At 30.1% G+C, this 72,089-nt stretch overlaps 6 protein-coding genes and 1 pseudogene across 6 annotated transcripts; 4 read left to right on the plus strand and 3 right to left on the minus strand.

Annotated features, from left to right (window-relative positions):
• Positions 1-2,779: 2,779 nt before the first annotated feature.
• On the minus strand, positions 2,780-8,022 carry LOC114185328 (probable serine/threonine-protein kinase PBL1). Its single transcript, XM_028072993.1, has 5 exons — positions 7,774-8,022; positions 5,285-5,952; positions 4,488-4,745; positions 3,774-3,893; positions 2,780-3,623 (listed from the first exon to the last, which is right to left on the minus strand). Exons 2-5 carry the CDS (start codon positions 5,909-5,911, stop codon positions 2,985-2,987), a joined length of 1,644 nt encoding a protein of 547 aa, XP_027928794.1. The 5' UTR covers positions 5,912-5,952; positions 7,774-8,022; the 3' UTR covers positions 2,780-2,984.
• Positions 8,023-12,351: 4,329 nt separating this feature from the next.
• Positions 12,352-13,329, minus strand: LOC114186116. The gene is made up of 2 exons (XM_028074142.1): positions 12,919-13,329; positions 12,352-12,760 (listed from the first exon to the last, which is right to left on the minus strand). The coding sequence occupies exons 1-2, from the start codon at positions 13,237-13,239 to the stop codon at positions 12,494-12,496; spliced, it is 588 nt and encodes a 195-aa protein (XP_027929943.1). The 5' UTR covers positions 13,240-13,329; the 3' UTR covers positions 12,352-12,493.
• Positions 13,330-18,934: 5,605 nt separating this feature from the next.
• On the minus strand, positions 18,935-20,331 carry LOC114183766 (RING-H2 finger protein ATL74). The gene has a single exon (XM_028070894.1). It carries the CDS (start codon positions 19,633-19,635, stop codon positions 19,099-19,101), a length of 537 nt encoding a protein of 178 aa, XP_027926695.1. The 5' UTR covers positions 19,636-20,331; the 3' UTR covers positions 18,935-19,098.
• Positions 20,332-26,847: 6,516 nt separating this feature from the next.
• Positions 26,848-27,622, plus strand: LOC114185968 (dirigent protein 25-like). Its single transcript, XM_028073958.1, has one exon. It carries the CDS (start codon positions 26,911-26,913, stop codon positions 27,568-27,570), a length of 660 nt encoding a protein of 219 aa, XP_027929759.1. The 5' UTR covers positions 26,848-26,910; the 3' UTR covers positions 27,571-27,622.
• An 11,112-nt stretch (positions 27,623-38,734) lies between these two features.
• Positions 38,735-39,539, plus strand: LOC114186364 (annotated as a pseudogene).
• A 14,913-nt stretch (positions 39,540-54,452) lies between these two features.
• On the plus strand, positions 54,453-55,292 carry LOC114184258 (non-specific lipid-transfer protein 1-like). The gene is made up of 2 exons (XM_028071546.1): positions 54,453-54,879; positions 55,013-55,292. The coding sequence occupies exons 1-2, from the start codon at positions 54,518-54,520 to the stop codon at positions 55,020-55,022; spliced, it is 372 nt and encodes a 123-aa protein (XP_027927347.1). The 5' UTR covers positions 54,453-54,517; the 3' UTR covers positions 55,023-55,292.
• Positions 55,293-71,021: 15,729 nt separating this feature from the next.
• Positions 71,022-71,804, plus strand: LOC114184269 (non-specific lipid-transfer protein 1-like). Its single transcript, XM_028071560.1, has 2 exons — positions 71,022-71,421; positions 71,566-71,804. The coding sequence occupies exons 1-2, from the start codon at positions 71,060-71,062 to the stop codon at positions 71,573-71,575; spliced, it is 372 nt and encodes a 123-aa protein (XP_027927361.1). The 5' UTR covers positions 71,022-71,059; the 3' UTR covers positions 71,576-71,804.
• Positions 71,805-72,089: the final 285 nt, after the last annotated feature.

Raw genomic sequence — 72,089 nt, forward strand, 5'->3', positions numbered from 1 at the left:
GGTTAGCCCTTAGTGAGTTTCAGGCCTCCTGCTACTCTCATCACAAGAGTCGGTCCGCTCTAAGTGAGACTAACTGACTCCTTAGAGTATCAGGATGCAACCTTACCTTGAATCCTTACCAAATTATATAGATGGGGCACCACCATGGACTCCCACTAACAAGGGCCATGGAATTACGTCCCGACCACTAAAGCACCACCAGGAAGTCTCACCTAAAGACTCATGGATTTAGGTACTGTACTAACAACATACCAATCACATTCCAAACAAACAAATAATATTGATCATGCATTTAACACCTCACGCCATCCTTATTCATATTCCATGTTATTTCATACCATCCCATTCTTCCCAATTCGGGGATATAGAACTTCACCTCATACCAATACCATGTCATCAATGTAACATTATTTTTCATACCAATTTCATGACCACATATATAACCAACCATTTCATTGAAATCGCATGCCAAGATTTATCCAAGTTCATCATTCACAATCCATGAATCACATCACTCATGCAAATTCATTCATCTCATACTTTATAAATGCATACCAAGACATACATATATCACAAAATAGTATTCATCCCAAATAAATGAGTGTCAACATTTAAGTACATGCAATTCCATACAATCAAGCACAACCCACAGCCATAATTCTTACACCAAAATTCCTAAGAAAATTTATTATCACAAAACCAAAATCATTGCACTAATGCGTGACACATTTCTCAAGCTACAGACATCTAATCGACGATCCAATCGGTCAAAATATAAAATAGCATGTTATGAACCAAATGTCAAAATTTGAGCTCAATCCAACTGTTAATGAGTCGGGAAAGTCAATTTTACTAAAACTACGCATATCAGAAAAATACACACTCGCCCAGTAACCAAGGAACTCGCCCAGCGACTGTGCGACGCATCCAGAATACGAGAAATAACGTCAAATATCACAGTTTCATGAATATTTGAACCCCTAACTCATAAATATACCAAAAACTAATGTTTTCCCCAATCTTTTATCATATTAGCATTAATCGCATAAAATAAAAATAACGTGAAACACTAGCTTCCCTTACCTGGAAGGGGTTAGCATAGGACTTCGACACCTGAACCGTGACGAACAGTAGCTCAAGCAATAGTTTCAAGGGAAAAGGTAGAAAACTGGTATGGACTCACTTGATGAGAAACAGTGGCTGAACCCTAGCATGGGCATCTCTCAGCCGAGTGGAGTAAGTTATTTTAAGTGAACTAGGCTTTCCGCACGACGATCGGAAAACACTATCACACCTGGCTTGCTATTCCGAGGAGCCACTTTTTTGTCTCGCAGCGGCAGCATCTGTTGTCTTTAAAACGAAGTGCCTTGGTTGGTCGTATCCATCTCTAGAAGTGGGGGATTTTTCACTTTCTATCTAGACCAGTTTTTGCAACTAATTGAATGGATCACCCAGGGGAACCTCCCAACAACTCACTATCCCTCGGTTTCTACCTCTTCCTTTTTTACATCCTTTCTAACAGTCTTGGCGAAAGGAAACGTTAGGGCAGTTTAGGGTTCTTGATCCCCTTTGGGCCAACCCTAGGTCCAACTGATTTGGGGCAGACCTTTTAATTAAAGGCAGAAAATAAACCTATTATCTTAAGATTTTAGGTTATAAATGGTGTCATTCTTTTATGTGAATTTAATTTGACTCATGTTAAATCATTCAAGTGTAAATCATTCAAGTGAATTATCTTGAAAGATTCATTAATGTGTATAAGAGTCAATGGTTTGTCTTCTCGGCACAATCTTTTCCTAAAAGAAGGATTGAGCCGAATACAAAGATACTTAATTATTAAACAGATTTCTATCTTTCGTATTGGAATAGAAGCATAGTAAGTAGACGATATTTTACGAAAAAAGTGATTACAATTTATAAGGGAAACTGGCTATTGCCTTTTTCGATGTGAATTTCACATAATAGGGAAGTTGTTCCATTTCTATATGAAATTTGTATTTTCCTATTGATTTCTATATTTCTATAATTTTATACGTTTTTTTAGTTTAGAATATCATTTTAGAATAAAAAAAGATATATATATATATATTTAAATAATTTTTCTTATAAGTAATTCTAACATAATACTAATAATCGAATTAATAAGATTGAAAATCTTATTAATTCGATTGTATTTATTCGATTGATGATCAATTCATAACACCCATCAAAATTTTATTTTATTTTTAGTGACTAAAGCTTAGATTCATACTAACATTAACATTGGTTCCCAAAATTTAAGAAAAACATTTTTTATTCTCTTAAACTGATGTGAAAAAAATTAATTTTATTTTTAGTAACTAAAGCTTAGATTCATACTACCTTTGGTTCCAAAAATTTAAGAAAAACATTTTTTATTCTTTTAAAAAGATATGAACTTAGTTCTTGAACACTATATTTGAATGTCAGAAAAAAGTCTAATTCAGTTAGTTGACATGACTTGAAAATTCCTAACATAAACTATCTGAGGAAATTATTCATTACACTGCAACAATAACATGGAGTCAAATTTGTATCTGATAATTAACATGGTTTGGATCGCATGAGTAGTTGAAAATTTGATAGTTTTAAACCTTCAAGGCATCATGCTTCTTGTTTTTCTGCATGACCAAATAAATATGATTGTATGTTCTTGTATCACAGAACAGATTAAGCATATTGGCAAAGATAGTTTCTCCGATGCCATTGCCATAGATTTTGTTTTATTTTGGGGTTGCAGTTGCAGAGAGAGGAGGAAAAATGGTAAAAGAGCATATAATTTTTCATATAAATGGGGGTAACTAATTGAACCCACTCAACCAACCTTTGCACTATCTACAAAAGAACATCCTCTCGGCATCACACTGAGGGATTAAAAGGTGGAGGAACCACATCTTTATCTCCTATAAATTTGTGTTGAATCACACGAAAAAAAATAATAAATAAAAAATGAACATTATACACAATCAAAATCCTTCAACACTAGCCCTTCTAGAGGCTGAGGATGATGACTTGCGGCTTTCCTGCCTATCAAGCTCCTCCAGAGAGAGACTGGAAGAACATGCACGAGGTGGAAGAAGAGGCACTCCACCAGACCATCTTGGAGGTGAAACAGCTACTGCTGGAACTCCAGATGGTGGTGATGGTGAGAAATTCAACCTTGGTACTGGGCAGATCATGCCATTCAGACTTGGTGATCTTGACATATGTTTTCCAGAGTTTGATGCTGCTGGCTCTTGCAGAGGGAACCTGCATGAGTATTTCAAATCCTGTATCATCTTCAGATGCTCAACAACAGTTCTCATGGTAGGTCTCTCTGATGGCTCCTTTTGGAGGCATCTTTGTGCAATGTCAGCTATTGTTCTTGCTGCTTTAGAAGGGAACCGACCCTTCAGTTGAGGATCCATGATCAACGACAGACGGTAGTTGTCGGCCAGGAACGGCCGGCTCCACTTCACTAGATTCCTCTCTTCCTTCGGGTGACGGCTGTCAAGATTCTTTCTTCCTGTAAGTAGCTCCAGAAGGAATATTCCAAAGCTCCATACGTTGCTCTTTGGGGTGAGCATTCCTTTCTCCAGTGTTTCCATTGAGAGGTTTCCAACAGCCTGGTCAATAACAAATAAATTCATGAATATCATGAATGGCAACAGATATTCACAAAACAAATGAGTAGAGAATGATGGAAAAATATAATCACCACTGATGGTTAGAACTTAGTACAACAACAGAAAACACTTGTGACTTGAAGAACTTACAGATGAACTGCTTGAAATCTCTTCCTCGGGAATATGTCCAACACAACCGTATCCTGAAAGCTTTGCACTGAAATCTTTGTCAATCTGTATGTTGGCTGTTGAGAATTCATTATACATTGCCTGCAGACAGAAAGAAGTGTGTCAGCGAAGATTAAAAACTGGTGTATACTTAACTTTAATAATAATAATAATAGCATCCTTGAAATCATTTACTCCAAATTATGAAAAACAAAAGCATGATGAAATCTAAACTCCACACGCAAATGGGAAAGACATACATATGATCCAAAGTGAAGTTTTTTTCTAATGTCATATAACCAACTTTAGCCTATGATGTTGATAATGCTACACTTTTAACGAAGAAAAAAGAGTTGTGGTAGTAGTATGCCAGGATGGATGTATATAATAAGAACATAGATGTGGAATTATCATATACAAGAAAATAGTGGTCTAGCACATATTGACAAAAAGAAAACTAAAATTCAGTTAAGATTGTTTAGAGACACAAAAAAAGACAGTCCACTAGAGGCACTCGTGTTTGCATTTGTGAAAAGGGGTAAAGGAGACCAAGCATATTGTAAGAAATTATTAAAAGAAACCTGAATGAATAATATTCCTAAGAATTTGGTGTGGTTGAATCCAATGACAATGTATATAATACACACATATTCAACCTTGCCTAGTAGGATAAGACTATTATTATTGTTTTTGTACCTGAAATGGCCCTTCTTCATGCAAGAAAGTTAAACCTTGTGCAGCACATATAGCAATTTTCATTCTTGTATTCCAATCTATTGATGGCCCATCAGATCTCCCATACAATAGGCGATCCAAGCTTCCATGGTATAGTCTCTCATAAACCAACATTCTATGTTCTGAAGCCTCTCGAGCATGAAATCCTAGCAATTTGCAGAGGTTTGGATGTTGCAGGGATGCAAGAGTATTAACTTCATTTATGAATTCCTTCAAGCCCTGAAAGAAGACAGATACTTTTAGACCACTTTAGAAAGTTCAGGTTCCTAAAATTCTTTTAATGTCCAAAAAAGAGAGACAAAAAAATAACACAATGCTACCATAAGCGATAATTAAGTTTCAATCAGCAGATATTCAATGCGTAATTCATAACAATTTCAAGCTTTGATTTGTTATGGTTAAGCACTCTCTTATGTATGGAGACATAAGAGGAGGATAACAAGATGAACCATGATGAGACCCTGTTTAATAATAAGTTAAATGGAAAAATGTTGAAAAGGTTATTGTAATTAATTACTCTTATGTCCATACTAATTCTCCTGATGTGTGTATGGGTTAAATTCAACTGAACACAATACAAGGCTTACAGCATATCTCAAAGACATAAGGCATTAGATTTTGTCCATTCTAAAGATAACAAGGCATTATTTCTATATATTTGGTGATAGAAGTGTCCGATATTAATATGACCCAATCAGCAATTACCACACATAATATCAATAAATGAAACTTAAGTACCGTAGTGTGGAGAAAAGTACCTGAGATGATGGGTGAAGTCGTGTGACAGTGGCTTCAAACTTCTTCGAACTTGAAACATCATCACCAAAGGAAGCCTTATATATGGTGGATGAAAGACATTCTGACATGCATCTATCAGAAGAGAAATTGTGGCAAGCAGCGGCAATTTCATCATACAGAAAATTCCGAAGTGACCCGGTAGGTGGAAGTGGCAAAGGTCCAGAAGCAGATAGAGGACCACTAGCTGTAACTGACTTAAAGCTTCCAATAGCCTTCAATACAGCACCACCCTGTGGGGATGGGAGTGGTAAGGGTTGTGGACTAGATGAACGCTCCTTCATTGATCCAGTTCGGTGTTTAGACTCTTCTTGTTCCTCATACTCAATTGAGGACAACGCATCTTGTTCTGCGGCATCAAGAGTTGATGGAGCAGATAATGTTCTTGTTCTGTTGTTATTGACTTTACTAATGGGTTGAATGGGTTTCACTCGGGTCTTAAAACTAGGAGGAGCAGACTGGAGTGAGCGAGTACGAGTTTGAGGTTCAGGCAGCACTGCAGGCAGATGCTCATTATGGCTTACACGTTTAACATATGTAATCGGATCAGACTTTTTCTTCTTGCTCTTCAATACAGTGAAACACCCCATTCTTTTTACAGAACTTGGTTGTTGCAGAGAACTCTTTATGCCTGCAAAAACAGAATAAAAGCTGCATAAATAAAAAAATAATATCTAAAACAAATTTGTGCAGTTCCGTAAACCACAAATTGACAATCCACAAGTAATGCAACGGCGTGATTTCAAAACATAGTATGAGTTTGAATTCTCATTGATATAGATCCCTTGGTACAGTTATGTTTGGAAGGAAACAAGAAAGGGAAACTGATTGTCATAACTTTTCTCCTAATTTGTGCCTAACCATGCCTATCAAATCATGAATCAGAACCTGTCACGGTCGTAAGGTTCATGAATAATCATATTCTAATAATTAAAAATAACAAAAAACATTAGCACATAATAATTATCAAACTTTGTTTTCATTTTCTATGTACATTAATTATAGGATTCTTTTCATGATTCTATCTCCATCAACATTAATTGCTAGAAACTGGCTAACTGCATTACAAACAATAATTTATTTTCAGAAAGTACTCTGACTCTCTGTCCTCAGATACTTTGTTTTATTCATATCTAATCCACTCCCCCACCCAAATTGTCAATGTGAAAGCATTCTCCCATCAGAGATTTGTCATCAATGGATCATCCACAGGGCCCATACCCTCTGATCATTGGTCCACCGCACCTTTGCATCTGAGCATGACTGAGAACTACTTTGGAAGACACTGCACCGACGAGAATCTGGTCCCACCCACACACCATACCTTCTTCATCCAGTAACATAAGGAAAGTCATGGCTCCATGTCCCTTAGAGATTCATAACATTGAGAACACAGAAAAATTGATAGTCCTATCATTCCAGCAATTGGTAGGAAATTCCAGTAACATAAGGAAAGTCCATGTGATCTGTATCAATGAAGTGAGGACTCGGATTGAAACACAACTCACGTGATTCCAATTACCATGATCGAATCACAACTCAAGCGATTCCAACTACCATTACTACTAATATCTGTGTATCAACGTTTCACATCAAATTTGATCCTCAAAAAAATTCGGAAACATCAATTTGGTCCTAGAATGGCGATCTCTGGTCAGGGGACCGGATCAGATACTTCAGAGCTACATACACATTGAGAATCTTTAATGAACCAAAATAGCTATTCACTATTTAAATTTTCTGAATTATATTTCTCCAGTGACAAAACATCTTAATACAATAAAACATGCTTTAACTTCACTCCTGAATTTCAGTTTCATTTCTCTTTCCATTCCCTACTCCTAAGAGTCACCTATTCTTAAGACTTGCACAATCACATACGCACCAACCACCATAAATTGAAAGCGAAACACTACAATTAATCACCAATCTGTCAACCGGCCACCCTATAACCTTTACAGCTAACTTGTGTCCACTACATTTCCATAAAATAGTATGGTAAAATTAATTCAATTTCCCCCATCTCACTTCCCAATTTTCTGAAGTGCTGAAGAAACAAAAATGTAAACAGACCAAATGCCCCATTAAATAACCAGAACTACCCAATTGCAAAATACTAACAAGCTCCATCTATTCAACTAAGTGAAAAGCAATTCAGATCCATAACGTAAAAAAAAATTAGAATCAGACAAACCCATTTATCCCATTTCTTCCCACAATATCAAGATAAAAAAAATCCAAGCCGCCAAGTTTGATCTCCTCCAACAAATTTTCCAAATAAAACAAAAATAGAAAAATCAAGAAGAAAATGAACAACAAACTAACGTATAAATCAAAGTACAGAAAAACGTAGATAAAAAAAAACAGCAAAAAATGAAACTCCGAAACAAAGTTTCAACGGAAAACGGCGAAATTACTCGAATCGAAAGCAAATAATGAAAATTTAAAGAACCTTTGAGAGAAATGGCAGCTCATGCAACTCAGAGTGAAGCGATCCAGGGGCAGCGAAATGGGTAAAAATCGGAACTTTTTGTGGTTTTGATTCGTCGACGAAAACCCCCTTGTCCAGTCAAAGAAAGCAGATTGGAAAAGCTGAGAAGTGAAGATTTTAGAGAGAGAGGGAAAAGTAGAGGAGAGAGAAAGAGATTAGAGGAATATTTAGAATTGTAGAGAGAGAAAAAGATAGAAAAATTGGAACCCAATGAGCAGTGGTCAAACCTAACCAAAACCCAGATTTAATTAACTCATTAAAATAATATTTTCATTAAACACAAACAAAAGATGTGTTTTTCCTTTTCCCCTTTTTTCCCAATTTTGCCCTCACTTTTTTTTCCTTTCATTTTCAATTCCTTCTATTTTTTTTCCCTCAGAAATTACCTTTTATGTCCCTTGCTAGCAAACTACCATGCTTTTGAATTTTTGTTTGAACTTTGATTAATTCGACTTTTTTAACAATTCTTGCTTTGACCACCCATGTTTTTATAGGTTTTAATGAATGCATTTATAGGCATATTAAAAAATATGTTTCCATAACTTCTTGGTTTCAATGTAGGGACTTTAAAGGGAAGTTTCCTTTTCGTATAAAATATTAATTGTACCAAACAAGGAAGTTTCACCTTTGATTTTCAGTATACAACTTTAATTTCATCACTAATATATTCACAAAAATAATTATATAAAATCTCCATTTATTGAAGTTTTGACTGAACCATCTCTATTTCAGTTTAAGAGTACTAAACTTCAACCTTAAAAGAAGTATAACTTAACGACTATGAAATGAAAGGGAAAAAATATTAATTGTTTATACGAATAAGGTATATAAATAATTTAAATGCTTTGTTTCGTCTCATTTGACTTGGATAATTTACGAAATATGTAACGGATAATTAAGAAAGTAATTGTCATAAATAATTTAATTTATACACAAAACTCTGGTATAAAATTTATAAAGTTACATATAAGTCACTCTATATTTTTTTTTTCTACATTTTCTTTTTTATATCATCTATAACCAATAAATAACACCTCTTTTTTTTTCAAATCATAACTGAAACTTTTTTTTTTCACACTTTCAGACCTTTTACAATCTATTTTTATTCAATTATAAATGTGTGAAATTGAAGTGATAAATACTAAATGAAAGTTTCTTCTATTAAAAATGCTAAACATGTATTTTCCTTTTCTAAAGGTGCTGATTTCAACTAAAACATCTAACTATTTTTTGTCTTTAACAAACATTTTAAAGTTTTAGTTCCAGTTATTTAGTTTTAACTGAACCATGACTTAAATTTTTGGTATCTCCATTTATTTAAGTTTTCACTCAACCATTTATTTGAGTTTAAGAGCATTAAAGTTCAACTCAGAAAAAATTAATAATTAAATTTCATTATGTAATGCTTGACCATATTTCAAACACACTCGTTTATAAATAAAACATATTTATGAAAAAACTATATATATAGCAATATAATTAATTCAAATATTTTTCCTCTCATATTACATTTGTATGCTGACTTTGATGACTTACGAAGATATTAGTATATATAAATTAGGAAACGAATTAGCATAAATAATTCAATTCAAATATTATACTGACACATGTCTTAAATATGTATGAAATTAAAAAAAAAATCATAATATTATAAATAAGTTCATTCAAAAAGATTTTATTTAATTACAAATTCGTTGCTTGTGAAATACAATCATGAAAATTACTTTTGTTGGTAAATATTCATGTTTAAATTCAAACTTTCTCTTTTTTCGAAGTAATTCAAGTTCTGTGGTCAAATTTTATCACGGTAAAGAACAAAAGTTTCACATATTCTTTGTGGTGGACCAAGGATCTGTTGGGTTTTTCCAATTTGAAACCCCAACAAAAAAATTGAAACAAAAAAAAATAATGAGGTGGGCCCATGGGCAATTTCGTACTTTCACGGTGCTCCACGACTTTCAACGAAGTTCATCTTGATTGAGGGTGACAGCCCGGTCAAAGTAGCGAAATTTTTATATTTCATTTTCTAACAATAATTTAAAAAGGGCATGTGTTGGTCAAAGAGAGCCATCATGATAGGTCTTTGACTCCGTATTTGGGCCGTCCGATTCGAACGCAGCACTCAGAGCAACGGTAGAGAAGGTCCCGTGGGTCCCACCTGACATCAACATGTTTGTCTTTCCACGCGCCATGTACGCGTGGCATGGATTTTCTGATTCATTTCAATTATCAAATAGAGATGTGGGTCCCACTCGAAACGCTCAAGTGCTCAACTCAACAACTAGCCTTTTGTTGTTTCGTGTTATCGGGAAAATGGACCAACGTTTGACCACCTTAAATGGAAAATAATAATAAATAAAACAGATTAATGAGTTCCCATGAAAATATTTAACTCTTCTAAAGTTAAATATAATTTAATTTAATTTAAAATAATAGAAAATAAAAATAAATACTCAATTAATATCCTTTAAATATAACTTTTAATATCTTACACTCTAACTCAGTTTTTTTAAGACTTCTTCTTGTTAGAAACCAATACTTGGGGGTCGTTATGCATAAAAACTAAGAAATTGTGAGAATAATAAAAAGAGAATGTTATGCAAAGAAAAATATAGAGGCCTATGTGTGGTATTTATATTGTAATAGTGATAGGGAAATTAATAAAACCAAATACGTCTTTTTGACAAGGCTAATTCTTGTTTTGGATTAAAATAAAAAATTAGTCTAATCTGCTTAAAAGTCCTACTTAGGAACCTGTTTGAAAATCTATCTAGAATGTAAAAACAAAAACTTTATGTATAACTTTTCTAATCTGCTTAAAAGTCCTACTTAGTCTAACAAAGCCTTTTTCTTCCTGCACCCAAATTATTTCTACTTACAGTCCATATTTTTTAAAATGACCATTTTATCTTTTATGAAGGTCACTTCCGGTTTATTTGTTTCATAAATCTTCTAAAACAAAATTTCTACAATTTCTAGAGCATGATTTTTGATATAGGATTTTCATAGTAGAAGTTTTTGGGAATAAATTTTTTCAACACACATTTTTCAAAACTTATATAATACCTCATTAAACGACTTTTTTAAAATAAGTTTTCGAAAAAATATTTCTAGAACATATGAAATATATTTCATAACAAAATTTTCGAAATAAAATTTTCAGAACATATGAAATGTATTTTAAGATTAGTTTTTTATAACAAATTTCTCTTTTTCCTCCTCTCAAATAGCTATGGAAGATGAATGGGTAGTTGGTGATCGCAGCAACTGTAGAGGAAGTGTGATGCAGAGGTATTTTATAATCCCTTGGATGTTATGGTGGTGCAGTTAGTAGTTATGGAATTTTTAGAAGAAAAAATTGCATTAATGGCCGTTTCTATTTTTGTTTTCAACTAAATGAGGGAAAGTGAAAGAAAAAAAATATCAACATGTCGGGCTTCCAAAAGAAAACTATGTTGAGCTACAAAGAAATACCCATATCATGCCCATTTTATACTTTGCTTTTGCCACCTCCCTTATTGCTATGTAAACCTTCTAGGATTAATATTATTTATATTAACAAAAATGTCTCTCACTACATAGCATGGTATGTCCACCATATACATATTATCAACATTTTTTCGATGTGTTGCTGGGATTGTAAAAAAGTAGACAACACAAATTTTATTTTGACATTTTTTTTTATAGGAGTTGAAGTAAAATAATTCGATAAAGAAAATCTTCCTAAAAGAATCACACACACATAAGGTGACATGCAAAAACAAAATATATCAATATTTTAAATACATATAATGCAGATCTTGAAATGTCTACATGTTTGAAGATCTTAACCACACATAGACATTATCTTAAAAATATCTGTAATAATAATAATAATAATAATAATAATAATAATAATGAAGTTATACTATAAAAAAAAAAAAAACTAAAGATACTCATAACTTTAATTCGTTAAAGAGTAAACAGAATATTTTATATTAAAAATATTATCAATATACTTTTGTATCGTAATGTCTGATACACATTTGAGTTTTCAAGAGTTTTATTTTTATAAAAATGTTTAACTGATATATTAAGATATTAGTAAACAAAACTCAATAACATAATATTAACAATCTTGCTTAGCATATTTGGATAAATATATTAATAACTAAAAAAAAGAGAATACTTTTATAATGAAACAAGGAATTACTTGACTTGTTCATTTTATTTTATTTTTTATACAAATGACTTTTACCCTGAAAATTCAGTCAAATCAATAAAAAAACACAGAAACTAGGATGTGATTTACCACGTCAAACGTCCTTTCTAAAAGAGATTCCAAATCAATATAATTACATGGAATTTGGATCCTCTGCAGCTGAAATTCTCTGCTCTGCAAAATCATTGCATTCATCCAAAAATTTCATCTTTCACTGACATATAACAACTCTGTTTCGTCATTTTCAATAATCTAGATTAGGTTAGTTAGTCCAAGCACTTAATCTACTAAATTTACTTCTCTTACTATGAAACAAAATTTTCATAAACTAACAACAATTATAACCCACAAACAATTATAGAAAGATGCAGATTCACACAGTAAAAACAATCTGCGGGAAAAGAAAAGAAAAGTGACTTAACCTTGAAAACAGCAATGTGAAGACAACCTTAAAAGCTTCCTCATGAACACGAAACATATCTACCAGAGATTAACCGTTTTATTCCATGACCTTCCCATGTACTCCCAATAACAATAATTACAATCAAAATTAATAAACAAGTGATAAAATATCGTTCCCACCACCACTAAGAATGCTACTAAATTCACTGTCTTCATTCTCCAGAAAAGAAGCAACAAATACCCCACAGAACCAAGCATCACGATTCCCCTCTGACCATTGTTGCTGATAGATCGAGCCACGCGTGCTAGAATCCCCATAACCCAAAAGCCAACACGAAGTGGGTCCTGTAACCACAGCGAACTCAACAGAATTAGTCCTGTTCATTATCACGAGGTAGTGAAATTGAAAAGAAAAATTCAACCTTGATAAGTTTAGGCATGTACTAACTCAACCATAAAACTACTTTATCAGATAAAGATTGTGTTTTACAAGGGATCTGTACCTGATAAGTAAGATTATTAACCTTTGGATATGAAACATTTGATTCCTTCTTTCGGGGAAATCTAGGTCGAAGTTTGTGGACAATTTTCATGAATTTGGTTGCGAAGAATCCTGGTCGGTGTTGTGTGGGGTGTGAAGCGAATCTTAAGGCGAATTTAGGAAGCTTGAGGAGAATGGAGAGGCGGAAGAAGGAGAAATTCCAAGTGGGTTTGTAAGTTGCGGCGGCGAATCTGAGTCGGAAGTTGAAGTTGTTGGCTTTGGCAGTGACTTGGAGTTTCCATGATTGTTGCTGTTGTTGTTGTCGTCGTCTCTCTGATAGCATTCCCAACGACAGTGGAAAGAAAGTACTGTAACAGAGAAACAGTACCCTATGTTTGGTTTCTAAGGAGCCGTTGGTGGCTTTCAGTTTTGAATTGAGTGAGGAACTGGGAATAAAGGGATTTTTTTTTTTTTTTGTGTCTTATTACGATTGATCTTTATTCATTAATAAACTTTTTTAATTCACATTTTCACCTATTCCTACAATTACAGATTTTTTTTTTCTTTCTTTTTGTTGAATAGACAATTTGATCTTCATAAAGTATACTTCTTACGTGATTATGAAAACAAATAAATAATTGTAGTGTGATGAGCTAAGTATCACTTACGTTTGCTGAACACATTCTCAATTATTTTTTCATTGAAAAAAATTGTTTTTTTAGGTTATTTTTCCCAAAATTATAATATTCTAATTTAAGATTTTTATTTTGTTATCTCATTAAGTTATTGAGTATCTTCTACTTACTTCGGAATCGAATTTTTAAAATATAAAATTTAATTTTAAAATGAACAAAAGATGACGAAGAAATGACATTTTTTTGGCACTCCTGTAATTTTTAGTTACATTCCATCATTTTTTACATGACTATTTTGTTTTTTTAAAAGTGATTTTTAAATTATTTCTTTTGAAAATATTTTAAAACAGGGTTTTTGAAATTCTTGGAATAAATTTTCAGAACAGAATTTTTAGAATAGAATTTCTGAAATAATTTTTTTTAAAGTAGTTTTATAGAACTTATAAAATACATTTTAGAATAAGCTTTCCAAAATAAAATTTTCAAAAAAACACTTTTCAGAATATAATTTATACATTTTAGAACGAGTTTCTCAAAACAAAATTTTCGAAATAACTTTTTCAAAACATTTGAAATGCATCATATAAAAAATGAGATTTTTCTGCAATGACAGTGAAAAAGTATTCTAATTTTTTTTGTTAACAAAGGGGTGCAGTTAATAATGATATGGGTGGTGGAAGAAAAAACTTGAATGAAAAAGGTTCAAATATTCTATGCGGCTTATTTTTTCTCAACATCTTTTTACTCTTTGAAAATATAATCTTATGTTTGACCAAAAACCATAATTTTTTCGAATGCTACCTTAAAGAGAAACAACATAGAAATTAAAACACATGGCTTTATAGAATAATTTTGATGACATGATTGGGAGACATGAATAATGAATTAGTGGCCTTGAGAGGGCTGCTATGTGTAAGCTAGAAAAGGTGAAGTAGGGAATGGTTTACAAATTTTGGATTTACACACCTTTACTTTATATTTCTTTCTATTTTTATAACACGTCAACTATTCTAATGAATACAATATTCTCTCTGCATTTTGCATTTCTAAGTGTTCAAACTAAAAAAAAAAGTTAAAAGTAATTCATTTTCTTAAAACAAGATTTAATAACTCATCTTCACGGTATCTTCATGAATACAAATAATATCTTTCTAATTTGCAATGACTTCACCGGAATGCAAAATAAAAAAATAAATTAAAATATTACTTTAAAATATTAATTTTTAAATTAATTTTATCTATTTCAATGTTATAATAACATTTAATTAATTAATTGATATTATTTTAAAATACTTTATAAATTTACAATTGAGAAAAAAAGTGAGAACTTAATTATCTACATTTATATTTATTTGAAAAATGTTACAATATTAGAGTTGATATAGGGTACACAAGAGGTGTGCACCTGTGAGGGTTGCTAAACTTTGCAGAGTCTAGCCACTAGGGGTCATCACCCAACCACACACACAAGGTTAGTCCCATTCAAGCCTATAACCAAAGAACAAGTCTAAAGACTATGACCTCCTACCACTCTCACCACATAACTCATTTTACTCTATATGAGTGTGAATGGTTATTAGAGTTTAGGATACCTCCCACCAATCATTCTCCCATATTAAGGCATACACTAACAATACTACCACAACCATCACCATTAGGAACTTCTCCTTGAAATTCCTTAAACATCATAACTTCACATGCTCACACAACATTTCATACCAATTATATCTTATATAACACAATAACAATTTTATCTCAATTTATAGCAATAAGGACTATAAAATCCAATTCAAGTATACATAGAACATCCACAGTGACCAAAACAACAAAAATAGGAAAACAGAGCAATTAGCGCTATACATGAAATACACCCAAACGGTGAAAACCATTTCTCTAACCACAGAGTTCAAAACAAAGACCCCCCATGTCAAAATGAAGATTAACGTGTCTAGGATCAGCTGTCAAAATTTCAGCTTAATCTGACGACTAACGAAGTAGGAATCTTCATTTTACCAATGTTGAAAATTAGATAGCGCTCAGCGCTGCCACATGAGGCTTAGCCTTGTATCAGATATCAGCAATCTCAAATTAAGGATTTTGGGAAATCAAGACCTGTTTCATAGCTCAAATTGGTACTCCTCCTTTATGTATTGATCTAAAATAGTCTTTAAATCATAAGAGTTGGTACCAATTTGATCAATGACTCAAATCCTACTTTTTACCAAATTCTTTCACAATCAATCAACCAATCATACAGGATTCATTAAGCAATTAACATACCAAAATCACTCATACAATTCATGATAATTACCAAACTTAATCAATCACACAACCATGTCAATATCAATCATACTAGATAACAACCATCATACATGCTATATCATAATTCCTCAATCACAGCCAATCTCATTTCTTAACTTAAAAGCAACAACATGCAACCATTAATTTTCGTCAGACTCACGCACACAAATAAAAACTAGCTTCCCTTACCTGTTATCCTACTTAGGCCGTTTTATAAACGTCAAAACACCTCTAACTTCACAGGATGTTCTATCTACACAAAGAAACATTACAAGAACGATCAGGATATGCGATAGAAAACAAAAGTAGACTAAAAAGAGGACGAAAACTCAACTTACGCGAATGGAAAAACTGACCGATCAAACTTGAAGAGCTCGTTGAGATGATCAATCCTACGGTCTCGGTTCTGCAATCAGATAACCAGAGAGACAAAACTCTTAGAGAAGTCAGATAATTCTAAAAAAGTGATACCTAAAGAGATAGTGTGTTTTAAAATAATGAAACTCTTTTAGAATAATTCTATTTATATTAAAATATTTTAACATTAAAATAATCGAGTCTCACTATTTTTAAATCTTTTTCACTTCTAAAATGCTATTTTCTAGGGTTTAACATTAATCTTTGAGAAATATTTAATGAATAATATATGTGATTTGTGATAAACAATTAAACTCCTTTTTAACTCTATTGTATTTGTACTTGTGTTATAATACTCCTTTGACATGACACATAAAAGTAGATATATTTAACTAGAGTTGAAGGAGAAAAACAGAAGACTTCGAAAAAAAAAATTGCAATAGTTTTAAGTATTATAAATGATTTATATTTACAGTGGTTAAATTTATTTTGAGGTTGTTAAATGAAGGAAATCAGTTTCTATTTCTAGATTAAGAATATCTGCTAAGAAAAAAAAATCAAATTATTATTTTAATTTTGGCAAGATTTTTGGTGACCTAAAAACATATTTATAAGTTTTGTTTGTTCTCTTTAAATTATTAGTATAATATGTTTAGATATAGCTAGGGAACTTATAATATTTGATTGAATAGGTTTAAAGTATTAGGTTGATGCAAGCTTGGTAAGAGAGTTGGGTAAGTTAAAATGACAGATAGTAGCAAATAATTGCAAGGTGGCAGTGTTGATATGATACCTAATATGTCTAGTTTATGGGTAAATCTATAACACTTCCATGTGCATTCCACAATCCAAAATCATATTTCATAACATCCAAGCTTTTCTTTATTCACCAATTCAAGTTTTTATATGCATCCTTTTCAATCTCATCCAAATATTTCAATTAAGATTATCCATTTTCACACTACACTCTTTTCATGCAAATATCATTTTTTTTTTCACTCCAAGCACCAATTAAATACTATTTTATTCATCATTTTTCTCCAATTTATGATTGCAACATTCTAGAGACACATTTATCTACGGCACTTAGACTATATTAGTATTAATTTAAGAAATAACTTGTCCAAAAACTATAAGAGAAAAACCATACTGAGATATCATGAAGTTGGTCCCAGCAAAGATAACATGTAGCAACATCATTTTGGTTCACGTGATAGCTATGTGTAGCTAAACTCAAAATTGGTACTTCAATTCATTTTCAATGCATCTCTCTATATATACACCAACCAATCTTCTAGCTACTAGTATTTTATAATTGTTATATAAATGCTGGAATTCTTAGTAAATTATTTGAAATAAATTTATCAAATGTTTGATATAAGAGATATTTAGTTTATGTAAATAAATAATTTTAAATATGAAATTTAAATGGTTAAATATATGGGTCCAATTGAGTTTTATATACTTAACTATTAGAAGGTAGATATTAATTGATTTGATGCCTGTTATAGTAAAAAATGTTAATTTTAGATAAGGAAAAGGAGTAGCACTAAGTAAATGTTGTTTTATCTTAATGTTTTTTTTTTTGTTTGAATTAAACTAATACATTTAAACATAATTCAAGACATTATTGGTTATATGAGTAATCAAGTTATGGATAAGATTTAAGAAAAAAAATTTTATTTAGATAAGTTAAACTTAAATCATAAGTTTTTGTTTTCCAAACAAATTAATTAAACTTAAAGGTTGTTTATGTCATTTTGTCTAATCAAACTTAAATAATACTCAATCTTTATTCATTAATTTACACTCCTTTACGACAACCATTTTGTATTGTCTTACCTTAAATAAAGTCAAACACAATTCTCCTGAAGGTAGTACCCTCAAACCAACTATTAATCTTAAACACAAATTTTAATTGAATTTTTAGATTGATCTATGTACAAAATGCTAAAGAGTTGATAATTTTATTAGTTTTCTTCTGTCTAAAATGCTAAAGTTCTCTTTTGTTATTGAAATGTTTGTTGAGCTTGTGATGATTTTAGAATATAAAATAGTTTTAAGAGTTCAGAAATAAAATATTTAGAAAATTTTGAAAAAAATGAAGAATTTTATAGGGTGTACGATTTAGACAGGGTAAATTAGTTTTTTAATTTAATTTTGCATAAAAGTTGATTTTTGATTGAAATAGTTCAATCCACTCAGAAAATTTTGAGGAAAGGAAATGAGAATTTGAAGACTTTATAAGAAAATTGAACTTTTTTTTTTTGCATTGTTTTTTAAAATACACAAGCTTAATGAGTAAAAACAATTTATAGATCAAAATCATTCCTAAACCAAAAGAAAATAAGTAATAACTAAGACCAAAAACTATCTACAAGTAACCCTAAAAAGAAGAAAAAGAACATTGATATGAAGTCTAGTAGTCTTACTCTTGCTTCTATCTTCTTCCATTTCAATTTTGGAACACCTTCCAAAGCCCTTAATAAAGAATCTTTATTGAACTCCTTTCTATTGATCCACACAACTAATGCACTCTAAATAGCTTTAATTTATAAAATTTAGTGTATAAAATCTTCAAATCCCACACTGATCAACCCTAATAATTACTCAAATGACTTTAGCATATCATCTATCAATGGCATGGTAGTGCTCACGAATAAAATAAAAAACCACTAAGATTATGCACATTTTCAAGATTTTTTTTTTTTGTATCCAATCCAACATACTAATATACACAGCACAAACATTAACATATGTTTTAATTTAAAAAAAAATAATAAAAATAAACGTGTGTAAAAGGATGGTCACTTCAAATTTATTAATAACCAACTAATAACTACTCTAACAACTAACATTAAATTTCTCAACCTCCATTCACCAAAACTTTTTCACGATATTATTGTCTTTCAACTCGGCGGCTCCACCACTACCACGACGTCGCTCCTACGGCGGGACCCACTCTCCGGCGCGGCGGGTTTCTCGAGGAGGGAGTGGCGGCAGTTGGGGCAGGAGGAGTGGGAGAGGAGCCACGTGTCAATGCAGTGCACGTGGAATCCGTGGTTGCACTTGGGAAGCATTCGGACCCTGTCCCCTTTCTCGAACTCCCCGAGGCATATGGGGCACTCTGTGGCCGGGATGGTCTCGCCGGAGGCACCATACACCGCCACCGGGATGCGGCTGAGCTCACGCCGCTTCAGTCCCGTCCCGGCAAGGCGCGCCGCCGCCTGCTCCTCCGTCTCGTCGCCGAAGCGCCGCCCGCACCGCAGAGCACACCGCGCGATGGAGTTCAGCCCGAGCGCGCATATCAGCGCGCACAGCAGAGCCGCCAGGATGATGACCATGTTGGTGTCGAAGTTGGCGTCGCTGATGAACGTGTCGCGCGTGTTGTTGCCGTACGACGGCGGCATGCTCAGCTCCGTCTCCAGAAACCGCCGCTGCGTCATGGTTGATCGATGGCTCACTCCGAACAGAAAAAAAAAATATCAACTGGGTCTCTTCAATTTTGTGAAAAGGTTTAGACTTTGTGCTGAAATCTTGATGGGGTTGTGTTGGGGTGGGTGATTTTTGGGTTATGTGAGTGTTCTTGTGAGGATTGGGAATAGTGAAGGACACGGAAGAAGGGGGCTGAATTGGAGAATCCCTAGCTTTTTCTTTTGGGGTGATGAGATGAGGAAAATGAAAGGGTGAAATTTTGTTTTGGAGGGTGGTTGTTATCTGAACTGGGGACCGTTTTGCTGCTTGATTCCCAGCTTAACTCTTTCCACAGAGATGCATGGTCCTTATGAAACACAACAAAAGCAAAGTGCAAAATAGGTTCCAGATTGCAGAGAACATTGGACTCTACACTTTTTTTTACCTATAATTTCATTTCACTATATATAACATATATATAGTTCCTATTCTACCCATATACTTTTGGTATTGTCTTTCACAAAAAACACTCTTACATGAATCCGACACAATACTACATGTACTAGCAACAATTTTTGTCTGACTAATTAACACAACCACATACTCAAACTAAGACTAATGGTTAAATTAGTACAACTTTTTACATTTATAACATACATAATGAATAGGTAGGAGTGGCCCTGAGGGAATATATGATGCAAGTTTTTATCTTTTGAACTGGGAAGAATTTGTGGTGCATGAAGGGCAATTTATAGGAAGTGGGGCATGGTGAGTTGTTGGACTTAAAAGGAATCAAAAGCTGAAGCCTGGGGTGTCAGAGATACAGAGCAATTAACTTACACATGGAAATGAGAATCTGCGAGTAATTTAAGGATACAGTGGGGTCTGGTTGTCACAGGTGGTTAATTTACATACCTAATTACGATTAAAGCTTTGTAGAATAATACTAAGAAGTTTGGTAGCGAATCCAAAGCAATCCCTTTAATTTTACGGTTAAACTTGGGTGAATCTGTAGGGTTGGGTATGGACCAATGCAAAATAAGGTAGTCCCAAAATTTGAGTGTGACTTTCATTTCTTATAGTAGTGGAAAATTTCGTTGCCAATGTTTGATTTGGCTGTGGTTTGCTTTTGACATCAGACATAGCAGATGAGAATCAAAATAGAGAAAAAGATATACAAAAAGGAAAGGCAGAAAAAAAAAAAGACACAACGTTCAAAATATCTTTCTGTCTACCTTCAATTACCCTCTTCGCAGTTTGCAGTAGCTACCTTACCATGGCCTGCACCAAACTGTAGTATTTTGTTGCACCTTTTGACGTCGATTTCTGATGGGACACCACATAGTAAAATGTATTTTCTATCCTTAAAAAACAACACTAAAATCTCCACGTATCACTCCCTATAAAAAAACTAATTACATCCTCGTGTTAGGGAAAAATATTAACATGTTGGTAAATTTTTATAAAAAAAGGGTTAAACCTTGAGGGAGACCTGCGGAATAATTGGTATTAGTGAAATACAGAAAAATATCGTTCAACTTGTTGGATGGATCCAAGTTTTATAATTATATACATCAAATTCTTTTTGTCTATTTGCATAAATTATTTAAATTCTTTTGTTGTCAGAGGAACCAAATTTCAGTTGAATTTTTTTTTAGCGAGGCAAAAGGAAATGGGGTTGGTCACGGAATAACAGGTGATAAATAATAAAACGTAGCATACATTGAATTGAATTATGCACATCGATTTTTATGCCACAAAAGACCTAATGCGTGGCATGTCGGATCAGGCTTGCACTGCAGCAGGTGGACCCTAAAAAAATGAAACTATCAAATTTATGGCACCATTTACGATGGAATTTTCGTGGCAACATTACTGTCACAAGTGAAAACTTAGATTAATAATTGGGGGAGTTTAATTAATTGGTTCATTTATTCAGTACCTAATCTTATTTGTTCCAAGTCAATCAGTGTAATTAATATGGGTACTTATTTAGCATTCCACGAGTTTATATAACCACCACAATTGGCCATGGTTGTGTTCAGAGGATGGAATATTGGCGAGAGTTGTAGCTCAAGAAAACATAGCCACAAACAAAACCAACATTAATATCACCATAAGAGAAGGAATTAGTCTGGTCATTGTTATTGTTGTATATCATTCACCATAAATTACAAAATTGTAATACAATATACTAGGGATGGCAACGGGGCGAGGCGGGGACGGGTTTCACTATCCCATACCCATCCCCGCATAAAAAATTCATCCCCATCCCCATACCCAAACCCAACGGGTATCAAACTTTTTTCCCATCCCCATCCCCACCGGGTAATGGGTATAATCTCGTACCCATACCCGTACTCATGTTCTAACTACTTCAATATTAATTTTTTTATAAAAGAAAAAAAATTACGGTAAAGAAAACATAATATTATGAAATATTCAATATTAGGAGGATTTTCTTCGATGCCAAATACATTAAAATAAATTATAATTATTTATATTTTATATTAGAATACCAAATAAAATTTCATGTGAACCAAAACATTTATTAAATTTGCAAACTACAACATTAATGAACTTAGTTGATAAAATTAAAAAATATTTCAAAAAAGTATAAAAGGAAAACAAATATTCAAATTAAAATATATTTTAAATGTTTGTTTACTTCAATTTTTTAAATTCTAATGAATCTCTTTTTTATACACTAATAAAAGTTATAATATATCACTTGATCAAAATGACACAAAGAACAAATATTCAAATTAAAATATATTTTAAATATTTGTTTACTTCAATTTTTTAAATTATAATGAATCTCTTTTTTATACACTAATAAAAAGTTATAATACATCACTTGATCAAAATAACACAAAAAACAAATAATAAACATAATAATAAAATTTTGACATAGATTTTGTATCTTTTGAACTTCAATATATGTTGTATAGTGACAAAAAAATATTCATAGAAATTACATTAAATTTTTATATTGTAGTAAATAAAAGTTATTTATACAATTAAAGTAAAAAAAAATTACAGTATGATTAATAGTGAGTTATAAAATAACAAATAATTAGATAGAATATATCGAAATATTTTATTCTACATGATGAAAATAAACAATAAATAAAAATATTAAAAAACTAACAAATGTGTGTTTTAGAAATAATTTGAGAGACTATCGAAAGAAATCGCACAAAGGAAATCAAATGTATAATTAAGGTATGATAAAATGAAAAAAACCTTAGAGAACTAATTATTAAATTATGTTTGAAGTGGTTAAAAATAAATAGAAATATCATTAGTGACCAAAAAATTTATCATTAAATTACAAATAAATTAGTAATTAAATTGGTCACTAAATCAAGTACCGATTCGATCATTTAATCAGTCACTAATTTAGACAATAAATCAACTACTACCACCAATGACGAAAAATAGTGACTGATATGGGTTACTGACTAAATCAGTCACCATTTCATTTTTTCTTGTAGTGAATTATCATATACTATTCCTAAATATCATTATATATATATATATATATATATATATATATATATATATATATATATAATTTTAACCACTTCAAACAGAATTTAAAGTGAAACAATTACATTATGATATATTATTCTACATGATGAAAATAAAAACAATAAATAAAAATATTAAAAAACTAACAAATGTGTGTTTTAGAAATAATTTGAGAGACTATCGAAAAAAATCACACAAAGGAAATCAAATGTATAACTAAGGTATGATAAGACGAAAAATATCTCAGAGAACTAAGAAAACTTTTCAAATATCAACATATATACTTAATGGTTGAAAAATAACGAAAATTACTTTAATGAAACAAAAGAGTTCTTCAAATTAAACAAAAATTAATAATAATAATAATAATAATAATAATAATAATAAGTAAAGAATTTTTTTAATATTACCTTAAATTGAGAGTATAAACATTCTCATGTGAAAGGAAAATTTATAATAAATAAAAATATTAAAAAATAATATAAATATTCAAATGTAAGGCATAATTTTTTTTATTAACATACATTATTTTAACATAATTACATAAAGGTTATGATAAGATAAAAAATATATTGGAGATGAGAATGAGTTTAATGACAAATGAAATAATTAAAAGAAATAAAAAATAGAATATATATATATATATATATATATATATATATATATATATATATATATATATATATGGGTTACTTGATTAATTGTGAATATTTTAATAATTTAAACGAGAATGAAGATATGGCGGGGACGGGTATTATGGCGGGTATATGTACATCCCCATGCCCATCCCCATACCCAACTGAAAAAGTCGGGGATTCCCCATACCCATACCCATACCCAGTCAATGCGGGGATTCCCCGTCAAAACGGGGACGGATTCGGGTAATACCCACGGGACGAGTTTATTTGCCATCTCTACAATATACATATAATTAAATTTAGTAATCAATTTATGAAGAAAAGACATGAAACTCCTTCCATATATGACATACTCATGAAGATAAATAATTTTATAACTTTTTTATTATTTATGTCTCTCCTCTAATAGGGTAAATAGTTGACTCGGTGCAACAGATATTGTCATATTTTGTTTTTAGTAAAACAAAAAAATTACAATATTAACACAATAATTTAATTACGTTAATTTATTTGAATTTTAACGATTAATAATTATCATTTGTGTTTATTAAAATGTTAATATTAGTATGCAATTAATCATGAAGGAACTTCTCCTTTTTGCAATGACATTTTCTTCATTTAATAAAAATGTAACTGAAGAGCAAATATGTATTCAATTGCCTTAATCATTATTGTAGTTCAAATAAAGTTAGTGGAATTAAATTTTTTGCATTAAGATTATGATTTTATTTAATTATTATATTAAAAATGAAATACGTTAGTATAGTTGTTTGTTATACTAAATCAACTGCTTAACCCCTCCAATAATAACAAACCACAAAATCGTCATGTGTTCATAACTATTTTAATAAGTGGGTTAGCTTTTTATCTCGTGGGTATGACGATGTTGCATAAAATATATTTTACTTTCATTGTGTATAGTTCATTGAATATCCAAACGTAAGTAGAAGCGTTTCCAAACAACCATTGAGAAACAATAATTAAGGACATGATATGTTCTACATTCTCCTCATGCAATTTACAAAAACAGAGCATATTTTACCTTCGTATATTGTACTATCATATTCCTCATTCATATTATTTTTCCTAAAGTCCGAAATCCTATTACTTTGTATATCAAGATTAGGAGACTTCTTGTTACTATAAATTGAACATTACTGCGCATTAGCAATTCTTGAGTCTAGATTCTCTATTGGATTTTTGGGTACTATTTTCTGCTGAGCATTAAAAATACATTGTATTGATATTTTAAATATCTTTCTAATATATTTTAAAACTTCAAAATTAATGGTAATCAATGTATTATAAAGACACAATAGAAAAGCAGTACAGAAAAACCAACAGAGAATCCAAATTTAGCGATTCCCATAAATTATACAACAAAGTTTTGTGTTTATTTTCCTTCTAATGTTTCTGGTCTGTATGGCATTAAGTTGACGGGTTTGTAGCTTCATATGCAAAGGTGCATAGAAGGGAAATAGATCGGAACAAAACCATGATATTATGATTATTTTTATATCATCAAACTAATCACTTGCAATTTGTATTAAATTTTCAAAGAGAAACCAACCCTCAATGATTTTTTCTTAAATAAGAGGTATATGGAGTTGGTATTACTATTAGGTGACAAATAATGAAAAGACCAAAAGTTATAAGATTGACTTAATGGTAAAATTAAAAAGAAGATAACACAAGTTGTAGATTGGTTTGATAAATTTAGAAGAAAAAACGAAAAAATTTGTAAGTTCAACTTGTTAATAAAAAAAAGATCATGATACTTTGATAAACTTTTTTTCAACGTTATCAAAAATTTGTCTAAAAAATTTTGTAAACAAATAATTTTACTAAAAAAAACAATGAAAGGACTAACACATGCATAGTATGATGGTTGAGGCTTTATGTCACTTGTGTTGCAGCAGGTGGACCCTCAAAATCAAACAACCAAATTCATGTTCTGCAAAAGCGAATCTAACCCACTCCTTAGCTTTTTAATCTAGAGAGATGATATCACATATCTGGCCATTTAAAAAAAAAATGTTTTTCTTCATCAATCATACATGCACTTTACACGTCTCTGCTTTGCTTGATGATGGTGCTGTTGGATATAACCAAAACCACCAAAAAGTTTTGGCTTTATGTAACTTAAATGCAGTCACTGATACACAACTTTTCACTATACATGAACTGAAGAACTTTACATGAATATATATAACAGTTACTTTTCTTCTGTTATTTTCTTTTTATCTTTAATGTTTATATGTAAAATATGTTTGTGTATAGCAAGACACCATGAAATTGTCTAACTCGATTGATAAAAAACAGACACTGAGAAAGAGTCGTTGGAACTTCTGTTCGTTTCTTATTAATAAAAAGAAAAAAGTAACAAGACAACATTTCATGGTTTGGGTTGTGTGTTGGATAAAGATAAAGGTATGACATTTCATTGTTTAAGATGGAACAAATTTTTGTCTAGTTTACGTTGAAGTGATATTTTTTTTATTTATTAACTTTATAACTTACATTTTTTTATTTTAAATAATTAATTAGAAGTAGATAAAGTTTATTAAAAAAAGGTTTAATCATTGAGCGAGAGGCGGGGAATAATTGGTATTTGTGAAATTCTATAAATATAGTTCAACTTGTTAAATGGATCCAAATTTTATAATTATACACATGATTTTTTTTGTCTATTTGCATAAATTTTTTAAAGTTTTTTTTTTTATTAGAGCAACCAACTCCATTTGAAGTTTTTAGCATTCAGAAATGAGAGAGACAACGGCACGTGGAGTTGGTCCACGACATAGCAAGTGACAAAACGATGAAACGTCACACCGAAAAAGAGATTTTCATGCAAACGATTTTCACCATTTTTTTTAATTGAATTGATGAGTTAAAAATGAGTCAAAATTTATAACACCATTTTATTTTAGAATTTTCTTGTCAACATTGAAAAATTAAATTAATAATTGAATGGGTTCAAGTAATAATTTTGCTTGTTCTAGGTCACACAATCTAATTATAAAGTGGGTACTTATTTAGCATTCCACGAGTTATTCTAAAACCACACTTAGTTGAAGCCTATATATGAATGAAGCATGAAAATGCAAACTATTGTGAAAAGAAAGCTATGCAACAATGGCTAGACCAATTCCTTCTCTTGTGGTAATATTCGTGTTACTTCTGTTCATGATTGAGTTTTCTTCAGCAAGAAGAACTCTTGCCAATGTTCCATCCTCTAACCATAACCATGGCCATCAAAAGATAACATTTTTAATGAGGGATGTGCTGAATGGTAGTAGCACACAATATTCAGAGAAACCAACAACTGTAAATGTGACTGATCAAATACCCCAATCCACTGCAACAGTTCCACTGAATAATGCACCTTCTGAAACCCTTGATCTGTCCACTATTGGGTTCTCTTTTCCCACCAGAGCAACACTTCAGGAACTGGAGTATGGATCAGTAACATCCATAGATGAGGATCTGGTCGAGAGTGATGGAGATGAAGTGAAAAACATTGGAAAAGCAGAAGGAGTTTATGTTGTTAGTTCTGAGGATGGAAGTAGCCATATGGTGGCTATCACTGCAAGTTTCTTGAAGGGTGATGCACTGAGACTTTTTGGAGTGCACAAGAGTGATGTGTTTGAGTCGCATGTTGCTGTTATTGGAGGCACCGGGAAGTACTATGATGCTAATGGCTATGCTGCGGTTAAGGTTGTCCACAAAGTAGGTTCAAAAGATGGAAAAGTGATAAGTTCAAAGTTCCTCTTGTTTGATGTGTACCTTAGTTAATTATAAGCATCTATAATGTGAAAATCAATGAAGGATATATGTTTTCTCTTTAGTATTGAGATATAATATGACAAAATCTACCAACAGAACATAATTGAAATTCAATCAAAATGATTTTTTCAAACACTGAGTTATTAAGAATGTCGTAAACATTGATTCTTTGTTGGTGTAGTTGCATATTTTGTAAGTGAAACCAAGACCAATGAAGTGTTGTTGGATAAGAGGTAAAAGGTGGAGACAAAGCTTTCTATGCAAACGATCTAACACATTCATAGTATGACAGTTAAAGCTTTGTGTCATTTGTGTTGCAGTTGGACCCTCAAAAATGAAACCACCAAATTCATCTTTCTTTATCAATCAAATACACTTTACACCTCTCTGCTTTCATTAATGATGCTGCTGTTGGATATAACTGAAACCAACTAAAAGTTTTGGCTTTATGTAACTTAAATGCTGTCACTCGATACACAACTTTAAAAATTCACTTTGTATTAACTGAAGAAGTTATATGTATACATAACAGTTACTTTTCTTTGTTATTTTCTTTTTATCTTTCATGTTTATGTAAACTATAACTCTAAACATGTTTCTTTAATAGCAAGACATAACTCGATTGATCAGACCCTATCTTGTTGGAATTTTTATAGGGGAATGATTTGTTGACATTTTTTTTAACAAACTTGACGATCTTTTACCCTTTTTCCAATAAGAGTGAATTTTTTTTTTGAAAAGAAATTAAAAAATAAAAATTAAAACAGCAATATTCAAAGTTTGTCGAATTTTTTTTTCAAAGCATATTTTTTGAATTTTATAACTTATGTTAGATTTTTATTAATAAAGTGCAAACTACTTTTAACATTTTATGAAAATTGATAATATTTTCAACAAGTTTCTATTAAAAAGTTGAGTGTTCAAAATTTTATATTTTTAAAATTGAGTATTTGTTATTAATAAGGTGACAGTGCTAATTTAATTTTAATTTTTTAGTCTCAAATGTAAAAACAAAACCGTAAAGGATTTATATGTTCCAATACCATAAATGCATTAATTGATCTAATGATATTTATCTTGATGAATTTGAGATGGGAATATTAGATAAAAAATAATAATAAAATCCTGAAACTAGAGATGGCAAATAAACCCGTGCCCGTGGGTATCACCCGAACCCGTCTCCGTTTTGACGGGAAATCCCCGCTTTGACTGGGTATGGGTATGGGTATGGGTAATACCCGAAATTTTCAACTAGGGATGGGGATGAGGATATATATATACCCGCTCAAATACCCGTCCCCGCTTAAATTACTAAACTATTTATAATTTATTAAATAATCTAAAAAATATATATAAATAAATAATATATTTACACATAAAATATAATATAATATAATATAATATAATATAGTATATATACATATAAATAAAATATACTTATTTATATATATATATATATATATATATATATATATATATATATATATATATTTACACATATACATGTAATATAATATAATATAATATAATATAATATAATATACATATAATATATATACATAATAATATAATATAATATATATAATATATACGTATAAAACAAATTAATCATTTAGCTAGTGAGATCTTTTATAAACAAATTTATAACATTACAAATTTATAAAAATTTAAAAGAAATATATATATATATATATATATATATATATATATATATATATATATATAACATATTTCTCATTCTCTTTGTTTTTTGTTATATAACATATTGGCAATTGCTTCAGTTTTAGATCCAAGGTACAAGATGGACATGTTAGAATATTATTTTTATAAATTGTATGGTAATGATTTTGATCTGAAACTTAGTAGGATTCGTCAAATGTGCTATGATTTGGTTTTGGAATATCAATCAAAAAAGAATGAAACTTCTTCTTATAGAGCTACATCATTGGAGTTGGGAAATGATGTTGATAATGATGCGAATGAATTTTTAGAGTTTATGGCAAAAAAGAAAAAATCTAGAACTACAGTTATGAAAACAGAGTTGGATTATTACTTTGAAGAAGATAATTTGCCGGTTACACAAGAATTTGATATCCTATCATGGTGGAAAACAAATGGGTTAAAGTTTCCAACCCTTCAAGCAATTGCAATGGATGTTTTAGCTATTCCAATAACAACTGTAGCTTTTGAATCTGCTTTTAGTACTGGTGGTCAGATATTAACTTCTCACCGTAGTCGACTTCATCATATTACTATAGAGGCTTTGATGTGTACAAGAAGTTGGATATGGAACTCAAACCATCTAGGTAAGTTACTCAAATTTATTAATATTTTTTGTTAGTATTTTTTGTGAATTTTCATCTAATATTCTACATTTGGTGTTTGTAGGTGTTAAAAAATTAAAAGGAAAAGATGTTCTCATGAGTGAAAATGAATCTGATGAAGAAGGTACATTATATTCTAGTAATTAAAATTTTCAATTTCAATTATTATATCATATCTAATTTTTCATTTTTTTTTATATGTAGGTGGATCGAATGCAAATGAAACCACTGATCATTTGTAAAATTAATAAATATTTTGGTTATTATAAAATTTTAGTAATGTGTAATTTTTTAGCTTTTATATAATTATTTGAATTTTATTTAGTTGTTATTTGATACTTTAATTTGAGATTTATACTATTATAATATTTTTCTTAATATTTGACATCATGAAAATCAAAAAGAGTATGTTATTTTAATATTGAATATTTTGATAGTATCATGATTCCGTTGGTGTGATTTTTAAATTTTTTTTATAAAAAATATTTAATTGATATATGGAACAATAAAAAAATGGGTATGGGTATGGGTATAAGAAAATACCCGTTACCCGGTGGGGATGAGGATGGGTCAAAAGTTGTATACCCATTGACTTTGGAGATGAGGATGGGGATGAATTTTTATTATGGGGATGGGGATGGGATCATGATACCCGTACCCGCTCCGCCCCGTTGCCATCCCTACCTGAAACCCTGATTATCTTTATTAAGTGACATTGTTTTGTATCTTCATATAATTTATTTGAGTTTTGCTTTCGTATTTAATTAAAAAACAAAACGATTCTATTTCTAATAAAGATAATAAAGTTTTTTTACATTTATTATTATTTATAATGCACATATATTTTAATTTTGTCATGTATTTATGTTCTACACTTTTTAATATATATATATATATATATATATATATATATATATATATATATATATATATATATATATATATATTGGTTTGAGTTAAGCCACATGGGTGTCTTAGAACGGGCCAAAATTTAGAAATTTGACTTGGCCCATTGGATTCACTATATTGGATCAGATAAGTCTTAAACTTTAAATTCTTCCTTCCTCCAGCCTAATCTCATCTTGCACCATCGTAAATTTGAAAATTCCATTTAAAACTTTCAGTTTTAGTTCTAGAATGTGTAATCTAAATATATGAAATGCTAAACATCAATATGCTTATATATCGAAATGTCCGAAATATAAATTTTATATTATAGAATGTGTAATTTGCAATATAAAATTTATATTTTGGATTATATATTTTAAAATACAAAATGAAAAATACATTTTGAAATATATAATTTTTTACTTTTAGAAAGCTTGGAAAGAAAAAACTATTATTTTAAAAAGCTTTAAAAAAATAATACGAGATGAGATTAAGTTAAGTTTTCTAAATGTTTTTAAATAAATATTTTTTCGAGAATATTTGTTATCGATGGAAATAAATTTGGTGGAGTTTATAAGATAATAATAATCACCCATATTCTTTAAAGAATCATGAATGTGAGAGTCAACAAGTAGGTATAATTAAAATTCAAAAATTGTTGACAAACAATAATAAATCAAGAAAATTTAAGAGTTTTTCTTATATGAAAATTCGATAAAGTGAAGACATGAATAAAAAGTGTCATTTATCTGGTGAAATTAATTACTACAACAAATTGAACCAAGTAAATTTCTCTTAGAACATGTACAACTCAATATTTCACAATCAGGAAGGATGAGTCGGTTGTTTTCAAAAGTTTATTACTTTTAGATTTCAAGAACTTTTGAATCAATTAATAAGGTTTGTGATGTTTAAGATCTAGACTCTTTTATATACGAAACAATTAATCAAAGATAAGGAAAGAAAGAACAAAACACAACCAATTTATACTGTGATTCGATTCTTTAAGAATATACATTCAATTTCTAACCATCTTAGATAAAGTATTATTACATCAAATAGAGTTTACAAAATCAATAATCGTCTAATAAATCCTAAACTTTAAGATACAAAAACCTTGATAATCGTATTAAGAACGATATCCTAAACCTTAAACAATACACTAATATAAAGCTACACATATTTGTATATACCCAATCACACTAATTACAACATGTAAGAAATTATAAAAATACAACATGTAAGAAATTATAAAAAGTAAAATGGAATGAATACACGAATTTTACAGACTCACCTTATGTCAATAGATTCAAAATGATCTTTATCAATCTTGAGGATTCCAATAAAAATGAAAAGAATGCTCCAAAAATTTTCTAATCACTCTCTCCGAATATTTATAAGAATAAATCAGTTTCCTTTTAAAATCAAAACTTTAACTTTTAAAGTGAAAGTCAAATTCTGAAAATATTAATCGATTATATGAACGAAGTAATCGATTAAGTATGTTCATATTTGATTAATAATGGATTATGTTGATGTTATAATCAATTAATTCACGTAACAAAATAATTTTTTCATTTAACACAATATTAACCGATTAGATTATTTACTTAATTAATAATTGTGTCAGTTAAGTGAATTATCATTTAAAATTACACTCATTTCGCGCCATTCTAGTTCATGAACAAGTTTCCTTAAACAGAGAGTAAATGAATGTTATATATCCTGTCCAGGTGAACGTTGTAGAAATAATTGTTGATAAAGGTTTATAATAAATTGTTTTTCTTATACCATTTAAAGAATGAAAAATTAAACATAAATGATTGAATTCTACAACGAATATAAATTTTTTCTATCCTAGGATAAAATAAATAAAGCATAACTTTTGGAGTGTTCTAACTACTCTACAGAATTACAACAAAATATTAAATATTTTAAACTGAACATCGAAAAACATACATAGATTACAACAAACTTTGAAATAAATAACTAACTTCATTACCAACTAATCTCTATTTTGGATAGGATATATCGTTCAAAGAGTATAACTAATGAAGTATGTATTGTTACGTATATATTTGAACACAATACAAGAAAATGTCTATATAATAACTAATTTTAGTGACAAAAAATAATTAATTACAAAGATATCAATTTAGCTACCAACTTACAAAACTAAAATTTATTGATTACAGAAATAAAAATTATTATGAAAAAAAATTATAAGGAGTTTGTAAATTGGTCAATAAAATTAGTTACTAAAGTTGACTTATAAATAAATTAGTTTTTAAATTAATCAAATCTTTGATAACTAATTTAAAAGACTAAATTATAAAATAATTATAATTTTTTATTTATAATAATATAATTTTAATAACTAATAATTTATAATTTTTTAAATTAATATATAAATTGATCACTACGGTGATTAATTATTTTTGTCACTAAAACTAGTTATAATATAAAGATTTTCTTGTAATAACATGAGTCTGTAAAGACAACAAAAATATTTATACATAAAAGTATTTGTGAATAAAATCTACACCATAGCTCGCGAAAGTTGCAAAATGGTCTCTTCCATCTTCATCCAATTCATTCCAATAATCAGCTATAGTACAAAGACATTGTATATAAGTTTAGTTCAATAAACAGTGGCGGACTATAGCTATGAAAAGGAGGTCGTAGCCTCATTTCTTTTATATTTATATAATTTTAAATATATTTTTTAAAAATTAAATTTTTTTAATATATTTTAATATTTGATATTCTAAAAAAATTCACATATCTATATCTATGTATAAAGAATTTTCTTTTTGTTATATATTTATTTTCAAATCTTAACTTTTAAATGTTTTTTTAAATTAAAATAATTATTTTATTAATATTATATTTTAGAAAAATGATACTCTAACCTGGTTTTTTTTACCTGATTTTTACCCGCCTACGTGGCACTGACACATGGAAAAAAAAGCAATTGTTTTTGAAAATAAAAACTGAAGGGACGAGGTGACGGTTCTGACGGTTTCTGAGACAACTGCGGAAGAAAGAGCAATGTCCTGTGGTGTGCTTGCGCGTCAGGGGACAACACGCGTTATCCATCTCAGTTACCCAAGGTTTTCATTTTTTTTCACTGAACGCTATTTTCACTGAACGCGCGAACCAGGTCTGAACCCACTCGAAGCAAAGAAGCGGTGCGGTGCCTTCAGCTTTTGTACAAGCGGTGATATTTTCACTCAACCAACCGACCCTGAATGTTGTACAAAATGCGAAGTTGTTAGCAGAAGGAGAAGGAAAGGAACTTGGGCAGTGGAAGAAGCGGTAGAACGAGGAGGCTTGGTTTTCCAAATTTTATTCGTATACCTTTGTTGTGTTGTTCGTGCGCCTGGTCATTGGTGGAAGAAGGAACCCCTAAAAAAATCCGAACTTGGGAAAGGAAGAAGCGGTAGAACCAGGACATCTGCGGTTCTTTTTAAGGTTGTGTTTTCTTTACGCCCAAACCCTTGGCGTTCCTGCATTACATTCTTACTACATTGTATAACAAGATGAAGTTGTGATTTATATTTTTTTTGCTCATGTGGGTATTATGATAATAATAGAGTTTGTGTTCGTTGAATGAATTTTTTTAACAGTTGCTGGCGCCGTTTAACGAGAGGAAAGGCGAATTTTTGATTTGTGTAGGTTTTTCTGTGTAAGTGAAAGTATTGCTTGTTTTTTAATATCGTTGTAGGTTTTTTAATTGGTGTGTATTGATTTGATTTTGTGTAGGTTGTTTTTGCAGCATGGCTCGAAAGGGGAAAAAAGATGGGAAAAAACCAGACGTTGATGAAGAAGATAGAGTTAGTGATGTTAATTGTTATATTGTGCATCACAATTTCATTGTTGAGCATTAGTTTAATTGTTAAAATTGAATGGAAGGTTCAACTGATAAATTTTGTGGACACAAAGCACATTGTGGAGATAAACAATGTGTTGACTGATGGACACCAGAGACGTATAGGAGTCACCCCTTTCAAATGGTGTTTGGAGTTAGAGAGGTATCTAGATATCTGCAGTCCTCTACTAGTTGAGCTACTTCGGCGATGGGATGACGATGAACAATCCTTTCACATATGGAAGCATCTTGTACCTTTATCTGTTGTTGATGTTTGTTTTAGTCTGGGGTTAGGTGTAGTTGGTGAAGAAGTACAATTTGATGCATATGGATGTGGGTTAGTTGGTTCACTCTTTTGTGGTAAAAGAATTTGTATTAAAGGGATAACAAACATGATTAGGAGTGTAATAGGAACCGAGCATGATGATGTAAATAATGTTTGTCGTCTGTATATATTGTTGTGCTTTGCTGTCTTGTATTTTCCAAGGAATTCAAAAGTTATTTGCAATATGCCTTTTAGAATATTAGATGATATTGATAGTTTGGTTAAGTTTAATTGGGGGAGTGCAGTGCACAGTTTTTTGGTTAACTCATTAAGTCGTGCATATGGGGTTCATAGCCAGAAAAAAAATGACCACAACATCACGTTGGCAAGGTTAGTTGTGGTTTTGCAGGTACGTTGAATTTTATTCTCTTTGAATCTTTAGATTTGTTTTATATTTTTTGTGTTTAGTGTTTTGATAAGAATGATGTAACATTTGTTATTTTTATATTTGGGCTTTTGAGAGGTTAGGATTGGGAACAGATAATAGGGATATAGTGTTTCCCAGAATTTTAGGATGGTCAACTTTGAAGTTAAGGACTTCAAGCATCGAGAGGCTATTCATTGAACTGAAGGTAATTTAGTCTTTTTATTTAATTTTCATACCTTATCGATTTAGTTGGGTTGCTGAAGTTTTAAATGTAACAACATTTTATTTAATCATTAGTTAAATTACATTGCAGGTGATGTTCGATTGGGCTTTGACTGAAGAAGATCAAAGTAATGAATTTGTTCGGGTTGCTTTAAATTTTGCAGGCGTTACTGAAGGTGGTGATATAGTTAGTGAAGGTGGTGACGAAGCTGGGGTGTCCAATACGGGTGATGTTTGGTTAAAAAAATTTCACAGCGAGATTGAAATAATGGAGATAAAGAAAAGATTGAAGATTTTGGAGGATGAGGTCTTTAGTGGGAATGAAAGTAAGCCCATTGAAAAGGAGAATGTTTGTGATGATAAGGGCCAAACTTCACATTCCAATACCGAAATAAATGCAAATGTAAGCCATCGTGATGTGGGTGAAGATTTGGGTGCACTTCATGAACATGAAGGTCATGCAAATGAAGGTAACACGGTGGTGGATATTTCAGATGACAGTGGAGTTGAGGATGAAGCCCAAGTTGGTGGGGATGGAAATGGAAAGTCACCAACTTTGCATGACGTGCCAGATAATATTTATGAAGACAACCCAGTTCATGATGTCCATTGTAGTGAATTGTTGGCAATTGTACCATGGGTTGCGCCCATTCAAGGAAACTGCAGTATCGGGCGTGTTGATGTGGTTAAGCTTTACCGGACGGTTACTCGGGTAGATTGTCCTTATAAGTATGTCATCAGTACAATACTTAATAATATTTTGTTTAATTAAATTCTGGTTTTTTACATGTTTTAGTAACTTGTAATTGATCTGTTGAAGGGTTGTAGCGGTGATAAATGGTCAAATACTGTCTACACATGACTGTATGGGTTTTCGACCAATGGGTTATGTTTGCAATATGGTAATTTATTATTTATTGATATTATTTGATAGGTATATGTTAATAATTGCAAATAATTTCATTGTGGTGTGTTTGATGAATATAGGCAGTTATGTTTGGATGTAACCTCTTGATGCATAATGAAAGGAAGTTGCATCAACATGTGCGAAGGACTGTTTTACATCCAATGTATACGGTACGTCTTTGTGTTTATTAGTTAGGGAAACCAAATTTCAAGATCAATTTATTTGAGTCTCAATTAATGACCAATATTATTGTAGACATCGGTTGTTCACGATAGTAATAAGAGAATTGCAAACAGACGTGTTTGGAAGTTAAGCGATTACAACATGTTCTTTTCTTCCACTTTGATTAGCATGAAAGAAATCTTAACCGCTGATTTGTAAGTAAAAAATTTGAGATGTTGAGAAATTTGTGTTTTTAAATTCATTTTTGCCTTGTATACTTGACCTAATAATGAAATTGTTTAACTTGTAACATGTACTTTAATTGTTTGCTCCAATTGTACACAATGATCATTGGTGGTGTTATGCCGTGAAATTGAAGACAATGGAATTCTTTATGCTTGATTCTCTCGGACACAGTCGAAAGAAACGAACGAGGATCGACAATAGTGTGGTTAGTGTGATCATTGAAAGTTGTTTATGTTTTTTCACTTGTAATATGTCATTTGTAATTATTAATATAAAGTTGATTGACATGGTTGAGGATGTGTGCATGGCCGTAATATGGAAACGTTTTTGTCGTTGTTGTTAAATTGTAAGGAGGACAACAAGCCATCTTTTGAAATCCAACATGCTTTGACCCCCATTCAACCAAACCTGTGAGTTATTTATTTTGTTGGTTTTTTTCATTAACGAGGTTAATTTTTGGGTTAACCTTTATTAGTTTCCTGCAGTTATTCTGAAACCTTACTTTGTGTGGTTAGCCTTTGGTTAGGCATGATTGTGGAGTGATCGTTTTAAAATTTATTGAGCTGTGAGATGGATGGTAGTCCGAGATTCAATGGGAATTGCATGCCAGAATACACCACTGTACGTTATTATAAATTTGGTTATTCATGGATGTTCATTTCATTTGTAATTTGACATAAACATGTTTGTTGGTTGCAAGAGGACCTTCAATAAATACGGCAAAATTTGATTTCTGAATGGATTCTACATGAAGATAACCAGAACAAAGAAGAAGTACTTGTTTTTTTATTTTACTATTTTTTTAAAATTAATTATTATAAATGAAAATTAAATATTATAAAAATATAAAAATTATTTATATTTAATTTTATAATCATAATAATAACAATAATTATAGTTTTATTTTTTTAATAGCATAAAAAAAGTTAAATATAATGTTTTTACTATATATACAAAAATTGGAATTACTCTTCCCGTTTTTATTTTCGTTCAAAAATATGAAGTTGACATTTTAGTGTTTTTTAGTCTCGATTTTTGAAAAAAAAATACAATTTAGTCATTTTTCGTTAAATTTCTTGAATTAGATCGATGTTTTTTCATAAAAAATGAAGTTGTAAATGAGTATGGTTTACTTTCTTATTGTAATTGACATAATCATAGTGTCAATTTTGAAAAAAAAAAATTATTCCACCTCAAATAATTTAATAAAAAGGATCAAATTACATCAATTTTTAAAGATTGAAACTAAATTTAGACTAAAATACATTAGAGAATAGATTAAAAGAGTAATTCAACCAAAATACATCGAGCTTTAAGGAAGGATATTGGAATAAGGATTTTCGGTTACCGATTTATCGGTAATAGGATTTCCGTTTCCGTTTTCCCTGTATATTTGCTTTCTTTCTTTTGTATTTGAAACAATGAATCAATCCAATATTTTTCCTTTACTGTATGAAATCTTACCTGAAATGAAGACCCATCTTTCTTCTTCTACACGTTCTACTGTGATTAGAAAAATTGTAAATGGTTTTAAAATCAGAAATACCTTAAATATGTCAGTTGATATATTAGATATGGTGATTCATCATAATGGTTAGTTAAAGTTGAGCTGAACTTATGAGGAGGATAACAAACGAATAAGTTAATACAAACGTGAACTTGTATGAACACCTTTAGTTCTGAAGAAAGTGACCCCGAACTCCTTTTGGGGCAGGCAGAAAAGGGTGATATCAAACACCTTTAATTTAGATCTGTGATTAGCATTAAATGAAAACCAAACACTGATTACCTAACATTCCTTTACCTTCATCACATTTCATAATCTAATCTCTATAAAGACACACCTTCAGAATATTCACAAACCACAACACAACACAACCTCAATATCATTCCTTCAACTCTTCCCAATCATGGCTACCCCTCTGGTTTTGCAGGTTACCTGCGTGGTTATGGTGCTGATTGTAGGTTTTGGAGAGATTATTCCGTTGGCAGAAGCAGAGATTCCATGTGGCACCATGCATGGCCTACCTAACCGCTCCTACTGGTACACCAATCCCTGCACCATGCTGCAACGGGGCAAAGCGCGTCATCGCCCAAGCTAAGACCGTCCCAGATCTACAAGGGGTGTGCACGTGCCTCAAAAACACCGTTTATAGGGTACCTGGACTCAATCCTTCACTCCTTGCAGCCCTCCCTAGCAGTTGTGGGATCAACTTGCCCTACAAGATCACCCCTTCCATGGATTGCACCAAGTAAGACCACTCGCATCAACATCATCGTATAACACCTTTTCACCCAAATACTAGTTAATGATGTTTCTCTCGTTACTTTTCGTTCACATATATATGAAAAGTTCATGCATATACTGTATTTATACAGATACTAACATCAAATTCACTTTGCTCATTGTAGGATACCTTGAGCAGCTTCCACAAGGGTTTTACCCTTGCTCACTATATATACTTATTTGGCAATTAATAAGCAACAGAGAGGGAATAAATATGGTTTAAGATCCTCCATTGTCTGAATATCCTCACTATGGGATGATGAACTCCATCTCCATCAATCTTATAATGTTGTTCTTGTTTCTCCAATGATATGTTGGATTTTCTATCACTAAAATATATATATTTACATATACCATCATCTCTCACTCTTCTTTTATTTTTAACGCTTTTCTTTAAATTCATATACATATTTACATGATATGTATCAATGATTACTAAATATTCAATTAATAGTGTTATAAATTGCCAGAAAGAAGAAGACTGAATGGTAATAATGCATTAGTCTGAAAATATATTACGGACAATGATATTTTGACTATTAAATTTTGACAATCTTTCTCTTACATAAAGGTGTCGTTTGTTAAACAGTTTGAGAATATTGAAAATGAAAAAATGAAAAAAATAGAAAATCACTTAAAAAATATCACCTAAAATTATAAGAAAAAATTGTCAAAATTTAGTAGTCAAAATATCATTTTCCATATATTACATATAAGTTCCATAACCGAGTAATTAATACATGTATTTGACTCACTTTACATGGTACGTACCAACGTGCACAATGGGTGAATGTTTCATACTCATTTTCATCTTCCAAACATGTTCACCGAAATAGGTTGGCATGAGCATAAATTTGAATAGATTTGGACCGTTTTAAAATTCTAAATTCTAAGTTGGATTTATTGCGTTATAGGTACTATTTACAGTTTGGACAAACTTATCCAATAAATATTTATTTATAAAGAGTGGAAATATAAGAAGGTCAAATTAAAATCAAATAAGCTTAACTTATGAATAAAAATTAAGTTACGTACTACCTTAATTTTTTAAAAGTTAGATTAGATAATATTTAGTTTTAGAAATGGACAATTTAATTTAAACTTACAAAAAAGTTGAAGTCATTTTAATTCATTATTTTCCTTTTTTTCTAAAATAAATTGGAGATATTGAGTTATGTTGTGCACTACATGAGGGGAGTGTAAGCTATTGCATGAAGGGATTTATGTTAAATATTATGTTAAACCAAAACCAATGATTGAATCAAGGGATGATGACCAAACATGAAGGGAAAAACTACTAGTATCCCATGATTATTTATGAACTAAAACGAACTAAAATTCATAACTGTCCTTTCTTTCTAACTTTTGTGTGGCATAATTAAATATTTCGTTAGCTATGAGGGTTCTTGAACTATATTACTTCTTGTGACAATTTAATATCATTATATCTGCTCATACAAAAAACTGAGAAAGAAATCTTAATTAAAGTGTTCCACTTGATGTAAAATTATATTTAATTAATATTAAGATGTTTAAATAAAGCAATAAGTCTCCATAATAATCTTACTCTAGTCTAAGAAGAAAAAAAACCTCATGTATACTTTTCTTGATTGTATTTTTAACCTTTTATTTATTATTTGTTTGATTGTGTAGAAGAAAGAAACAGGCAAGAAGAGGATGGAAGAAGTTGAATATTTGAAAGGGTGAAATGGTGAAAAATGTTAAAAATCAGAGTGGAACCATAGGAAAAAAAAATTCTAGATGAAGATCATAGCAAGGTTGGTGAGGGCTCAACATACTTAATTATATTATCAAAGGCAACTTTTTTTTTTTTATATTTTTATAATAAAAATAAAAGGTTACTATTAATAAATTCCTTTGGTTTATATTTTTTCAAAACATTAATGTAAATTGAACTTAGTTTTGAATTTATTCTCTTATATTTTTATCAAACTCATATTTATAGTTAGTGCATTAATCTTAGCCATTTTATTGTTTCTAGTATATGTCCAAATAACAATAAAAATGTAGAATGTTAATGTCGGTGGTTCGAAACTTCGACTTTATTTATAACAGACTTTTGACAAACTTTATATATATATATATATATATATATATATATATATATATATATATATATATATATATATATATATATATATATATATATATATATATATATATATATATACTTTTAGCTCAATTTAATTTTTATTACAAATATCGTTAATAATTTTATCATAACACTAATAATTTAAAAGGGCTAAACATGTTTTTTGTCCTTCAACTCTTAGTAAAAATTAGAGTTAGTCTCTCTTGGAAATTTTGAACTAAACCCATTTAGTCTCTCGATTTTAAAAATACGTGAATTTAGTCCTTTAAATTAAATGTTTTTAATTTTATTTGACGTTTCAAACGCGTTTCTCAACTAACATTGAAACTAACATTGAAGCGAACATATGTGTTATGCGTCGGACGGTGTAAACAAACTAAAATACTATAATGAAAATTATTTGAAACCTCAACTAAATTTAATAAAATTTGGTTAAAATGATTAACATCCACTCATTTACAGAGTTGCGGATTAAATTGGTTCAAGGTTTCCAAAAATGAACTAATTCCAATTTTAACTAAAAGTTGAAAGACCAAAAACATATATAACCTAACTAAAAATTTTAGTAAAATAATATTTTTCTTTGAGGAATCTATCTATGTTAAACATTGAGTGAATAGAGAACAAAGCATTTAGCTGAATTTTCATTTGGGTTAAATATGTTTTTTGTCCCTCAATAGTGCAGTAAGGGCTTTTGGCCCCGGTTGGTTTTGATATTCTGCCCCGGTTCCAAAACCGAGGCATATTAGGGTGAGGCCAAAAAGGGATGGCTTTTGGCCTCGGGTGTGAACCAAAGCCATATAGTTACTCTTCTACCTTGTTTCTACTGTGAACCGAAGCCATTGTGTCAACGGTGGCTCAGCCGCGTCCGCAATGGAGGCGTTCTCGTCGTGGTAACGTGTTCGTGGCGATGCTCGTGGCTCGTGCGCAACAACGATTGTCAGTGGTGGTTTGTGAATCTGCAGGGGTCGCGACAATGTTTGCAGATCTGGTTTTTTGATTTGCAGGTTTCACAATCACAGATCTGGTTTGCGCAAACACTGATGGCGTTGTGTGAATCCGGGAGAGCGCTCTGTGTAGTGAGGTGCAACACCAACGGAGGCGACGCCGCGACGGTGGCTGCAGGATCGTGGTGGCAGCGACGAAGGAGGGTGGTGGCAGCGACGGTGGCAGGGAGAGAGACGAAAGAGCGACGCGACGGTGACAGGAGGTGCAACACAGAGAGGGTTCGCGTTCGCCTTCGTGTGGTTGCAGCGGTCGGAGGTGGTCGGAGGTGGTCGGAGACTTTGGTGGTAGAGGTTGCAGCGGAGAGAGGGAGAGAGGAAAGAGTTGCAGATTCGCGACGCGGGGAAGTAGAAGGGTTCGTGAAATTGAAACCCTAAATAAACCCTATGGCTTCGGTTCCTCTAACAACCGAAGCCATATACCCCTTTTTGGCACCGGGTCTTGTTGGACCGAGGCCAAACACCTAACGACTACTTCACTTTTTCAAAAATGCAGTCCCTTTTTGGCTTCGGGTCTTGTTGGATCGAGGCCTATAGCACTCGTTGGCACTGGTTTTGCACGAACCGAGGCCTATAGTTGTCTTTGGCTTCGAGTGTTAGCTTAACCGAGACATAAAACTTGGTTGGAATTGCAAAAATGCCATCGCGCCATTATATGTTTCGGTTCCTGGCCAATCGAGGCATATAAGGCGAGGTAAAAAGGAAATTTTGCACTAGTGCCTTGACTTTCAGTGAATTTTGGAATTAGTCCATTTCGAAACTTTGGACCAATTTAGTCCTTCATCTTTCGAAATACGTGAATTTAGTCTTTTTAATCAAATTTTGTTAGATTTATTTTATGTTTCGTATGCATTTTAGGATTGTATTTGAGTTGTTTATACTGTTTAACATATTTTTGTTTTAATGTTAAGTCAAATACTATTATAAAACGTGTTTGAAATGTTTGTTAATTAAAAGGAGTGAATCTATATATTTCAAAAAAGGAAAGACTAAATTTGTCCAAAATTTCAAAATAAACTAATTCTAAAATTTTTTAGTACTAAAAACGTATTTAAGTCTTTTTATTTAGCTTCCATGCTTGGAGTTTTGATGATAATTGTTGACTAAAGTTGAGCATAACTTGGAGGGTAACAAACATATAAGTTAGTTCAAACCAACGTGAACCTGTATGAATATGTCATTAGTTCTGCGGAAAGTGGATCCGAACTCATTTTGGGACAAGCAGAGAAGGATGATATCAACATTACCATTCTATATTGCATTATTACAAAATACCGCTTATCTGCCATTACCATTAAATGAAAACCAACCGCTGATTTTTGAAAAGTTTTAAAATTGAACATTTTAATTTAAACTTAAAAAGAAGTTGAAATCATTTTAATTTTTTATGTATATTTCTTTTTTTTTTCTCAAATAATTAACTTCAAGATTTTTTGGGAGTTATCTTGTGCACTACATCAAGAGGTAGCTTTTTGAAATAATGTTAAACCAATTATTGAATCAAGGGATGGTGACCAAATATGAAGGGGAGAAACTACGATTTATGAACTAAAATTCAAAATTCTTTTAAGAAAACATCAAATTAATGTTTAGATATTATTCTGAATCAAATAAGGCCACTTCTTTCTTTCTACACCTCCCTTTTTTTCCTTTTGCACCCCATAAACTATTATACCCCATTTTATCCTTAGTTAAAAACTCTAAAACTCTATTTAAATTTAAAAATTATTAATGAATAAGACTTGACTTAGTTCGCATTACTTAATGTTAATTTTCAAAAGCCAACTATAATAAGTTATAAAGTCCATTATACTTGTCACACAAGTCTAATGTTATTAAATAAATAACATTCACTTTTAATTGTTACCGTCTACCAAAAATCTAACAATAAATGTCTATTTTCTTTTCATGAAGAATTAGATTTTAGATTGTATAAATGATATTGACGTCAAAGAGACAAATTTCATAATCTCTACGCTATTATTAATCTCATTACTTTACTTACTTATTAGTAAGACCAAGTTAGAAGTGTCTATATCTTGAAACTTTTCATCACTAAAAAATTAGATTAATTCACTAAAATTTATTTTCATAGTCAAAGTAATTTCAGGATAATTAATTTTATTTGGATACAGTTAAAAAAAGTTAGCCTTTCATGAAAAAATGATACATATACAACTGACAAATTTGAGAGTAATTTACATGTTCGAAGAAAACAAATATATTCATTGAAAAAAATAACAAACTTCAACTTCTTCCTTTTTTCAAATGGATGAAAAGTACTCTTGTTACTTAATTATTTTAAAATTATTGTATATTTTTATGTTTCATTTTGTTCATTATTGTGAATTCTTTGTTACTTTTAGTGTTAACTTATCCTATTTTCAACCATTTAAGACGATTTTTCTTTGAAATTTTTAAAAATCTTCTTAAAGTCAATTCACCTGTCTGAGTTGTAATTTTTAAGTACTTTTTCTTTTACAAATAATTATCATATTATTCCATTTTGTTTGAAATATTAGATATAAGGTGAACTTTTAATCTTCAATGGCAAACCCACAATGTTTTACATCTAACTTGTTGTCATTAATCTCCTGTAAATATGTAATCAATCCCGTCAAACCATCTTAAAATTGATTTACTAAAATTAAAATATAAAAAAAAATCAGAATTTAAAAATTATAATTCTTATATTATATTATTAAACATTCAACAATATAATAGTATTATAAATTAAATTATAAATATTTACAAATAGTTCTGGAAAATTTAAAATATAAAAGTAATAATTCTTTTAATTTATTTTATGTGTGATATTAATCAATTAATTAAAAACTTAAATGTATTTATATATTTAAATGTAATATATATAATTTTAAAAGGTGATAAACACAAGTTAGGACTTTTTGGCTGTCCTAATATTAGGGCCATTAGGGGTGGCAATGCGGGCTGGCCCGCCCCGTTTAGGCCCGTCCCGCATAAGGCCCGCACAACGCGGGCTGGTCCGCTCCGTCCCGCATACTTTATGCGGGCTGAAAACACTGGCCCGCCCCACATACTCCTTGGTCTGCGAGTCCGCGGGCTGGCCTGCTTTTTTTTTATTTTAATTTTGTAATTTTTTGTAATTTTTTGTAATTTTTATGATAAAACTTTCAATGTTTAAAAATTGGAAAACTTTAAGAAGTTCACAAAATTAAATAAAGACTTTGGAGAATTAGATGATAAATTGATAATTCAACATTTTCATCATATTTATACTATGACATACACAATGTATTCTTTAAATTTTAGCACATCAAAAATTACATAATACTTGTCTTTTCCAGTTATACAAGAATTTGAAACGTTAATGCAAGATTCCATAAAAGAAGTAATTAATATATACAAGTACAAGTTTTTTTTTTTTTTTTAATTTTATGTGGGCTTGCGGGCCGACCCGAGCGGGCCGCAAACCTATGCGGGCCGAGCCCGTACAGCCTACGGACTCACTACCTTAACCCGCCCCACGTTTTTTCTACGAGCCTGCGGGTCGGGCTCGCGGGCCAAGCCCTAATTGCCATCCCTAAGGGCCATAACATATGAACTTATTTTAGCACATTGAAAACGACACACAACAACTATGGATCATTTTATCGTGCTTTAAGATATTTTGCTCTTGAAGAACATAATGCCATGTTTATTTTCGAACGTGAAAATTTAAGAGGTATATATATATATATATATATATATATATATATATATATATATATATATATATATATATATATATATATATATATATATAAATTTAGGAAGTACAAAAACAAATGTGTAAAAGTTACATAATTTGTACAATATTTAGAAAATAATCAGTTATATTATGGATACGATTGAGAATGCCTGCATTGTTTTATTATAATAAAACTAAATAATTAAAATAATAAATAAACAAATTCATAGAAGACAGTATATATTTATTTTAGAAGGGAATTTAGGGTAGTTGACAATGATTGATAACAAAAGGTTCCAAAATTATATTATTGAGATGAATTTAGTATAACATGACTCTTCAACCTAGTTCATCAATGATGTGACATTGTATTTAGAGAAAAAACAGTTAGTATTGATTTTTCATATGTTTAGTAGTTAGGCTTGAATTTTCGGTAGGGATGAATTGGATTCCAATCCAATAAGATTAAATCTGTATAATTTAAGTAATATTATAAAATTTATATTTGATTATTTAATTTTGTTGATTTAATCGGATTTCATTTATTTAGATTATGGATTAATTCGGTCAAAATTTTCAAATTAAAAATTTATATTAAATTAATATTTTGAATAAACAAATTATTTTTATTTTAAATTACTAAAATTAAAAGTATTAAAATATAAATTTAGATAGAATTCGATATTCATAAAATTTATATTTTTTTATTTAAATTTCGACTATAACTATCTATTTTACTCGATTTTATTTATTTAATATTATTGTTTATATATTATAATCTCAGTAACTTTCAAATTTACTACAAATGTTTTCTAATCCATTGTATAGAGATTTTTTTTCTCAGCTCCAGTTGTAGCAGAATTATTTAAAGAGTGAAAGAAGAAGAATAATATTAGAAATATAAAAAAATTATTTAAATGAAAAAGGTAAAAAAATAAAAGGAATTTTGTTAACAGATTTAAATTAATTGATATGTTATAAAAGGATTAATTTAATAATACAATAAATTATACAAATATTTCTTATTTAATTTTAATAAAAATAAACAGAAATTAAAATTATAAAATTGAAGAATTAATGAAACCGCAAATAATATTTATATTTTTTACTAATAACATTTATAAAATTACATGAATTAAACGTATATTTAAATTTTAAACATAGTTTTATATTTCTATATAATCTTAATTATTTTGTTAATTTTATTTTACAAGAAAAAAAATCAGAATTAACAATATTAAATTAATATTTATTTTAAAATAACTTTGTTTTAATTAAAATTGAAAAAAGACTGATTAAAATTTTAAGATAAGATAATATTAATTTATAAATAAATAAAATATTATTTATTTTAATACATATATCTATTATGATTTGAAAAAACCTATATATATATTTTTTATATTTAATTTAATAGTGAATTTGTGATATATTTTTTAAAATTTCACATCAAATTAAAATATTGAGGAGAGCTTTGCCTAAAATACAATAATTAAATAAACATTTTGAACATATAGATTAAATCAAACTCCCTTGATTGGATCAAAATAAATTTTCAAAGTACAATGTCATATCTAAATGTCATTTCAAACATAAGACAGTATTTGTTTACATTGTACGACAATACTCAACATCTAAACTATCAAGGTATACAGTTGTAAGGACAGAGTTATAATTTTGTATACTTTTGTCCTTTTTCTGCTAAGAGACAATGTGATGCACCTTTAAAGACATTTTCTGATAGCATTAATGTTTTTTCTTTTATCATAATTACGTATTCATACTCCAAATTATCATATTTACGTGTTCATACTCCAAATTGAAACTTTTTAAATCATTTTCATATCTAACCACAAACGACAAACTACAAAAGTTTCTCCATGTGGTGTGGTTGGCGTGCAGCCCAGGATTGCAGGCACATATCAGGAAAAATAAAAGAATGAAGATAACAACACAATATAGTTTTTAAATCATTATATTACAATGGATTTGAATTTAGAAATTACATATTAAACATTATGATCAATTTTACAAGTATTTAGAAGGCTGTTATCTTTAGATTTTTGTGAATATTTATTTTTATTAAAAAATTATTGTGATATAAATTTTTAAATGGTTCAACAAACAATATTTTTAAATTTAAATTCAGATTAAGTTAAAATATTTTAAGATTTCTTTTACTCAATGAACAAAATGTCATTACTTTTTGTTAGATATTGTAAGGTATCACCGATGAAACAGTCAAACTCACAATAATTAAATGAACCACAATGTCATGTATGGTATTATGTATTAAGTATGAGTTTTCTTAAAGTGAAGAGGCTAACACTCAAGCAATGTTAGTGGATACAGGGATACAAAAGTAAGAGAAATAACAGAATACGAAATAAAAGAAATCTCGGGAAGGGCCAGAGGAAGGGAATAACAGATCATAAATTCCACCCACCATCATTTCTTATTTTTTTCCTTTTATATTTACTTTAACCCCCAAATGTAATCCTTGAGCGCATAGTTAGTTACTCTTTTCCTCTCACTTTTGCGATTCATCATGATTTCATCATTAGCACCCACGTGTCCTACCCGTGTAACAGTATTTCCTTGTACTTTATTTGCCAGTATTTCTTCTACACTCGTGACATTTCCTCCCCCATAAAAATCAACCTTGTCCCCAAGGTTGAAGTTAGGATAAACACCCTGGAATAAGGATAGATCTTCCCAAGTAGTTTTAGTCGTATCTAATCCTTCCCATTGGACCAAAACCTGAGGAATCTGATTGGGCCCTCGTAAAATAATTCTGGACTGTAATATCTTAGATGGTTGGACAATAGCACCAAATTCATCAATCAACATTGGAAGAGGAACATATGATTGCTGATGTTCACCTTTGCATGGCTTCAACCAAGAAACATGAAACACGGGATGAATCTTGGCAAAAGCTTGAACTAGGAGTTTGTAAGCCACATAACCATTTTTTTGCAAAACTAGAAAAGGACCAAAATATCTAAGTCCCAATTTCTGATTTTTGCGTAAAGCAACTGAGTGTTGCCTGTAAGGTTGAAGCTTAACTAGAACAAGATCACCCACGTTAAACTCCAACTGTGAGTGTTTCCTATTTGCATATTTCTTCATGTAGTGTTGAGCCTTGAGCAAATTATTCTTCAACTGGTTGAGAATTAAGTCACGTTGCAGCAATAAATCCTGCAAAGAGGGAGGGTCGTGATGGTCTAAAGTATACTTGGTGATTGTGGGAGGATCTCGACCGTAAACTGCTATGAAAGGAGTCATACCAATGTTGGACTAAAATGAGGTATTGTACCAAAACTCAGCCCATGAGAGTAATTTGCTCCAGCTTTTGGGATTGTCAACTATGAAACATCGTAAATACATCTCCAAACAGCGATTAAGTGCCTCAGATTTGACCATCAGATTGTGGGTGATATGTTGTGCTCATAGCCAAAGTTGTCCCACTCAACTTAAACAGTTGCTGCCAAAATTTGCTAGTGAACACTTTATCACGATTTGAAACAATCGACTTTGGCATACCATGTAATCTAACAATGGAATGCATGACGATGTCTGCCACCATCGTGCTCGAATAGTCGGCTTTGAGTGGAGCTAAATGACCATATTTGGATAAACGGTTTACGACCACCAGAATCACAGTAAAACCATGCGAAAGAGGTAAACCAACAACAAAATCCATAGCTAAATCTTCTCAAATCTGTACTGGAATTGGCAAGGGTTGGAGTAGTCCAGTAGGTAAAGAAATAGCGGTCTTAGCTTGTTGGCAGAGCAAATAATTTTGGACAAAATTTTTAATATCGTTGTGCATACCATGCTAATAAAACTGAGAAGCCACTCTAGCCAGTGTCCTTGCTCTCCCCGCATGTCCGTCAATCGAAGAATTATGAAATTCATTCATAACTTTCTGTATAAGAGGATGATTGGAGGGAAGAACCAACCTGTTCTTCCAAAATAGTAACTGGTCTTGAACAGAATAATTCTGATGAGGAGGAGTGCCTTGAATACATAAGTGAAGTATTTCAGACAATTTGGAATCCGCAATAATAGCGGCACACACCTTAAGAATGATATCCCACTAAGATTGAGAAATAGCCATAAAGAAGGACCGAGATATGGCATCCACAACAAGATTGTCACAACCAGGCTTGTACTCTATGGTGAAATCATATCCGAGGAATTTAGGAAGCCATACTTGTTGCTTCGGGGTCTGGATGGTTTGATCAGTGAGGCTGCACAAGCTCTTCTGATCGGTGCGGATAATAAATTTATGTCCCAACAAGTAATGACAAAATTTAGCTATAGCTGTTGTAATGGCGTAAAACTCCTGCACATAGGCTGGTTGTTTCTGTAGTCGTGGGGATAATTTTTTTGAAAAAAAAGGCAATGGGTGATGGGCTTGATTCAGAACAACACCAATACCTATATTAGAGGCATCAATTTCCAGGATAAAAGGCTTAGTAAAATCTGGAAGGGTCAAGACAGGAGCCTCCGTAATGGCTCACTTGAGGTTGTGAAAAGCGTCAGTAGCAGCAGAGTCCAAATGGAAGTTGTCTTTCTTTAAGAGATTAGTTAATGAAGAACCTATAACTGCATACCCTTTAATAAATTGCCTATAATACCCCGTGAGTCCAAGGAAGCCTCGCAATTGTTTAAGGGATTGAGGAAGTTGCCAATCCAAAATAGCTTGGATTTTATTTTGATCCATGGTAACGCCCTTGCTTGATATCGTATGACCTAGATAATCAACCTCCTCTTAGCCAAAATGGCATTTAGACAACTTGGCAAAAAGTTGGTGATGCTGAAATATTTTTAGGACAACTTCTAAGTGTTGCAAATGTGAGAACCAGGATGGGCTATAAACTAGTATGTTGTCAAAGAACACCAATATTGATTTTTGAAGCAGCCCCTGGAACACTGAATTCATTAAACTTTGAAAGGTGGTTGGTGCGTTGGTGAGGCCAAATGGCATGACAAGCCATTCATAGTGGCCTTGGTGTATCCGAAAAGCGGTTTTAAAGCTGTCCTATGGAGATACAAGTATTTGATGGTAGCCCAAACGAAGATCTAACTTAGAAAAGTATTTAGCTCCAAAGAGTTCATCAAGCAGCTCCTCAACAGTAGGAATAGGAAAATAATCCTTGATTGTTATGGCATTTAATGCTCTACAATCAATTCAAAAACGCCATGTCCCATCTTCTTTTTTAACCAAGATAATCGATGAAGAAAAGGGACTAGTGCTCGGGGCTATGATTCCCTCATGTATCATCTCCTAAACCATTTTCTTGATTTGTTCCTTCTGACTGTGAGGGTATTGTTAGGGATGGACCTTAACATGCTTGCTATCTGGCAGTAAGGGAATAACATGGTTGTGAGACCGGTCCGAGGGTAACCCAATGGGTTTGTCAAACACCCTTTTGTAGGTGTGTAGCAACATAGCCAAATCTGGATGAATGTCATCAGGTAAGTCAAGCCACTGATCGAAAGGAACCTCTTGCGACTGAAATTGTAGTTTATAAAATTCTGCAATGGCATGAGTGTTGCACATTCGTCTGAGATGGTGAAACAGAGCTAGACGTGGTAAATTAGATTGAACACCCTATAGTGTAATAAATTCATCCTCCAAATAGAATTTCAAGGTTAAAGCACTATAATATGAGACATGGGGTCCCAATGTAGCAAGCCAAGGAGCACCTAAAACAACATCTGCACCAGATACAAGAAGCAAATAAACTGGCAACTTGATAGTATGCCCCTGAATCGTGACCTTTACATCCTGGACAATCCTTCCACTGTAAGAGAATTTTCATTTCCAACTAGGACTTGAAAACTAGGAATGAGCTCAATAGGTAACTTCAAATAATGAGCCAAGCGAGGTTGTAAGAAATTGTCCAAACTCCCACTATCAAGCAAGATTTGGACAGTGACACTATTTATCAATCCATGAAATCGCATAATGCCCAAACTGGAGGAGCCATTCAAGGCATTAAAAGAAACATGATGCTCAGGGGTAATAGCAAGACAGGGAACGGATAGGGAGGCTGGCAATTCTAATTCTGGAAATGGATCATCAACTTCCTCTATATGAAGTGAGAGGTATTGTTTGTCAGGGCAACTATGTGTAAGGGACATATATTCCTCTTCAAGTACATTTTTGTTAGATATTCCTCTTTGATAAATCTACCATATGCAAACTTCACAAATTATTTTTTATAAGGTTTAATTAGATTTAAAATTAACATTTTAAAATATTATTAGAGTTATAATAGTTATGGTAAGATTTATTATTTGTTGACTATAAGATTGATTTATAGTTTTAAAGTCTATTTTTTAATATTTTTAATTATAAATTTTTTAAAATATTAAAATATAGTAGAGAAATTATAACATTAGTAATAACTTTGATCAATTCAAATTATAATATATATTTGAAGAGTTTAGTAAATATGAAATCAAAAAATTATACAAATTACAATATTAATATAAATAACAGAATTTAAATATTGTTCATGTATAAATGGACATATATAACATATTTTAATAGAATTAGACGTATAATATGAATAAGCAATAAATCGCTGAATTGAAAAATAAAATGTTAAAAATTAAAGTGAATTAGTTACATAAAAAAAAGGTTTATATAAAAAAGGAAACATTATAAAAAAATTTATGAGATTGTATAGCTATGATAATCGCTATGAGATTATAGCTATGATGATAATTGTGAATCATGCATAAATCTTATAAAATATTCTAATTTAAAATCTTAAAATAATAAATTTATAAATTATTTTTATATAGTACTATTTCTCATTAATGTGAAAACTAAATTCATAGTTTTTTCAAAAAAATTCTCTTTAAAGGTGATCAAAAGTCACTTAATTTTATCTTTTATTTTATTTATAGAAAAAATATTAAATAAATTTTTAGATCAAACTTATCTATTTGTATTGTCTACTATATATTTGTTTCTTTTAGTTGTCTTCTAGTTTGAATGATTCTTATAATTGTAATTGTCATCGTCCAAGTATAATCATATGTAATTCATATCTTTAGAATATACTGATTTTGTTTTTCGTACATTCTAGAAATGGTCAAATAATACTTGTTGATAAATGATTTACGTATTCGATTTAGTCAAAAGTAGTATTTTATAGGATGTTAATTTATTTCGTAATTGTTTTTACTGTTGATCTTTCAAATCTCGGCTTTTAAGTTATATATATATATATATATATATATATATATATATATATATATATATATATATATATATCATTTCCACGTTCTTATCCAATTAACAAATATTCAAACATTAATATTATTTTTTATGTCTATCTCCATCCAACTCATTATTGATTCTATCTTGTTTATAAAAATGAAATTATTGATTTTATCTTATATTTTTTTTTCCTTTCTCCTTTTCTAAGGTGTAATTTATGTGGTTAAACTTTTATATTATATTATTTTATATAAAATGTATGTTAGACATTATTACATATTTTGACATTTTATCTATATGAATTCTTAAAAAAATATCTATTATTTATCATTACATAAAAAATTATTAAAAGAAAACAGATAAATAAATAAAAAGAGAAATCCAAACCAAATCTATGCGAAAGATTAAATTTCCAGAAAAAAACTATACAATTTTGAATACGGGAAGTTCAAGCATAAGATGAAATAAATCAAGACTTAGATAAACTATTATACTAAATATGAGAATGTTTTCCAATTTACAAGACCAAAAGTAGCCAATTTCTCCGTAAAATATATGAGAATATAATGCAAACATTTTCTCCATCACCTTCTAAGCATCCAAGAAACCACAAAAGAGAAGAGAATGCCAAACAAAGGAAAACTCACTTCAATCCACAACTTCATTAAATTAACTCTCCAGGTATATTCCATTAGCTGCGCATAAATGGGATTATAAATTCCTAAAAATCCAGCTATATTATTCTTCTTCATGTCCTTTAAAATACCTTAGTAATTTCATGCCAGAATTTCTCATGTGCCAAATCATCCATATAAACAATGTAATAGCAGATAATCTCAGCAATTTAACTAAAGGACTTACAAACTGAACTAGAAGCAGAGGATCAATGCATATCGATCAGCAAAAACATTATGAACCATGAACAGCACATTCAAAAAATAAAACAGATTCTTCATCGTTAGTACAAATTGAAGGGTAACAGACAAATAAGTTAGTACAAACGTGAACTTGTACAAACATCTTTAGTTCTGCGGAAAGTGTCCACAAACTCATTTTAGGGCAAGCAGAAAAGGGTGATATATGCATATTACCATTGTATTGCACTATTAGAGATACCCGTTTTCTGTCATTCAATTCTAGCATTAAATGAAAACCAACCCACCGTTTCTTACTTCCATAACATTTCACATTCTAACATCCTTAATCTCTATAAATACCCCTTCAAATATTCACAAACCACACCACAACACAACACAACCTCAACATCATTCATCTTTCTCCTACAATCATGGCTACCCCTCTGGTTTTGCAGGTTACCTGCGTGGTTCTGGTTCTCATTGTTGGTTTTGGAGAGATTATTCCGTTGGCGGAAGCAGAGATTCCATGTGGGTCGGTGCAAATGACTGTGGCACCATGCATAGCCTACCTAACGGGTCCTGCTGCTGGACCCGTCCCTGCACCATGCTGCAACGGTGTGAAGCGCATCAACGACCAAGCCAAGTCCACCGCAGATCGACGATCCGTCTGCACCTGCCTCAAAAACACTGCGTTGAGGATTCCTGGACTCAATCTTCCACACCTTTCAGCCCTCCCTACCACTTGTGGGGTCAACTTGCCCTACAAGATCAGCCCTTCCATTGATTGCAACACGTAAGATCACTCACATCAACATCACACTATAACATCGATGCCGTTGATCACTGTGTTTAAATAACTCTGAAAAGTTCATGCATACACTATATTTATACAGATACTAACATCAAATTCACTTTGTTCTTTGTAGGGTTACCTAAGCTTCTTGCACAAGGGTTTATCCTCGGTGACTATAAATACTTATTTGGCAATAATAAGCAAAAGAGAGGGAATAAAGATGGTTTAAGTTCCTCCATTGTCTGGATCTCCCACTAGGGAGTACTTTATACTATGGGATGATGAACTACATCTCCATCAATGTTATAATATTGTTCTTGTTTCTCCAATGATATATTGGATTTTCTATCACTAAAATATATATTTACATATACCCCATCATATATGAATTCCATAATCGAGTAATTAATACATGTATATGACTCATAGTTTACATGGTACGTACCAAAGTATATAATAGGTGAATGTTTCATATATAATGGTAATATATCATTTCATCTTCCAAAAGTGTTCACCAAAATAGGTTGACATTAGCATAAATTTGAAATTCTAAAGTCTAAGTTGGATTTGTTGCGTTATTGGATGCTATTTTCAGTTTGGACAAACCTATCCAATAAATACTTATTTATAGGAGTGAAGGTAAAATTAAAATGAAATAAGTTTAACTTATATTTAATTTAAGTTACGTACCATCTTAATTTTTTAAAAAGTTTTATTACAGTACTGTTGGAAGTCCTACATCGACTAGAGATAATGCTAATTTACAATATATAAGTGGGTGCAATCCTCACCTTACAAGCCAGTTTTGTGAGGTTGAGTTAGGCTTAAAAATCCACTTCTAACATGGTATCAGAACCAAGTTAAAGTCTATCCTAGCAAAATTTCTTGGACATTCTGTTCCACCCGATATCGGACTGCTAACGGACCACCCACTAATTTTTTGTCCCATGCACGAGATGAATATATCTCGGCGTGAGGGGGTGTGTTGGAAGTCCCACATGGACTAGAGATAAGGCTAATTGCAATCCTCACCTTACAAGCCGGTTTTGTGGGATTGAGTTAGGCTTAAAAACTCACTTCTAGCAAGTACTTTTAGTTTTAAAAATGAACAATTTAATTTAAATTGTCAAAAAAGTTGAAGTCATTTCAATTCATTATTTTCCTTTTTATTTTTGTTGAAAGTACTTCGAGATATTTTGGGTGCATAAGGAGAGTGTAAGCTACTTGAAGTAATGTTTCATGGCATGGAGACATTTATGTTCAATATTCTGTTAACCAAATGATTGGATCAAGGGATGATGAACAAATATGAAAGTGATGTTAAGTGGACCTTAAGCCAAACTCAACCTTATAAAATTAACTTGTAAAATTAGATTTGCACTTACTTATATATCTTGAATTGACCTATATCTACTCGATATGGGACTTCTAACATACACTCACATCGAGGTATATATGTGTGATACTAGACACTAGTGACTGATAATATGTCCAACAAATAATAAATTTGATTAGGATAGACTCTGACACCGTGTACGAAATAGTAAACTTTAAGCATAACTTAATTTCACAAATCAGCTTGTAAGATAATGCTTGCACTCACTTATATATTGTGAATTTGTCTTATCTCTAGCCAATGTAACATTTCTAACGGAGGAGAAAATGCTAGATCTTAGTATCCAATTATCTATATGAACTAAAATTCAAAACCTTTTTTTCTAACTTTTGTGGTGTGTGGGTTTATGATCACAAACAAGAAGATGCAAAGGCGCGTGGCATAATTAAATATTTCGTTAGCTATTGAAGGTTCTTGAACTCTATTACTTTTTGTGACAATTTAAAATTAAAATTAAATAAGTTTAACTTATAAATAAAATTATTTTACGTACTATCTTAATTTTTGAAAAAGTTTGATTAAAGAGATTTTAGTTTTAAAAATGAACAATTTAATTTAAACTTACAAAAAAGTTGGAGTCGTTTTAATTCATTATTTTCCATTTTTTTTAACTAACTTCGAGATATTTTCGGGTTTATTATCTTGTAAGGGGAGTGTAAGCTATTTTAAGTAATGTTGCATGAATAGATTTATGTTGAATATTCTGTTAAACCAGTGATTGAATCAAGAGATGGTGACCAAACATGAGTTGAGAAACTGCTAGATCTTACTATTGTCACACGAAAATGCAAAGGTGTGTAATTAAATATTTGGTTTAATTATGTCTTTGGTCCCTATTTTGGAGTCAAAATCTCAAAATGGTACTCAAATTTTTAAAAGTTTCAAATTAGTCCCATTTTTTGTTAAAACGTCTCAAGTTTGCCCTCTCTGTTAAGTCTGACTAGACAGCGTTAAATGGGATGCCACATGTCAGTTCCTCGATTTTTTGAATTTTTTTACAAATTAAAATCGCTAGACGGCGTTAAATGGGGTGCCACGTGTATAACATTTATATAGAAATTAAATTTGATTTCAATCTGGAGAGAGACAAAATTGCTAATTTTTACAAAAATTGGGACTAAATTGAGACAAATTAAAATAAAGTGACCAAATTGAGACTAAGGAAATGACACCTGACATAATACTGACACGTGTCACTGTCACTGCCACATCACTCTATCACTGCCACGTGGCACGATGACAACTTGACACGTGGCAATTTTTTGATTTTTTAAAAAAAATTCAAAATAAAAAAAAAATAATAATAAAAAAAATTCAAAAAATCAAAGTACTGACACATGACACTCCTTCTAACGGCATCAACCTTGACTTAACAGAAAGGACAAACTTGAGACGTTTTAACAAAAAAAGGGACCAATTTGAAACTTTTAAAAATTTGGGTACCATTTTGAGATTTTGACTCCAAAATAGGGACTAAAGGCATAATTAAACTTAAATATTTCGTTAGGCAATGAAGGTTCTTGAATTATGTTACTTCTTGTAAAAATTTAATATCATTAATAGTAATGCTCATATAAAAACTGAGTAAAAAAAGGAAACAGAATCTTAATTAAAATGTTCCATATGATGTAAACTTATATTTAATTAATATTGAGTTAAGATATTTAAATAAAGCATTAAGTGTCTATGCTTGTGATTATTATAAGAAAACATCAAACTAATGTTTAAACATTAAAGTGAATCAAATAACTAAATTGTGATATTACTAGGTCCACATAACAAAAATAGGTGAACTAAAAAAAAGTAAAAGAAACGTAACATTAATTTTAAATGAGTCAATTTAGTCAATTTTAAGTTAATGTAACTGTTTTAAAAAAATTTAATAAATAAATATTTAAGATTAATGTGAGCTTAACTGATGTTAAAATAATTGATTTAGCCAACTCTGTGACTCTAACAATTTTTAACTTCTTTTAATGACTAAACGATGCTAATAAAAACAAATATTAAAAATGTATAAGATTAATGTCCGCCTATACTAATGTTATTTTTTTTAGCATTAATATTTATTTAAATTTCAACTATCACAATCACACAAATTATAAAATGATATAGAATGGAGGTGTAGTATGATGGAATTATGCTAAAACAATTGTCGTTTTATGATCTACCATGAAAGTATAAATTATTGTTATAGATATCGCTAGTGTTGAGATAATTTTTTTTTTTTAACTTTCTATATAATTTTCCAGCATGGAATAAGTATATACCTCATATTTCAATGCAGTGTGACAATCAAGTTCTTATATCTAAAGTTTATAACAAAAAAATTATTGAAAAAGAAAACAAGGCATCTAAGAGTAAGACAAAAGTTTATTAGAAACTTAATTACTTATGGTATTATTTTTCTTGACTTTGTCAAGTCAGAAAAAAAGATATTGCAGATCCACTTACCAAAAGGTTGATTCATCAACAAGTACTTAAGGTGTCGAGTAGAATGAGACTAAAACACATAAATTAGTTGCAACATGAATGGTGATCTCATGGAATGAAGTTCAATAGGTAATAACGAAATTGTTATTGATTAAAGTATATCAACATATTTGACTAAATGTTATGTCTCATTTTTATGACGAGGTGTACTATATAATTGTAGTCATAATAAGGTTAAGGTATATATATATATATATATATATATATATATATATATATATATATATATATATATATATATATATATATATATATATAACTGTCATTAAATTTATTAAGAGGTATTTTAAAAAGTAAGCATAATATATATATATATATATATATATATATATATATATATATATATTATGCTTACTTTTTAAAATACCTCTTAATAAATTTAATGACAGTTATCTTATTGGTGTGAGTCAGAAACCATTGTGAGATATGAACAAGTCTCTAAGTGATACTCGTGAAATAAGATAACATACAACCACTTAGTAAAACTTAAAATGAACACCGATATTGTATGTGTTATTTATTAAAATCCAATTATAGCTCAATACAATTAAGTCTTTGCATTTTCGTAGGAAAAAGTTTATAAGTACCAAGTGTAGGGCTTAAACCCAAGTTCCTTAGCTAAAATACTATATTTTGTTTTAAAATATTATATTTATATGTTATGTTTTGTTTTATTTTTAAAATTATGTGGGAATGGTTAGAAATAGTTAATATAATTTAAAAATAAAATAAATAAATAAATTATCCTACATTTAATACTGTTTTAATGGACTTTACTTTATTAGGTATATATTATTTATGGGTTAATGATTTTAACTTTATTAGGAATTACTATTTTATTTAATAATTTTTATTACAATTTATTCTTATTTTACCATCTTCTACTTATAAATATTACTTTTGAATTAGAGAAACAATTATATGAAATATTGTCAGTCTTTTGTTTTATATTATCTTTAAAGATATTGATGTTCATATGGTCTAGATATCCTTCGGTGCACTCGATCAATCTAACATGTTGTTATATCTTGAGAGAAAAAATGCATAATATGTTGTCAGTCTTTCTTGCCCTGTGCAGTGAGAACGTTCTCTCTCTAAAGAAACATTTTGCATCTCAACCTAACCTCTTTCTAATCTTTTTCCTCATCTAAAATTTTATATTATATTCTTATTTTATTTTAATTTTGTTATAAAAATTGTTTAACTTTATCGATCTCCATACATACCTTATATTATTATTATTATTTTCTTTGGAAAGCATGTATATTTCTTAAAAAAATTAGATTGTATGATTTAATTATATTAAAAAATTATTTTCATTGTCAAAGCAATTTAAAGATAATTAATTTATTAGGATACAGTTAAAAATTGACCTTTCATGAAAGATGATATCTATAAAACTAAAGATAGTTATACAATTTTGAGAAGGGTCTTTCTTCCTACACCCTTACTTCTTTTCCTACAATTCCATAAAAGTTGTAAATCCTAAAATACCCTTTATTAAAATTATAATTAAATTCCCTATATTTTCTTATTTTTTATACTTTTCGGATTGGATGTTACGAAAGATATTTTCATATTTGGAAAATATGTTTTAAAATATTCAATATGAAAAATACAAAAATTCTTATTTTTTATACTTTTCGGATTGGATGTTACGAAAGATATTTTCATATTTGGAAAATATGTTTTAAAATATTCAATATGAAAAATACAAAAATTTTGGATTGGATATTTTGAAAGATATTTTTCAGATCTGAAAATGCATTTGAAATATTCAATCGAAAACATAAAAATAATTTTGTGAATGAATTTTTCATAATATATTTCCATATATAAAAATAACTTTCAAAACACTTATTTTGAATTTTTATTATACTTCGAATTGGATATTCTAGATGGTATTTATTGATCGAAATACCTTTAAAAACACCCAATCTGGGATATAAAAAAAAAATTAGAACGAGAGTTCTATAAATCATTCCTAGATATGGAAATCCATTATGAAACACCCGCTCTGGAATAATTAAAATATGAATATTTCCTAAAATAGTTAATCCGGAACCGGAATGCATGCACCTTCTACTTTTATATTCTTATTATTACCAAAAAAAAAAAAATTAATGGTGTCTAAGCGAGTGCTTAAGAGAAAGAAGCACAATGAAAGGTCGAAGCATCGCTCCTAGCTCTGTACATGTTGAGACGGTTCGGCAAGTACAACTATGTCTAAGACTTCTTGTGGACAATTGTGACAAAGCGATTCAAGGAGAGGGAGTAACCAAAGAAAAATCATACAAAGGAGTAAAGACATGCCTAGTACACAGAAATAACTATGAAAGGAATAAGTTTGTCAGAAGAAGAGAGAGAACCAATAAGAGAGTTGTAATGGCAACACAGAGTAGAGAAGCTTTTGCACTTTAGAATATTAATATAAGGGTAAAATAACTTTAGAATATTAATATAAGGGTAAAATAAGAATTTTAAATTTTACGAGATGTGCGAAGAAAAGAAATGGGTGTAGAAACTACCACTCATTTGAGAGTAATTTATATGTTCAAAGAAAATATATTGATCGAAAAAAATAACAAACTTCAACTTTTCTTTCAAATGGATGAGAAGTACTCTATAACATCCCAATTTCAGCCGTTTAAAACTAATAAAAATATAGAGTTTCATCATAGTTCCAAAATAGATAATACAGTGTACACAATATATTAATACAATCTTACAAAGGTATGACTATAAAAATATATCACTTATACACTTAAACTAAACTAATAAACTCTATACTTGAACTGACCACTGCTAAAGCTCCCACTGGAAACCTCCTCCTCAACAAGAAAACAATGACTCTTCATCTCCAGAAGCGCCTTTGACACTGCAACCACATCTGCTCCCACCGAATAGGTGATCATCGCAAAAGGAAAACAATACAACACCAGACAGACACACAGAAAGCAAGGGTAAGCTAATCTGATAAGAAAAATCATGCAATTCAATTATAAACAAACCATGCAATATTTCTCATTTCTACCAGAATCACATAGGCCATCACAAACACAGTACATATACATTACTCTAGACTCGATATCTGGATTATGTAAGCGACATCGGATCTCTTGGTGGCTTGCACCTGTGAAGGTTCCCAAACTCTGCAGAGTTTCGGCTCAAGGGGTTATCACCCAACCACTCCCAAGGTAAGTTCCCTTCGCGTCTATGACTGATCGGGTCCACAAACTAGGACCTCTTGCTACTCCTCACGACATAATCCATTATACTCTACATGAGTCTTAATGGCTATTGGAGCGTCAGGATACCAACCAAAACTGAGTCTTTATGTCCTTACATACACTAAACACTTCCCTTAGAATTTCCCTTGAAATCCTAGTTCAACCACATCTTCTCATAATCCAATTCCATGCAATATCACCACCACACATATTACCAGTCATAACAATTCATGCATATCATAACAAAGTTCACATTTTAATATTTAAACATAGCTTCATCCATTAGAAACAGATAAATAAAATTCAGCTACAGAGGTTCTCGCCCAAGCTAGAAGGTCTCATCCAGGCAAAAGGGCTCTCTCGCTTAGGCGAGTCGTTCTCGCCTAAACGAGGCTCGAAACAGAGAACAACCCAAACTCTGGACAAATTCTCGCTCAGGCTAAGTTGTATCGCTTAGACGAGAGTGACTCTCGCTCAAGCGAGACTGGCTCGCCTAGGCAAGATCTCGCGCAGAGACCGGGGATGAGTTTCTGGTGTTTTCGCTCAGGCGAGAGTTGCTCGCTTAGGCGAAAATACCAGATTCTCAATTTGTTCTCACATGCAACAGTCCAGAAATCTAGCACAATCCAATCATACACTCAATTACACAATTCAAGCACTCATACAACACTCAATCATGCAATTCAAAGTCATCAGAATGATTTCTATACGAAATTCAAGCAAAATAGTTAGCTTCCCTTATTTGTTATCCTGTTTAGACAGCTTTATAAACATCAATGCCTTAAAAATGTCCACACCTCTAACTCCACAACATGCTCTATCTACCCATAGAAATATCACAAGAACAATCAGGACATACCATTATGATCACTGATCAGCAAAGACTCATACTGATGATTAAAACGTTGCATGCAAGCGGAAGAGGGTTTGCATGCAATAAAAAACAAAAAAAGACTAAAAAAGAGAGCGAAAACTCAACTTACGCGAACGGAGAAACTAATTGGTCCAATTTGAAGAGCTCGCCGAGAGGATCAATCCTATGGTCTCAGTTCTTCAATCAGACGACCAGAGAAGTCAGAGAACTATAGAAAATTGTTTCTAGATAGATTGTGTGTTTTAAAATAATGAAATTCGTTTATAACAATTCTATTTATACTAAAGCTTTTTAATATTAAAATAATCGAGTCTCGCTAATTTTAAACCACTATCACTTTTTAAAATTCTAGAAAGAAGTCAGAGAACTCTAGAAAATTGGTTTCTAGATAGATTGTGTGTTTAAAATAATGAAATTCGTTTATAATAATTCTATTTATACTAAAACTTTTTAATATTAAAATAATCGAGTCTCGCTAATTTTAAACCACTATAACTTTTTAAAATGTCATTTTTTAGGGTCTTACGTACTCTTGTTACTTAATTATGATAAAATTTTTTGTATATTTTTATGTTTGGAGAAACTAATTGGTCCAATTTGAAGAGCTCGCCGAGAGGATCAATCTTACGGTCTCAGTTCTTCAATCAGACGACCAGAGAGACAAAACCTCTAGAAAGAAGTCAGAGAACTCTAGAAAATTGTTTCTAGATAGATTGTGTGTTTTAAAATAATGAAATTCGTTTATAACAATTCTATTTATACTAAAACTTTTTAATATTAAAATAATCGAGTCTCGCTAATTTTAAACCACTATCACTTTTTAAAATTCTAGAAAGAAGTCAGAGAACTCTAGAAAATTGGTTTCTAGATAGATTGTGTGTTTTAAAATAATGAAATTCGTTTATAATAATTCTATTTATACTAAAATTTTTTAATATTAAAATAATCGAGTCTCGCTAATTTTAAACCACTATCACTTTTTAAAACGTCATTTTTTAGGGTCTTACGTACTCTTGTTACTTAATTATGATAAAAAATTTTGTATATTTTTATGTTTGGAGAAACTAATTGGTCCAATTTGAAGAGCTCGCCGAGAGGATCAATCCTACGGTCTCAGTTCTTCAATCAGACGACCAAAGAGAGACAAAACCTCTAGAAAGAAGTCAGAGAACTCTAGAAAATTGTTTCTAAATAGATTGTGTGTTTTAAAATAATGAAATTCGTTTATAACAATTCTGTTTATACTAAAACTTTTTAATATTAAAATAATCGAGTCTCGCTAATTTTAAACCACTATCACTTTTTAAAATTCTAGAAAGAAGTCAGAGAACTCTAGAAAATTGGTTTCTAGAGAGATTGTGTATTTTAAAATAATGAAATTTGTTTATAATAATTCTATTTATACTAAAACTTTTTAATATTAAAATAATCGAGTCTCGCTAATTTTAAACCACTATAACTTTTTAAAACATCATTTTTTAGGGTCTTACGTACTCTTGTTACTTAATTATGATAAAATTTTTTGTATATTTTTATGTTTCATTTTTTTCATTATATTGAGAATACTTTCATATTTTTAGTGTTAATTAATGCTCTTTTCAATCATTTAAGACAATTTTTCTTTGAAATTTTTAAAATCTTCTTTCACTCAATTCACCTGTTTGAATTATACTGTTAATATTTTTTTTTTTACAAAATACTTATCATATTATTTCATTTGTTTGAAATATTAGATATAAGGTGAACTTCTAATCTTCAACGTGCGCATATGCGCGTGTCTGCCATCAATTTAGTCAAAAAATAGATTAACATTTTTTGTTTACTAATTTATTCTGTTCACCAATTAGCCAAACCATCTTAAAATTTATTTACTAAAATTAAAATATAAAAAATTATAATTTGAAGAATTATAATTATTATATTATGTTATTAAAGATTAAAAAATATAATGTTATTGTAAATTATATTATAAATATTCACTAATTATTCTGGAAAAATTTAAAATATAAAAATAAGAATTCTTTTAATTTATTTTATTTGGGATATTAATTAATTAATTAAAAATTTAAAAGTATCTATATAATTAAATGTAATATATATAATTTTAAAAAGGTGATAAAGACAAGTTAGGACTTTTTGGCTGTCCTAATTATGAGGGCCATAGCATATGAACTTATTTTAGCATATTGAAAACTACAAACAACAACTATGGATCATTTTATGGTGCTTGGAGATATTTTAGAAGACAGTTTGGGGTAATTGACAATTATTGATAAGAAAGGTACCAAAATTATATTATTGAGATGACTTTAATATTACGTGGACCGTTCAACCCCTAACCTATCAATGACGTGACATTCCATTTAGAGAAAAAACAGTTAGTATTATATTCTAGTTAGGCCTGAGTTTTGTTGGATTGGATTCAAGTTTAACATTTTAAAATTTATATATAATTATTTAATTTATTGGTTTAATCAGATTTGAGTTATTTGCATTATAATGTAATAAGATTGAGTTTATAAATTTATATTAAATTATTTAATAAAAATATTTTTATTTTAAGAAAATGTAGTGAATTTTAACTTAAAACTGACCTGTATAATTTTAATAATTAATGTATTATATTTAAAAAAAAAAGTATTATACTAAAAATAAAATTTAAAATTTAAAATATATTACAAATTTATAAAATATTAAAATGTAAATTTAGATTGAGTCAAATTTTCATTAAATTTCAACTCATTATTCGAACTTTGACTAAAATTATCTATTTTATTTTATTTTATTTATTCATTGTACTGTTTATCCAATTCAATCCAACCATATATTCAAATTAATTCAATTTGTTTCAAATTTGATTACATATCTTTTCTCAGTCTCAATTGTAGTAGAATGATTCTAGTGAAAAAAAGGAAAAATATTAGAAATATAAAAAATAAAATTATTTAAATGAAAATTAAAAAATAAAGAACAAAAAAACTGTATCATATTTATTTTAATCGATATGATATAAAAAGATCAATTTAATAGTACAAGTTATTCAAATATTTTTTTATTTAATGTTAATAAAATGAAACAAATTAAATTGAAAAAGTGAAAAATAATGAAATAATTAATGGATGAAACTGCAAATAATATTTATACTTTTTATTAATAATGTTTATAAAATTACATGAATTAAACTTATACTTAAGTTTTAAATATAATTTTATATTTCTATATAATCTTAATTATTTTTTTAATTTTATCTTACAAGGAATAAAAATCAGAAATAATATTTATTTTAAAATAAATTTATTTTAGTTAAAGCTAAAAAAATAAGAGTGATTAAAAATTTTAAGATATGATAAGATTAATTTAGATATAAATAAAAATATTATTTGTTTTAATACATGTATCTATATATAAATATGTCATTGCAATTATTTGAAAGAAAAAAATATGTATTTTTTTATTAGATTTAATTTCATATTGAATTTATGATATATTTTTTAAAATTTCATATCAAATTAAAATATTGATAAGAGTTTTTGCATAAAAATCAATAATTAAATAACATTTTGAATATATAAATTAAATCAAACCACTTATGATTGGATAAAAATAAATTGTCAAAGTACAATATCATATCGAAATGTCATTTCAAATATAAGACAAGATTTGTTTACATTATACGACTATACTCACCATCTAATAAACTATGAAAGGTTTACAATTGTAAGGACAAAGTTATAATTTGGTGTAATTTTATCTTTTTTATGCTAAGAGACAATATGATCCACCTTTAGACCGTGTTCTGATGGGGTTAAATACTGTATACGAGTGATAGCAAACGATGAATTTACAGAATGTTTATGTTCTTTTTCAATGATATAAAAGCGATCCAGAGCGATGATCTGCGGGATGAATGGATTTCTCGCATCCCTCTGATAGGCAAAGATCAGAGAGGGATTAAGAGTCATTTTACATAATTACCCTCAGTATTTTATTTCAAATAAATTAACATGATTTCAAATAAATTAACATGCTGCTGGGAGTCGTGGAATTCAAATGAAAAGAAGCATAAAGAGGGACGTGACCACTGGTTGTTGAGAAGAGGGACGGTGACCAGCACGAAGTTGGTTCGGAAGTGGTGAACTGGTGCGGGGTGAGTTAAATATTTACTTATATTAGAGTATTTTTTTTGTGGTTGGAAATGTTTTTTTTAATTAAAATATTAAATTTTCTAAATCAAATATAATTTAATATTATTTTTTTTCAATAAATAAATATTTAAAATATTTTTATTTATGATAATAATATATGAGAAACTAATTATAACTTATCTAAATATCATTTTATTATACCTTTTTAACACCAAGGACAATTAGGTCATTCTATATTTTCATCTATTAAATTTAATTTTCTTTTAGTCATATCAGTCAAATCTTTCACAAATTTTCACAAAAATCACTCTCAAATCCACTTCAATATCACCCCCAAATCCATAAAAAAGAACAACATAAATATCACCTTCTAATTAACCCAAATCAATCATCTCCCTCTCCCTCAAATCATCATCCACAAAAGAACACATCCTTACAGGCATTTTCTGATGGCATTACTGTTTATAATTCTTTTTATCACATTTAAGTATTCATATTCCAAATCGAAACTTTTCAAATCATTTTCACATTTAACCACAAAAAGTTTCTCCATGTGATGTTGTTGGCGTGCAGATATCAGGGAAAAAAAAAGAAAAACATGAAACAACAAAATATAGTTTTTAAACCATTTGTTTGGAAAATAGCTTTATATCATAATGGATTTTAATTTAGAAATTAATTATTAAACAATATAATCATGTTTACAAGATAATATATTTAAGAAATAAACTGATCGAGAAGAGAAACAATCCAGCTACAATTTTTGTTATGTATGAAAATAAAATATTTGTTTGCATCGCCACTAAAAGATTAGTGATATAAAATTTTTATAATAAATGTAAAAATACATTACACAAAGGTTAAATATTTTTAAATATAGATTCAAACTTAACTAAAACATTTTAATTTTTTGTCTCAACGATGTATACATCACTATATAAAATATTAGGACAACATTTTTAATCTAGAATCTCAAGAAGTTGATACTTTAGAAATCTTTTAATAAATTTTAAAATCAATGTCCATCAATGTGTTTTAAAGACACATTAAAGACACAGCTTATGAACACCACAATAAAATGCAATAAAGAATTTAAAAATGAATTTATTGTCATTTCTACTTATATACTAGTAATTAATTATCTTATTAATTTTTATCCAATATAAAACTTGAATTCACCTTGAATTCTTAATCTTAATAATGTATAGTTTCACATTCAAGATGTATATGCCTTATAGGTAAAGTAGACATGTTGAAGGTCTTACCACAACTAAAACAAATTTACAAAATATAATTTGGTGCAAACCTCACCTTACAATTTAGTTTCATAAAATTGAGTTAGGTTTAAAGTCTATTTTTTAATATTTTTAATTATAAAAAAAATTAAAATTTTAAAATATGGTAGAGAAATTATAACGTAAGTAATAACTTAGAACAATTCAAATTATAACATATATTAGAATATTTTAGTACATTTAAAATAAAAAATTACAATACTAGTACAAATAACGGAATTTAAATATTGTTCATGGTATAAATGGACATATATAACATATTTTTTTATAGAATTAGACATATGATATGATTCTATGATAATAAAATAAAAAGGCGTATAATATGAATAATCAATAAATCCCTGCAATGAAAAATAAAATGTTAAAAATTTAAGTGAATTAGTTACATAAAAAAAAAAGAGTTTATACAAAATGGAAAACATTATAGAAAGTTGAATGAAAGAGTCTTTAAGCAAATCATGAAAACCATATCATGAAAAAGGTTAGAAGAGGATAATTCGTTATGATCTCAATTATTTATTCATATCTTGCACCGTTAATATAGGCAGGTGCCAGACTCAAAGTTTGCATGTTTTTTAATAATAGTAATCGTTATAGTTTATCGTTAAGAAATGAAATTTAAGTCTAAACTAACTTTACAAAATTAATTTATAAGAAAAAGTATACATTTACTTATATATTATAAATTTTTTATTTTTAGTTAGTATGAGATTTTTAATACACTCTCTCACACACACACACCAAGGTATATACATTTCAAGACATGGTGATGAAACAATAGATTTAATAAATATTAAATTTAACTAAGATAGACTTTAACCTATTAATCCAATAGCCGATGGAATAATAGATCCAACAAATATCAAATTTCATTAAAATAGGCTCTAACATATGATTCTGATACTACACTAAAAAATAAATTTCAAATCTAATTTAACCTTACAAAATCAATTTGTAAGGTGAAATTTTCACCCAGTTATGTACTTTAAATCGATTTTATTTCTAGTTAATATAAAACTTCTATCATCTATCATTAATGATTTATAATTCATACATTTAGAGTGTTGTAATTTTTTTAGTACATCCTAGAGATGGTGAAGTAGTACTCTTTGTTTGTAGATAAATGATTTACTTATTGAATTTAGTTGTTCAAAAGTAATATTTTATTGGAAGTTTTTAATTTACTTCGTAATTCTCTTACCAGTAATCTTTCAAATCTTGCACTTTTAAGTTACGTTTTTTTTTTTTTTCAAATATTCTTTATTTCTATATTATATTTCCACATTCTTACCTAATTAAAAATATTCAAACATTAATATTTTTTATAACTATCTTCATCCAACGCATTATTGATTCTAGTTTGCTTATAAAAAATTATATCGATTTTATCTTATACTTTTTTTTCTTGTTCCCTTTTTTGAGTTGTACCTTTTATTATTAAATTTTCATCTGATAGCTGTTAATTATTATTCTCTTTTATAAAATTTGTGTTAGACATTATTATATATTTTAACATCTAAATGAATACTCCAAAAAAGATTTATTATTTGTCATTATATAAAAATGTATTAAAAAAAACAAATAAATAATAAAAATCATGAAGGGGAGCAAACCAAACCTATGTAAAAAGTAAATTTCCCAAAAAAATATACAATTTTGAATATGGAAAGCTTAAATATATTATGAAAAAAATTAAGGCTTATGACTAGAGTTAAACTATTATACCAAGTAAGTTTTTTCCTATTTACAATATTTCTCCTCACAATGATTACCCTCTTGAAATATATGAAAGAATGTTTTTACACAAGTGCAAACATTTTCTTCATCCAAAAACCACCAAAAAAGAAGAGAAGGCCAAACAAATCAAGAAAAAGTCACTTCAAATCCACACTTCATAAAATCAACACTATAAGCATATTCTACTACTAAAATCACACCCATTAGCTCCGCATAAATAAGATTTTATAAACACACAAAAAAGAGAGAAAACTATCACTACACTCTTCTCTGTATCCTTTAAAAATACTAACAAATAACACATCCAGTAATAGCATTTAATCTCAGCAATTTAACTAAAGGACTTGCTGCCATTTGAAGAAAAAAAATGAACTACAAGCAGTGGATCACCCAAATGCATATCAGCAAAAACTTTATATGACCATCACCAGATTTTTCTAACAGCACATTCAAAAAATAACACAGACTCTTCATCGTTACCACATATGAAGAAGCACTTAGAACACACAGAAATCCCTCTGTAAAAGTTTCAGATGCTAAATCCAATCTTCACACACATTTTAATAGCTCTCCGAATTGAAGTACCCTGCTTCTATTCTTCATCCGAAAAACAGTAAAAGGATTTTCAATCATATCAGCAACAGTAAGTGAACAGAGAGCAGATAATTATTGGCTAAAATTTGAGCTGAACTTGGAGGGTAACAGACAAATAAGTTAGCACAAACGTGAATATCTTTATTTCTGTGGAAAGTGTCCACGAACTCATTTTAGGGCAAGCAGAAAAGGGTGATATGATATGCACATTACCATTGTATTACATTATTACAGGTACCGGTTATCTGCCATTCAATTCTTGCATTAAATGATAACCAGCCAGTGATTACCTACCATTCCTTACTTCCAACTTCCATCACATTTCATAATCTAACAATCCCATCTTCAATCCTTCTTCTCTATAAAGACCCCTTCAAATATTCACAAACCACACCACAACACAACACAACCTCAACATGGCTACCCCTCTGGTTTTGCAGGTTACAAGCGTGGTTCTGGTGCTGATTCTAGGTTTTGGAGAGATTATTCCGTTGGCAGAAGCAGAGATTCCATGTGGGTCGGTGCAAATAACTGTGGCACCATGCGTAGCCTACCTAACGGGTCCTGCCGGTAGACCAATCCCAGCACCATGCTGCAACGGTGTGAAGCGCATCAACGACCAAGCCAAGTCCACCCCAGATCGACGATCGGTCTGCACCTGCCTCAAAAACACTTCTTTGAGGATTCCTGGACTCAATCTCCCACGCCTTGCAGCCCTCCCTACCAATTGTGGGGTCAACTTGCCCTACAAGATCAGCCCCAACATCGATTGCAACAAGTAAGATCACTCACATCAACGTTCACCACTCAATGCTCTTCATCACTGTGTTTATATAACTCTCTACTTTTCATTCCATATATGAAAAGTTCATGCATATAGTATATTTATACGGATACTGACATCGAATTTTGGTTATTGTAGGGTAACTTGAGCGGCTCGCACAAGGGTTCATCAACCCTTGGTGATGATAAATACTTATTCGGCAATAATAAGCAACAGAGAGGGAATAAAGATGGTTTAAGTTCCTCCATTGTCTGAATCCCCCCGCTAGGGAGAGTATTTTATGCTATGGGTGATGAACTCCATCTCCATCAATGTTATAACCTTGTTGTTTGTCCAATGAGATATTGGATTTTCTATATATTTATATTTACATATCATCATCTCTAGCCCTTTTATTTTTAATGCTTTGTTTAGTTAAAAATTAATACAAAACCACTCTTCTATACCTAAGATTACAAAATTTCATAATATTTATTATTGATGACTAAATATTCAATTAATAATATTATAATGTTAAAAAAAATGAAGAATGAACGGATATCATGAGTTAGACCGAGAATATATTATGAGTTACATAATCAAGTAATTAATAAGTGTATTTGACTTGTAATTTACATGTTACAAAAGTGCTAATGGGTGAATGTTAATGGGAAATAATATCT

This window comes from Vigna unguiculata, chromosome 5 (assembly GCF_004118075.2).
Source record: "Vigna unguiculata cultivar IT97K-499-35 chromosome 5, ASM411807v1, whole genome shotgun sequence".
Taxonomy (NCBI): Eukaryota; Viridiplantae; Streptophyta; class Magnoliopsida; order Fabales; family Fabaceae; genus Vigna; species Vigna unguiculata.

Excerpts from the sequence above, each read along its gene's own strand:
- LOC114183766 (XM_028070894.1), bottom strand. The coding sequence starts at position 19,635 with ATGACGCAGCGGCGGTTTCTGGAGACGGAGCTGAGCATGCCGCCGTCG.
- LOC114184258 (XM_028071546.1), top strand. The coding sequence starts at position 54,518 with ATGGCTACCCCTCTGGTTTTGCAGGTTACCTGCGTGGTTCTGGTTCTC.
- LOC114185968 (XM_028073958.1), top strand. The coding sequence starts at position 26,911 with ATGGCTAGACCAATTCCTTCTCTTGTGGTAATATTCGTGTTACTTCTG.
- LOC114184269 (XM_028071560.1), top strand. The coding sequence starts at position 71,060 with ATGGCTACCCCTCTGGTTTTGCAGGTTACAAGCGTGGTTCTGGTGCTG.
- LOC114185328 (XM_028072993.1), bottom strand. The coding sequence starts at position 5,911 with ATGGGGTGTTTCACTGTATTGAAGAGCAAGAAGAAAAAGTCTGATCCG. Across the intron at positions 4,746-5,284 it reads GACTTCACCCATCATCTCAG|GGCTTGAAGGAATTCATAAA; the intron begins GTACTTTTCTCC and ends GTCTTCTTTCAG. Across the intron at positions 3,624-3,773 it reads AGATTTCAAGCAGTTCATCT|GCTGTTGGAAACCTCTCAAT; the intron begins GTAAGTTCTTCA and ends GTTATTGACCAG.
- LOC114186116 (XM_028074142.1), bottom strand. The coding sequence starts at position 13,239 with ATGCTATCAGAGAGACGACGACAACAACAACAGCAACAATCATGGAAA. Across the intron at positions 12,761-12,918 it reads TTAATAATCTTACTTATCAG|GACCCACTTCGTGTTGGCTT; the intron begins GTACAGATCCCT and ends CTGTGGTTACAG.